General features: G+C 39.5%; 1 protein-coding gene across 2 annotated transcripts; it reads left to right on the forward strand.

Annotated features, from left to right (window-relative positions):
* The first annotated feature begins 8,312 nt into the window (after positions 1 to 8,312).
* On the forward strand, positions 8,313 to 48,592 carry LOC137151799 (desmocollin-2-like). 2 transcript variants are annotated; one of them, XM_067546266.1, is made up of 17 exons: positions 8,313 to 8,568; positions 12,519 to 12,603; positions 14,793 to 14,995; positions 15,518 to 15,637; positions 17,098 to 17,253; positions 19,002 to 19,146; positions 27,837 to 28,003; positions 29,622 to 29,756; positions 30,998 to 31,183; positions 33,919 to 34,178; positions 34,305 to 34,447; positions 36,755 to 36,970; positions 40,480 to 40,710; positions 42,253 to 42,374; positions 44,448 to 44,675; positions 45,241 to 45,286; positions 45,367 to 45,501. In XM_067546266.1, the coding sequence occupies exons 1-16, from the start codon at positions 8,494 to 8,496 to the stop codon at positions 45,274 to 45,276; spliced, it is 2,508 nt and encodes an 835-aa protein (XP_067402367.1). In that variant the 5' UTR covers positions 8,313 to 8,493; the 3' UTR covers positions 45,277 to 45,286; positions 45,367 to 45,501. The 2 variants fall into 2 exon arrangements, with proteins under 2 accessions (XP_067402367.1, XP_067402357.1); XM_067546256.1 differs by lacking the exon at positions 45,241 to 45,286 and having other exon boundaries at positions 45,367 to 48,592.
* The last annotated feature ends 23,497 nt before the right edge of the window (positions 48,593 to 72,089 follow it).

The following is a 72,089-nucleotide window of genomic DNA, read 5'->3' on the forward strand; positions in this document are numbered from 1 at the left end:
GTCTAGTTTGGCAAATGTACATGGCAGAGGGGCATTGCTGGCACAGGATGGCATATATAACATTAGTGGATATGCAGGTGAATGAGCCCCTTATGGTTGATGTGATTGATTGTGATTAAGACCAGTGATGATGTCATTAGAGACGATGTGTGGGCAGAGCTGACAATGGGGTTTGTTGCAGGGATAGGTTCCTGCGTTGGATTTTTTGTAGGATGTATGGTTGCTGGTGAGTATTTGCTTCAGGTTGGGGGGCTGAGTTAGAAATGATCTGCAAACTTGACACATTCAAACTTGGTTTAAACAGTCTTGGAGTGGCTATCTCACTACCGAAGGTAAATTACTTTGCTCACCCATTCTCACCTCCTACTCAATGGTCGTCCTTAGGTCTTAAATACCGGACTCCACCTCCCCCATTGTTCTCAATGCACCTGGATATCTATAAGATGCCTCTGTGTTTCCTATTTTCTGTATTACTGCATCTGAAGAAGAGAGCTGAAATCTCTCGAAAGCTTATGTCTACAAATATTAAATTTGTTAGTCTTTAAAGTGCCACAGAACTCTCGTTGTTTTTACAATAATAAAGAAATAGATAAGAAGCATATCACAGCATTAAAGCCAGACTTATGTGTATAATTAATTCAGCACAGAAGAGTTTAACTCTGCAGAGTCATAAAACATACAATATAGTAATAACTGAAAATGTGTTTCTTGTTAATACTATTAATTATCACAGCCATCTTTTGTCCTTGCCTATCCAGTGGCTCCTAAATTATTCTCCTCTTAAGCCATTCTCAGGGGTGTACAAATGGCATTCAAAAAATGAAGCATGGGGAAGAGACTAGAACATCAGAGGCAGAAATTGCACAGTCTGATACCTTATGTCAAGAAGTACTTTTGAATCTATACGGTAGTTGTACTGAAAGCAAAGCATGCTTCGACTCATCTACTAGAATGTCCATGTAATCCTGACTAGAAAACTTGTTCCACTTGGTAGTCAGCTTGGTGAACCTGTGCTATTCCTGCTCAGAAGCAGAACTGAGTGTTTCTCACTCAGAGGAATAAGAATTCAATAAAATGATAGAGATGCTAAAAGACCCACATATTGGCCCTATTCCTCATGTCTAGGAAAATCAAGTATGGAACTATTAGATCTGTTGTTGGGTAAGACTGGTAATGCCAGGGTGCCAATTTTTCTGGGCTGAGTGTTAAATCTAGGCTCAAAAAGACATGTTTTTATGATGGTATTTAAACACGTATCACCACATCTTTAATCATCCTGTTCTTTGAATCAGGTTATTGACAAAATTATGATAAGGCAGCTTTAATATCATCTGGAGTCATAAAAATTCCCTTTCATTCTGGATTGTGATCTGAGCATGGCAGAGAGACTTGGCTAGTTCTATTGGTTGAGGATTTCCTTCTAACAATGGACTCATTTCTGGAAGAATAAGAAGATACAACTACATACTCATATGAGTCTGTACAATGCTATTGTCCTTGTAACAGTATGCCTTGGAAATGTGGCTGATGGTGGAGGTACACAACACAAAATGAATACATTTCATTCACTAGCTTTGTTTAAGAAGAATCTTGGGAATACATTGGTGAGATCATGTAACCAATAAGAAAGTGTTGTACCAATGAGTCAGCAGACTGCAGAGGCAATAATCAGACAGAGACGACTACAGTGGTTTAGTCATGTCATCAGGCTACCCTGTGGAAAAAGCACAAGATTGGATCCTCCTGGGGAAGGGAAGGGACATATCACTGGATGAATGAAAAGAATGCTGCCATCATGGAGATGAAGTATGATGGGGTTAGACATCTTGCTCTGTATAGACAGCAATGGAAAAAATGGGTTGCCTCATGTGTCACTAGGCCCAGGAGATTCTAAATCTAAGTCATATCAAGTTGCTGATTCTTTTAAATATGCAACCCAGGTCATATGCTTGCTACAAGATGGAGGTGATGCTAATGGCTAGAAGAAGTATTGAGGAGTTATGGTGAGAATGGAATCTGTTTTAATATTTACAGGGTCCACTCACCCTTTCTCAAAGAGACTCATAATTTAGGATTGTTTTCAGATCTCTGATTGTTCTTCGATTCTGAGGTGGCATTAGCAGCCAAAAGCACCTTTAAAAAAAATCATACCTGTTAGGGCAATGCCAACCATTTATTTCTGACAAAGACCGTTCTGTAATTAGACTACTTTTGACAACTTCTCAGACGCTACTGCTAGTATAGAATAAATTTCTCACTGGTTTGATGATTTAATTAATTAAATTAATGTCTAGATGGCACTTTCTGTTTACTTCCAGGTGACACACATCTGTACAGCACTAATAGTGAGGTGTTGACTACTGAAAAATTGTCTCCCTACTTTATCTGTCTCTAGTCAGCATGGGAACTTCTGATTTCTAGGCATAGGGACAGAGATTCTCATAAGAGGGTCCTTCATTCTGGATTCACTTCTCCCATTAATTTAGTACAGTCCAAGTCAGCTGGCCTTCAAAGCATGGTGCAAGGTCCAACCAACTTTTTTTTAAGGCCTTGCCTAAAAGGAGCATTTTTGAAGGTAGTATATTGTTCTTTAATGAATAAGGTTTTTCCAGTGTTGAAATTGTTGAACCATTTCCACACTGTATGCTATATTCTTCAAGCAATTCAAATATTGTACAGAGCCAAGCTTCATATATTATAAGAATGGGTTTCAAATACTGGCAATACAATCATTTTGATAGTATTATTTTAAAATAAATCTTCATTAGTTGTTTTAAGTTCTGAAAGTATGTATTTTAAATTGGATTGGTAAAAAGACTTATAGACTTTAAGGCCAGAAGGGATGATCATCTAGTCAGGCTTCCTGCACAATGCAGGCCACAGAACCTTACCCATCCATCCATGTAACAGACCCCTAACCTCTGACTGAGTTACTGAAGTCCTCAAATCATGATTTAAAGACTTTGAGTTTCAGAGAAACCACCATTTACACTAGTTTAAACCTGCAAGTGACGTTATCTAGAATTTGAATGACGAGGTACAATGAAACATGTCTCTGTAATGATCTCATAATTCAGAGGTTTTGCTATGACAAAAGGTGTCTTCATACCTGACATAATACACCTTTTATCTTGGCAAATGGCAATTTTCATATGAAAATGTTGAGGTAAATCACAAGGTAAAAATAAGAAAAGCTAGTTAAAGTATGCTTGGGTGTATTGTTTTATTCAGGGATGAGACTGATAAAACTTCTAAAACAAAATGTATTAAACGAAACAAACTTTTTAATGAGAATAATTTTAAAATGAGACATTTTATTTAGACTTTCTGGATGTGCTTATGTGGTTTCTTATGACAAAAAGAAAATATACTATAAAAGCATGGGGTCTTCTGCAGTCTTATTTGGCCCAAATGACAATTGGAAATAAGTAAGGTCCTAAGGATTTTAACCATTTTTTATAATTATTCTCACGATTAAAAGCAAGCTGTATGTCATCACCTCTGATGGACTAATAAAGGTAGAGTTACAAGAGTTATTAGTTTCTTAGTTAGGGTAAGTTTTATTTTTTTATCATATACCCTTCATAACTGAATTCATGAATTACATTAAGAACTGTCACCACATTAGACTCCTCTCAATAAACAGAACAGCTCTAATGCTTGACAAAGTATGTGCCTTGACCCCTATTCTCAAGATAACTAAATATAGGCTCCAGTGGACCACCAAGGGAGTGAGTTTCAAAGCAAGTAATGCTGCACTGAAAACATTGTGATGTAGATTCTTGACTATTGCAATCAAGGAGCACACAGTGCCACTCAGGAGGGCAGATGCAAAGGTGGTCTTTGGGTCCCCCCAACTCTAATCCTTGGTTGGTGGTGTGTTGCTCTGATATTCCTGAGTAACTTTAAGCAGCCAGAACACTTGGAATTAGATTATATTCCCAGGGGCTCATAGACTAACCAGTGATCAGTGAAGCACATGCAACATCACTTTTCCAAGACTATACCTCTATGCATCAGTAGGGAGGAGGAGACATAGGAGTTGCAACATTGGTTTTATACCACTGGAGGATCCACCTTGCACTAAAGTGATCCTCTTGGGGCCATTTGAAGGGGCTTCAGCACTCAGAAGCTGATGGAAACCTCTTGTAGTGAATGGGACATGGTTTTACTGTAATCACATTAACTAGATGAATGATATTCAACAGTAGCCACATTGTGGTACTTCTTCCTGTAGCTGAAAAAGGCATGAATAATCGTAGCAAGTTCTGCATGAACACGGAAAGGGAGATGTTCTGAATTTTCCTGTTGTTTTGCATATAGAATTGTCAATGACATCAATGAAAGTCTTGCAAAAACTCCATAGTGATTCAAAGTGAACTAACGCAATTACTCTGTTTTCTATTGCAGTAATTCTTAGTAACTTGCTTTCATTTACAGTTTGCAAGACAAGAAATATTTTAAAATGGTATTAAAACTGTAGCTAACAAAATTTTATTCTAAACTATTGCTCAAACTTAGTGTTTTTTGTTTATTTTAATACAAGTTCAATATTTGAATTTTTGTTTTGTTGAGAAAGTAAACACATATCAGAACATTTTCACTTTTGGACTACTTACTACAGTGACTAGTAAAAGTAATTTGAGGAAGTTGTTTGTTATTTCTTTTAATTTTCTTTAAGAAGATAATGAAAACATACATTAGTCTACATGTACACTCAAACAAACTGTTATTGAATTTATACCAAAGGGTACACTGTTTTGTGTTCAGGATACTATTGTGGTAGGGTACACATGGTTTAATATTTTTCTCACTTTCTTTCTATTCAAACATCAAGGAATATGTTTTTCAGTGAAGGGATGAACCTTCTTAAAGGTTTTTTAGCACCTGGAATGGGCATATTTGGGGGGGGGGGGGATTGGTTAAAGGAGAAGGAGAAAACTGAATAAAATGTATTGAGAGGAGGATAAATATGTTCAGAGTACAATTCTACAAGGACTGAAATATTTATGTAAATGTGATATGAGGGTTCAGGATTTTTAGCCGCTCCTTCAGAATAAGGAGTTTGAATCATCCAGCTCTCATTAACTATAATGCTATGGATTTCTCCAGCCAAATATGCTGACACGTAACTAAGGATTCAAAAGTGCAAATACTTTTGTTGAGCATAGTGCTTGCTAATGTGAGTAGTCTGATTCACATGGAGCATTACATTTGGAAATGTGTCAGAATTGGATCTAAAATCGTAGCCATATCCTGGAATTTTGCCATGTGTGCAATTCTCATGTGTAATTTCAATGGTAGGATATGACCCATTAATATTTTGAAGGTTAGCATGGTACTGTAACTCATTCTAACATAATTACTATGGGACAATTGTGATTTTGCCACAAGCCCTGTGTATGGGGCAACACACAGCTATGCTGCCCGGGAGCTTTTACAATCTGTGTCCCATTTCTCTCTGCTCCAGCAGGTATGTAATCTGTGCCAGTTCTATACCTGATGCAGTGTATATTCCCTGAATCATAGAATATTAAGGTTGGAAGGGACCTCAGGAGGTCATCTAGTTCAACCCCCGGCTCAAAGCAGGACCAACCCCAACTAAATCATTCTGGTGCAACTGTATTGGCTGATGGAGTATTCCCTGTTTCTTGACATCCACTCTCAACCCAAACTCATATGTGGTGAGGGATGCAATGGTCCTGAGGAAGCTTCTCTCCTCTCCATAGTATGGCTAGAGGGCAGTGAGGAGTAAAGAGAGTTTGATGCCTCCAGTCGTGCAGAATAGTTCACGCTCTGGTCCTGGTATTTGCCTTAATGATAGAGGGAATTGGCAGGATGTATTTATTAGGAAAAAACAAAAAAAGGGGAAAGCTCCCAGTTCCTAAATGTTAGCTCCCAAATTCTAGTTTCCCAGCTCAACTATTTGACAGAAAATATTTCGTTAGCAATCTCATTAAATACAGAAAAATCTGTAATGTAAATGGATGGTACAGATGACATGCCCTGTCGGTAGCTCAGTTCTTCTTTCCTGCTTATTTCACTTAGAGACGGATTCTACATGTCTGTGCAGAGCTTGTATACATCAGACCTAGAGTGTACTAAGTGAAGGATAATAAGGGCTTTAACTGGAGGGGACAAACTGGAAGCAAAGTAGAGCGAAAGATAGTTAGACTTGGTCTACATGAGGAACATATGTCGATATAACTATGACGCTCAGGGGTGTGGAAAATCCACACCCTTGAGCAATGTAGTTATTACTAACCTAATCCCTGGTGTAGATGTGGCTATGCTGACAGGAGAAGCTCTCCTATCATCGTAGGTAGCGTCTTCACTACACACTACAGCAGATAAACTCTTAGGTTTAGCAGGCCACTATCACGTTAAAAAAGTTTTAGTGTACTTTTTTCAATTAATTTATACCTGGCAGCTCTTTAGAGCATAACCTGAATGTATTTAAAAATAATAATTTATTTGTCACTATTTAAGTAGTTTGTTTACTTTTTGTATCTCACTCACTTTGGACAAGGCAATACACAACTCATCTTCACTTTTGTTCCTGTTCAGGTGCATTTTCTGTTTAACACTGCAATACTACGAGGTCCAGATCCACGCCCTGATCGTTGGGGCCCTGGGCACCTGGGACGCCCGCAATGAGCCTGTGCTCTGGGCCTGCGGTGTGGGTTGGCGCTATGCCAAGCTCATGCGTCGCCTCATGGTCTCGGACTCCATCCGGTGGTCTCGGGACATCTACATCGGGCACATCACCAGCCACCGGCAGTACCACGAGGAGAGGGACGGAGTGTCTCCACAGGACCTTTCTTCCGGACCTACAGACTCAACCCACCATCACCATGACAGACGCGGCGGGGGACACACCAACGAACGCGGCGGGGGACACACCAACGGACGCCGCGAGCGATAAACCATCCAACCTAATGAGGGACACACCACTTCATATGGATATATTTGCTCTCTTTGTTAAACACCCCCAACGTAACCCACATACTTAGTAACGTTCCCCCATTCCCATATATCCCCTTCTATCTCTTAGCGCCCACACCATCACCCGCCATCCAGGATCCCGCAGCTTATCCCTTGTTGTTCTCCCCTGACTTCCAATCACACCCCGTGCCCCCCAATAACCTGCATATCGTCCCTGGATGTTTTATAACTTTGCCCCTTTAACTTTATGGGTTACCTGTTTGTTATTTTTTGAAACATTCACTCAATAAAAAACTTTAATTCAGTTTGCAAACACTGCAGGGGGCACATGTATTTTTTTTTATAAAAGACTGTCCGTTTGAATTTTTAAAACGATCATAGACACATTTCTATTGAGCTTCTCGTTTGTAAACACTTAAAAAAAAATCGAATATGGGAATGGCAGTGTCCCCTTCCTGTTTCATGCGCGACTTCAAGCAGCGTTGTCAACTGCTGCTTCTTCTTCACATCCCAGGCTCTGGAATAATGTGATGAAACGAAAATCTCAGTTTTCACTTAAAAAGAAAAATTAAAGAAATCGAGACGGGTTGCTTGAAAACGGGAACTCTAAATAAAAACCAGAAGCCCGATGTCAAAGAACCACGAACGTGTGTTTAACAACCACCTCATCATTTGACAGTGAAGCTCGCCTCGTGAATGGCAGTCTCACGCACTGCCCCGCTGTGGAAGGGCCGGGGCGGACAAGAAGAGTGGCGCAAGAAGCGCCGGTCCCTGTGTTACGCTGGCTTGTGTGTGCAGTGTCGTTGGTGGGTTTTTTTTGTCAACTTCACACCCCCGGCTCACTTGCAAAGCCACTTCTAACATCCCCGCGGACGACTAACCCCCTGACCTGAGCCTGGCTGTCCTCTCGGCTCCTAGCCCGCTGGGGAGTGGGGATTGCTCCTTCGCCTGCTCCACAGGCTCCGGCACCGGGTGCTGGGAGGCGGATCCAACCCGCTCTCCGGGGAAATGGATCCAAGCTCCTAGGCTGGTCCCCACCCAACCGCTCCCTCTGGAAGAGGCGGGGAACCCCCCAGCTGGGCAGGGAAAGGCGGAAGGGCGCAGCCAGCGGAGAGCCCCGCCCGGGACGGGGAACGGCGCCGCCGCCGTCCCACTCCAGTGACTGCCCCCAGCCAGGGTGCGGCGGCCGGCCGAGCGCCAGCCAAGCCCAGGCCAGGTGTGCCTGGCACCGCCTCGGTCTCCGTGCGCCTCACGCCCCGCCAGCGCTGGGGGGCAGGGCTCTTATTACGCGGTGGGCGGAGGAGGGGGGGGAGCAGCAGCGCCTGGCCCGACCTGGCCGGCGGAGGAAGGGGGCTGGGCGCGGAGAGAGTTTCCTGGCCCCGGCGAGGCGCGGAGCAAACGACTCAAGTCCTTGCGAGGAGCCGCACGGCGCGTCCGCCGCTCCCCGCCCCACCCCTCCGCCAACAAAAAGAGAGAGAGAGAGAGAGAGAAGAAAGTGGGCACCTCCTGCCGCCGCCAGCAGCCTCCACCGCCCCCATCCACCGGGAGATGGCCCCCGCCGCAGCCGGCCCGGGGGGCTGGCTCTGCAGAGCCGCCTGCCAGCAGCTCCTCTTCGGCCTCTTGGTGAGTGAGGCCGGCGCTCCCCACCCCCCCGGGGGGCGCCGTGCAGCTGGGAGAGCGCGCGCGGCTGCGCCTCTGCTCCCGGGCCCCCGGCATTCTGCGGGCTGGTCCCCGGCCGTCCCAGCCGCCCCGCTGCCATCAGCGCTCAGGCTCTGGGGCCAGCCGCGCAGGAGACCGGAGTCGTGACCCGCCAAGGGTTTGGCGAGACTGTAAAAAACCAACGGCCCGGGGAAACCTCTTCTTTGTCCCAGGACTGGGCCGGGGGGGTGGGGGGTCGTGAGTTGAGCAGTGTGTCCCCCCCCCGATCCATTGAATTACATGGATTTGGTTTGTCTGTGTCAGTCCCAGCAACCTCGTTTGACTTTTTAGAAGAAACCCAATGTGGCGGGGATAGTGAAATGTTAGTAAGAGGGTTTTCCTTAGCATGCCTGCTAAACTATGGAATGAGCCAGTGAAACTTGGGTCTAGATGCAAAGTCCAGATTCAGAGAGGATCATTATTTCTCCTGACCCTCTTTTTTTCTTTTTCTTTCTTTCTTACTTTCTTTCTTTCTTTCTTTCTTTCTTTCTTTCTTTCTTTCTTTCTTTCTTTCTTTCCTTCCTTTTTTTTTTTTTTTTTTTTGGAAAGTCTTTGGATTCATTTGAACCTTTCTGGGTCCTAGTTATCAGTGAAAGCTTGTTGAAGTTCATTCCTGGCTGGCTTTTTTTTTTGTTAGGGTTAATAACTCCTTTTAAACTCAAGTATCCAAAGGTATCATTCCATGCCTGGGAGGAATATTATGTTGTATGGTGAAAAGTATATGTGCCTTTCCTGTATGAAATCCTTAAATATGTGAACTTCACAAACGGAAGACTGTAGATGAGTCAGAAAAATTAAATTGCTTTGGTGCTTTATCACTTAGATTTATGTATCTTTCTAGTTCAACTGCCCAAAATAGTGCTTTTTTTTGTTTGTTTGTTTGTTTTAGTTAGGGCTGTAAGACTAGACATACCGATTATTTCAGCAGTAAAGGATCATCATTAATGTGGATATTTATTAGTCAACTAATCAGATATGAAAAGGAAAGTCTTAATAGATGTGTATGCTGTATTTATAAAAGTCAAATTCACTTATTCATTTGAGGCCAAATCCTGATCACCATGCTCACCCAAGTGCTCCTATTTACTTTAAAGGATCTAGATGGTGGGTTTTGGCCCATTTAAATGCAATGTAACAAATGTATTTATTTATAGCCATATATATATATATATATATAATTATCAGCCCTGACCAATTGTATTTGCCCTCATGAAAACAACTTTTTTTTTTAGTGGATGAGTAAAGTAACACTAGTTTGTTCCCTCCACCCCCATCATCATAACCATAGTAAAGAATAGGTGAGTAGAGAGTGCCTCGGTTAGTAAATGTTCAATATTATAGCCAGGCTAAATTTATCATTTTTATATGTAATGCACTCAGTCTTGGAAAATTCTCATGAAAATTTACCTGCCAAGACACAATCCATATATTTACCATTTATTGTAATCTTGATGAATGGAGGGAAAAAAACCCATGCTAATCATACTTTACTCACCCAGCCAATTAAAGAAAGCAAAGTTCCTCTATCTTCCCCACATCTCCCAATCCTCCTCCCCCAAAAACAAACAAACAAACAAACAAACCTTCAACAGAACAGTCCTTGTATAATGCAAGTGTAGGTTCTGTGTCATATGTACATTCAGAGAACACTGTACACTTGTATATTTACCAGCAGGTCTGTTTTTATCTTGTATGTGTCTCTACCGTTGTCTCTGTATAGATCCCTTCCGTAACTCTGCCTAACTCCATAACTCTGACTAAATTTGTTTGTTAATGTTTTGAAATTAGATTTCATTGGCCTGGAAAAACTCCTAAGATATGCTTGATTATATTGTGTGATTTTTAATTTTAAAAAAGTGACTTTTTTTTTTCCAGGAGAGAAGGGAAATTTTCATAAGGATTAATTTATTATTACGAATAGTCCATATGATAACTGGGAAATGAATAGTGATTTTAGTTATATAGTTGAGACTCATGAAAGGATGTTAACAACAACAACAACATAAATAATGTAAATAGGAAAAACTGCTTTTACTGAGGTGTATACAATATTTAATTATCTTAAATACTGTGGTTATCCAGTGTTTTAAATTAATAAGTTTGAAATTCTAGCCAGTCATGACTTAAGAGATTGCTTGCTTTTTAAAGAATTCAAAATGTCTGTTAATTTTGACAGCAAAAGCAACTCACTTTTCGATTTGCTATTCACTTTTTTAATATCTTCAATTTAAGACTAAAAGTTTACACAAAATAAGGTGTCTCCTCTGACTTTTGTGGTTTTCTGTTGTGGTTTTTTTCTATAAATTGTTTGTGGCGAAGTTCCCACACTCCATGCGTGTGCACACAAACCCCTTCTTGATTTTCTATATTTCACAGTTTGAGTGGCTCTGTAACTTTAGATTAGAATATAAATTTGTTGAATAAAACCTTGGATAGATGTGTGATCTGAGCTCAGGCTGGGAACTAGGCATCATTCTATGCCTCCACTTCCTCATTTTATAAAATTTGCCAAGTACAGATGGGTGTTTTGGAGTTTGAGGCCCCAATTCTGTAATGGAATATATGTGAGTGGATAGACTTCTGCCTATATCTGGAGCCTTATTTAAACCAGATACAGTTGAAGGATTTGAGGCTTAAGTAGTTTGTTAGTAAAGTACTTTTGAAAATACAAATTGATATGTATGTGCCAAATATTATTACGTTAAACATTAAAAAGATATTCGTTCCTTAAACATTACAAATCAATGCAACTCTATGGAAATAATCTTCACGAATAGCTGAGTCTTAATAATTCTTAGTACAGTTCATCCATAGAGCTCACAGTGCACTGTGAAGTGTGGGAAAGTGAGAGGCAGAGTGAAATCCTGACCCTGCTGAAGCCAATAGGAGTTCTGCCATTGGCATCAATGGGCCCAGGATTTAAGAATATAAGAACAGCCATACTGTGTCAGACCAATGGTCTATCTAGTCCAGTATCCTGTCTTCTGACAGTGGCCAATACCAGATGCTTCAGAGGGAATGAACAGAATAGGTAAATCATCAAGTGATCCATCCTATCGCCCATTCCCAGCTTCTGGCAAACAGCAATCCCTGCCCATATGGCTAATAGGTATTGATGGACCTATTCTCCATGGGCTTCTCTAGTTCTTTATTGGACCCCATTATAATCTTGACCTTCAGAACATACTCTGGCAAGGCGTTCCACAGGTTGACTGTGTGTTGTGTGGAAAAAGTACTTCATTTTGTTTGTTTTAAACTTGCTGCCTATTAATTTCATTCATTGACCCCTCGTTCTTGTGTTATGAGGAGTAAATATCACTTCCTTTTTTACTTTCTCCACACCAATCATTATTTTATAGACCTCTATCGTATCCACCCCTTAGTCATCTCTTTTCCAAGCTGAAAAGTCCCAGTATTATTAGTTTCTCTTCATATGGAAACTTTTCCATACTCCTAATAATTTTTGTTGCCTTTTCCTGTACCTTTTCCAATCACAGAGAGGTTAAATATCTTTGCCAAATTCACACAAATCATGATGAGAGTCAAGACTAGAACTTGCATCTTCTGAGTTCTAACCCTGTGCCTGTACACCATGCCACAGTGCTTACCTGTCAAATGTAATAAATGATGATTTCTAGACTGTTTCACTGGACTGGTTTAAAAACAAACAAAAAACCTACCTAACATCTCAGTACTCATGTAATGTGAAATCAGTCACCAAAATATGTAATACATATTTCAACTCTCTACATGTTTGGTGTTCTTTAACATGACTAAAAATCTAAACACTATATACTTTTTATGTTATGATTTCAAACAGTGTTAAAAAGTACTTTGACAGCAAGGGTGATTATTCTTTTTTGTTTTCTTTTCAGGTATTGAGTTTATTTTGTGAAGCTTGCAAGAAAGTCACTTTTAACGTTCCTTCTAAACTAGAGGCTGGGACATTAGTTGGCAGAGGTGAGACACTTCAAGATGTCCTTTAAAACTATACATCATTATTTCACCATTCTGTAGCTGCTTTCACAATGAAGGAGAGATATTGATTTTTTTTTTTTTGGTAGTACAATTTACTGCAGATGGGACCACACCCAGTTAGTTAAATTCAACTGCATATCAGATTAGGCTTTTAATGAAGGATATACTTTGTTTTGTTACACATTGCAATGCTGTTCGTCAGCAGTGCGTGCATATTTGATTCTTGTTATAAACAATTACTGGCAGATTTGGATTTATTTATTTTTTTTAAATTCAAAGCAGAAATTTAGACCAACATATTCAAACTTGGATGCCTAAAAAAGCATCTAAATATGTGGTCTAATTCTTAGAAGCGCTGAATATTCACAATTTACATAAAAGGAATACATTTTCTATGGTAGTTAACTTGGGTTGTGAAAAAAACCAAAACACAGAGATTTTTCCTGTGTCACTGACATGTATCAGCAGTGACATCACACATGGCCAAATCCTCAGCTATGGCTATGAAGAATTCAGTGTAGTATTCAGAATAAAAGTTCCCCCGATCCTGTGGCTACTCTGTATTAGGTTGAGCAGCCAAAGTTTGAGCAATTTGTGGGGGATTAGGGAAGTCTGGACAACACCCTTTTTTTCCAGATTAGTCTCCTATGGCAGCTTCTGGAAAGGGTGTGATGTAGGAGCTGCTACAGAGGCTCTGAGGCACCACAGGATCCTCCTACACATTGGAGATCATCTGAGAGCTGAATCTGAGGCTGTCTTATACCCACATTGGCACAGTTTTGGAGCATGGTCCAGGAGAGAGGCCATACTGTAGGAGCAGATACAGTAGATTTTTATCCCATCGCAGCCTGTTTCTATTAATCAAGACTACCTTTAAAATGAGTGAATAAAAAGGATGTGAAATGGAGAAGTTAACTTAAATTTTCATAATAAAATTTGACATTAATGTAGCTGATCATTGTGTATTTTGTATGGGGAAAGTGGGAATGTATCTTATCCTAACTTGAATGAATGTTAAAGTAATTCAGTTTAATTTCACTTTATTCAAGACAAACATTTCAAAAAGTTTTAACGATACTACCAAATGGAAGAATTTTATACAATGCATCTCTGTTTATTTAATGTCTGTCAACATTTGTCCATGCCACTGCAGTCTGAATGCTGTTCCTTAATGTTTTATTGAGAGGGATGCCATTTCCTGTTGTAATACAACTGGTGGCCCATAGCACGACAGTAAAATAAGCAAGGATATTCCCCACACTTGCAAGGTTCTATGTGATTTTTAATATCCTACAGAATATAAGAATACACAGAGCTGTGCAGTACTGGGACTATTGCTGATTTACCTTGCCTCAGAGGCAGAATTCCTATTCAAGTGCTCACTTATGGGAAAGCAGTGTCATTAGGAGAGAGACCAATCATTGAAGGGAAATTCCATGATGTCTTGGATGCTGATCTAAATTGCTTTTGTGCACACCTAAAAGGAGAGATATTTACTGAAACACTCTATAATAATGTTTGTTTGACCATTCAACAGTAAAGCAGGCTGTTTTTAAGAATAGCAAGAAACACTGTCATATATTACAAAAATTTCCCCCTCAGTGGTTATATTTAGGAAACAGAGAGAGGAAATCCATTTTATGAATAAATTTGTCTTCCAACATCTGCACATACGGGCAAAATCTGGTCCCGTTTAAGTGTGTGGGAATCTTGCCAGTGACTTCTGTGGAAAGAAGATTTCACCCACTATCTTGAAGCAGAATTATTTATGCTCATGGGTGATGGCACTATTTTAGAAAAGATAAGCACTTTGGGGGGCAAAATATACACAAGAAGAATTATATGAATTTAGGAAACATACTAGTCACCAAAATTAAACCTATTTTTTTCTTCTGAGAATTCTGTTTAAATTACTCACTATGGCCAAGTATCCTTTGGCAAATGGCCTAATGTGCTCGACAAATGGATGGATGTGCAACATGAATGTAAACTTGTTCAAAAGTTGCACTTTAGAATTTGTATTTCGACTCTTAAAGTAGTCTGATCTTCAGAGGTGCTAAGCACGTTGACTTAGGCCACTTTTATGCATAAATGTAAGCCCAACTTTAGGCATGTAATTTTGAAAACATTTGTCTTGTGACTTGAGAGTCTCTGAAAATTCTTTCTTACAGTAAATCTGAAAGAGTGCCTTAAGTCCGCAGAACTTATTAGTTCAAGTGATCCTGACTTCAGAATTCTAGAAGATGGTTCAGTGTATACAACAAATATCATTTCTTTGTCTTCTGAGAAAAAGACTTTTGTCATATTACTCCAGGATATTCAAAAACATGAAGAAAAGAAGATACATGTCAATTTGCTAGCTCATCAAAAAAAGGTAGGATCATAATTGCTACAGATATTTTACTTTTTAGAAATTGTCTTTTTACAGTCTGGCTTCTCATTGTGTAAAAATTGTTATAACCCTTAAAATGATGAGGTATAGCTATTGTATGCTTTTTATTTAGCAATACCTAAGAAGTGCATACATTTTTAAATTTTTAGGACACCTTCCTGAGGTGACAAAGACTGGAAATGATGATCTTCATCAAGGTGGTTAAGATTTTAGAAAAGCAAATTTTAAGTAATTAAAAACCTAATGAGCACTGTATATTGGTAGGAAGTATTAAAATCATGAGTGTTACACAAGGCTGAAGAATTCTCAAGACACCAGGATTAACTGGAATGGAGAAATAGAGGATTTAAAAGAACAAAAAGTGGTCAGTAAAGATTTGGAGGGACTTCTGAAAAATCTGCGAGGAAAAATGAGGGGAAACAAACAAATAAAAGTATAAACCGTAAGAATTTATGGGCTGATATTTATTTAATTATCTCTTTTTTTCTGGTTTTCTAAATCCAGACACATAAGACAAGACATACAAGAGATACAGTTCTCAGGCGAGCCAAAAGAAGATGGGCTCCTATCCCATCCTCGATGATGGAGAACTCACTTGGACCTTTTCCAATGCAAATTCAGCAGGTACATTTTATACACCATCTATTTTTGCAATGTAAGTTACTCTCCTATCTTACCTATTGTCAGTTACTGTCTTTGGATTCCAATTCAGAAGTGAATCAGAAGCAAAAAAGTGAAGAAAACCAACTAAATTATTGTTTTAGAAAAACAACTGTGAATCCTTAGTAACTACTTTTCAGGAGAAAATTCATAAGATTAATTCAGCACCTTTGTGTGCATGCATTGATATAGTCTTGTGAAATACCACATAGGAAGTCTGAGGCAGAGATAAGACTTGAACACAGCTCCTGAATCACTGTACTGTTTCTCATAACTTTTTGTCTCATTCATTGTCTATTCTGGGGTCCCATAGAACAAATAATGTGATCATGTCACTGAAGACTGTACCATGCACATACATAAAGGGTTCAAATCAAAGGTGTACAGGCAGTTACCCAATCTGTAAGAGGGGGAGAATGCTATTTGCATGCCTAGTAAAGTAGAGATGTGAGGTTTCACTCAATAATAAGTGTTGTGAAGTGCACAAAGTTATTAACATTAGCCCTGCCCAGCACATCTTCACTTAGGCCAAAGAGGGGGGATATTGCTTCTGTGTTTATGTTCTGTCTGGAGCGCTAGCTCTCTGCCTACTTTGTAGGACAGGAGTGGGGCCTGGAAGTATGCTCATTGCAGTTGCCGTGGGGCTGGAGCATGCTTACTGCATTTATGGAGATTTTAGCAGCATTCCTCTAAAAGCTCTACTTAGCATGTGTAAATACCACCATTCGGAGGCTTAAAATGGGGTGAAATCTGGGTGGATTTTTATGAGGACAAAAAAAAAAAAAGGCATCTTCCTGACCACAGAGCTATCCCCTTGCTAAATATCAAGTCCCTGCTCAAAAGAAAGGCAGCGCTAAATTTCTTGAAAGAGATTGTTGGAAGAACAACAGTGGTTTAAAAAAAATCTATTTTCAGTCAGAAATGGCTGAATCGGTTTTGCTTAAAAACGAATAAGTGAAGCTGAGACGGAGAATTTTAACCGGAAGGGTTATGAATGATTAAAAATAGTTTCTAATGAAACGTATTAGGCAACCTTAGCTACATCTGTTAGCTCTGTCTATAATGATGCTGAGACCAAATAATTATTTAATTAAATATATTTTACTCACATCTTCCCCTTCCCCATGCACTCTACTCCAAGCTGGATTTTCTTCCACTGGTATTTGTGAAGAATTAGCAGCCTTTCCCACAAGTGCATTTAACATACAGGTAGTTAAGATTGGCACAGAGCAGACCATTTCCCTGTTCTGTGTAAAAGCTTGAGCTGCTGTTGTACCTGAAACTAAAAATTGGGTTTTATATTTTCTTTCTGAAGTGTCTCTCTGTTTTCTGAATTAACGTAAATGTGAAATAGAAAACACACTAATAGAAAGATGTTTAATAATGAATTGTTTTGTCTGTGTTTAACAAATTATTCTTTATAGGTCCAGTCTGACACAGCCCAAAACTACAACATTCATTACTCTGCAAGCGGTCCTGGAATTGATAGAGATCCAAAGGGTTTGTTTTATATAGAAAGAGAAACTGGGAATATTTTTGCTACTGGCCCAGTAGACCGTGAACAGTATCCAAGCTTTAAGGTAGGGGCCTAAATTGTATTCACAATTAAATGTATTAGTATTTTCATTTCTATTGATAGTGTACTTCACTGGTGTGTTCTAACAGGAATGGGAGCAAAATGGATTTGTGCCCAGACAACTACCCCCAAATAATATCTCTGATATTTACAGGGCAGAAATTGATGGTGGGAGTGAGGGAAGATCTAGTTTTACAAGACTTTTTGATCTTGCGAGAGCAGTTTTACCTATCAATAGTCAGATTCTGACTCTACCATGAAACAGATGTGCACTATCCACTTCACATGAGACTGACTGAGTGTATGAGAGAATATTATTCTCTTGCTGAGTTTCTGGTGGAAGAATTGAAAAAGTCCATGTAAAATTCAAATCAGACAAAAAGATAATCATCAAGACAGCTGTATTAGTTCCGCAGCATTTACTTGTTCTGTTCAGTTTTAATGTTTGTCAGATGGGTAAACTGCTCTCTCTGCTGGCTGGAAGGTGTAAGTAGGTGGCAGAAGTGGACAGCTTCCAATGGACGGTTGGAAAAATTAATATTCCATTGATTTCCTACACAGTTGGAAGTTACTTCATAATAGAGAAATAGTGCAAATAGGCTGTATCTTAAGTCTTAATAATTCCACTGCACATTAGATTTTTTTCATTCATTCTGTTTCCCTCCTGCTTGTTTCTCAGTGAATTTGCTCCCTACATTGTCTTCTCGGGCAGTTGGTTAGCTTTAATTGAAAAGAAAGCAAATAAGAAACCCAGGTATCAATTATGTCTGAAGCAGCAGTGGCTGTACTTTCTGCACCTCAAGCACACGTAAGCAGAAGAGTAGCAGAGACTCTCTTGCTATGTTTGGACATCATTCATCTATATAGTACTGAAAACATGTTGTCTTTGCTGGCCTGATTTGCTTCAGTCACCTTGAAAGAAACAGGCAAAACTATACAGAGAATTGGCTCTGCTGTTTTGACAACTTGTGCTGCTATGGCACATGTTAGCAAATTACCACTCCGGCATCATAGTAGAATCAGAGAAGAGTAGAGTTGGAAGGGACCTCAGGAGGTCACCTAGTCCAACTCCCTGCTCAAAGCAGGACTAACCTCAGTTAAATCATCCCAGTCAGGGCTTTGTCAAGCTGCAGCTTAAAAACCTCCTAAGGATGGAGATTCCCCCACCTCCCTAGGTAACCCATTCCAGGGCTTCATCACCCTCCTAGTGAAAAACTTTTTCCTAATATCCAACCTAGACCTTCCCCACTGTAACTTGAGACCATTGCTCCTTGTTCTGTCATCTACTACCACTGAGAACAGCCTAGCTCCATCCTTCCCGGAACCCCGTTTCAGGTAGTTAAAGGCTGCTATCAATGGCATGCTAATGTCAGTTTCTTTGTAGGTGAGTAGGGAGATATACCAGAAGATAAACTTGTGGAATTACATAATGAGTCTCTGCCACAGGGATTTGTAGAGCTGCCACATATGTCTGACTTTGACAGTGAGGAGGAAAGTGTCAGACAAGGCAGCTTCAGATTGTCTGCCAAGGAGAACGTAAAAATAACATTAAGAAGAATGGAAAGCCTACAAAAAGTGTTGCCTCTATTCCCAGAGACAGAGGGAATCTTGTCTGCTTATGAAAAGGGTACATTTGGCATGCTGTACTTTGCAGAAATTATTCTGTAGATCCTATTATCCACTGAGCTGAAAAGGAAAAGACTGCTCTAGAACAGGTGACAAATAAGTTTTTTTTCCCCTTCTCTTTTCTAGATAATTTGCTTTGCAACCACTCCAGATGGATATTCACCAGAGATACCCCTGGTGCATACAATCAGAATAGAGGATGATAATGATAATGCCCCATGCTTTACACACGAACGTTTTCAGTTTCATGTTCCTGAACATTGCAAAGCCGGTAAGCATCATTTTGATTTTTGATCAGTAAAGATCTAAAATGTAATCAGCTTCTAGCAGTGACATACCACAATGATGAGTATGTATAATTTTGATGTTTGCTCAATTTTTCGGTAGGAATAACTAATCAATATTTTTACATTGAAGGCTACATTTTCAAAAGGATTCCAATTAATTTATTTAAAATTTGCAAATGATCCAATTTGCATGCAATATGCACACCTGTATATGCATGCAAAATAGTTAGCCATGTACATGTGGACAAATTTGCACACACTCAGATCAGAAGGCCTTTGGAAAATTTGGCCTCACTGAGTGTGCTATCGTACAGTAGTCCCTCAAAAGCTCCTATACATTTTCAAGGCTACTGCAAGTTAAAATAGAGTGTTGTCTTAAAAAAGATTCTGTGCACTAAAAGTATAGCTAACGTAATACTGGTGATACTGGGTCAGACGAGTGGTCCATCAAGCTCTATATCCAGTCATCAGACAGTGGCAGTGCTTTATACCTAATAATTTTTGTTGCCCTTCTCTTGCCCTCTGTTGCTCTTCCTTCATTTTCCAGTTCTAACATATCTTTTTTGAGATGCAGTGACCAGAACTGCACACAGAATACAAGGTGTGAGCATACCATGGATTTATACAGTGGCATTATGATACTTTCTGTTTTATGATTAATCCCTTCCATAATGGTTCCTAATATTTTGTTAACTCTTTTGACTGGTGCTGCACATTGAGCAGATGTTTTCAGAGATATATCCATGCCGACTCCATGATGATTGTTTCTTGAGGGGTAACAGTTAACTTGGACCCCATCGTTTTGTACGTATTAGCTGGAATAATGTTTTCTAATGTGCGTTAATTTGCACATTGCAACATTTAATTTCATTTGCCGTTTTTGTTAGAAATAACCAAACAGGTTGTCCCGGGGGCAGATTGGGGAGATGGAACCCTTTATTGCCTGCTCTTTCCACCTCGATGCTGCGAGTGAGCGAGGAACGGGTTACTTTACAATCCTTTTATCCATAACAGTATGTAAATGTATACATTTCCAGCAACTCCCCATAGACCCTTATTTGATTACATTGACACCTATAAAATGAATATTAACAACTACATAATGAATATAATTATACCTGCCCCTGTTTTGTTGTTTACAGGATTATTGCACAGAGCGCAGGCACATATCTTGAAACTTATTAACATTCTTTAAAATATACAATATGCAAGGGAGGGAAAGAAGATAATGCTCTTTTCCCACAAGAGGCCTTGAGCAGGAGGGAGAATAGTTATTTGTTAGTCTCATTCCTTGTACAAATGGCTAGGAAGGGAGGGAAAGAAGAGAGATAACAGACTCTAGCTAGAATTCACACCAATTAACAGACACAAAGTCTGCCTGTGCCATAACCCCTTCCCTGTAGCTTAGGCCTGACCACCTGTCCAGCTTTTAACTCTTTACTCTCCTACAATTTTGTTGCCCAGTCTTGTCAGATCACTTTGTAACTCTTCACAGTCAGCTTTGGACTTAAATATCTTGAGTAATTTTGTATCATCTGCAAACTTTGCCACCTTTTTCCAGATAATTTATGAATTTTGTAAATAGCACTAGTCCCAGTACAGATCCTTTGGAGAACCAGCTTTATATCTCCCTTCACTGTGAAAACTAGCCATCTATTCCTACCCTTTCTTTCCTGTCTTTTCACCAGTTACTAATCTAGGAGAGGACCTTCCCTTTAATCCCATGACTGCTTAGTTTGCTTAAGAGCCTTTGGTGAGGGTTTTTGTCAAAGGCTTTCTGAAAGTCCAAGTACGCTATATACCCTGGATCACGCTGATCCATTTTTGTTGACCCCCTCAAAGAACTTTAATAGACCGGTGAGGCATGATTTCCCTTTACAAAAGCTGCATTGACTTTTCCCCAACACATTGTGTTCTTTACTATAGTTTCAAACAATTTGTCTGTTACTGAAGTTAGGCTTCTTGGCTTATAATTACCAGGATCATCTGTGGAGCTTTTCTAAAAATCAGTGTTACATTAGCTATTCTCCAGCCATCTGGTACAGAGACTGATTTAAGTGATAAGTTATATATCAGAGTTATTAGTTTTTTGCGATTTCATATTTGAGTTCCTTCAGAACTTTTGGATGAATACCATCTGTTCCTAGTGACTTATTTACTGTTTTTAATTTATCAGTTATTTCCAAAATTGCCTCAATGTGAGATAGTTTCTCAGATTTGTTACCTAAAAAGAATGGCTCAGATGTAGGAATCTCCCTCAGATCCTCTACAGTGAAGACCAATGAAAGAATTCTCCACAATGGCCTTGACTTCCTTAAGTGGACCTTTAGCACCTGGGTTGTCCAGTGGTACCATTGATTGTTCGGCAGACTTCCTGCTTCTGATGTCCTTAAATGTTTTTGCTATTTGTTCTTTTTTTGTCCTACTTAATTTCTCTTACACTTGACTTGACAGAGTTTGCTATTTTTCTCAGTAGGATGTGACTTCCAATTTTTAAAGGATGTCTTTTTTTTCTCTAACTGCCTCTTTTACTCTGTTTGGCCCTGGTGACATATTTTTGGTCTTCTTAATATTTTGTTTTGTTATTTGGAGTATACATTTAGTTTTGAGCCTCTATTGTGATGTTTTTTAAAAGTTTGCATTCAGGTTGTAAGCATTTCACTTTCGATCCATGCAGCCCGATGCAGTATAGACATACCCTTAGGACTAAATCAAGAGTTGCCTCTCCCCTTGTGGGTCCCAGGACTAGCTGCTCCAAGAAGCAGAAGGTGTCTAGAAATGTCATCTCTGCATTGTGTCCTGCATCAAATACTTTGTCAATATGAGGATAGTTGGAATCCCCTATTATTATTATTAGAGTGTTCTGTGTTTTGTAGCCTAATTTCACAATCACAGTCAGGTGGTTGATAGTATATTCCTACTGCTAGAGTCTTCTTATTCAAGCATGGACTTTGTATCCATAGAGATACTATGGTACACTTTGATTCATTTAAGATTGTTCCTATACTTGATTCTATGCTTTCTTTCACATATAGTGCCACTCTCCCACCAGCACAACGTATTCTGTCTTTTGTACCTGCTATTATCGTGTTCCGTTGATTATCATCATTCTGCTAAGTGTCAGTAATACCTATTATTATATTAATATCTTCACTTAATATCAGACACTCAAGTTCACCCATCTTCGTATTTAGACTTCTAGCATTTGTGTACAAGCACTTATAAAATTTGTCAGTTTTGAGTTGTCTGCCTTCATGTAATGTAATTGAATGGGACTCTTTTTTGTTTGACTGTTTCTCTTCAGTTCCTACCTGTATTTTATCAACTTCTGTCCTCAGGATACAGAAAATCCCCTTTAATAAATCCTCCCCAAGGAACATCTCGATCTGAATTGTGTGCTCCTCAGCACCTGTTGGCTTACTCCCAGCCCTTAGCTTAAAGAATGTGCATATATGTATTTTATGTAAATGAGAGCAGTTTAGCCATAATTTGCAAAACTCAAATACAGATTTGTGAAACACAGCCTTTGTTCCTATCACAGGATCAACATTTGGAATTGTCAATGTAGGTTTACTTTGACAGTCACAAGTATAAACTTTTGGCCTTGTGTTAAAAAATCATTTGTAGTATCTCAAACTCTTAGAGAGACCATGCCATATATGGGGAAGAAATGACCATTTTAAGCAGAAATGCAGAACTGACATCCCTATACTTGATCCACAGATTTGAGCCCTAGATTCTTGGCACATGGGTAACTTTTAAGCATGGGAATAGTCACACTGACTTCACTGGTATGTTTAGCCAACATATAGAAACAAAGATACTCAGATTCTTCACCCATTTTGAGTGTGCAAAGTTAGAGTTGTAAGCTTTTTATCATTTTTTTTCATATTGCAGCTATTATTGGTCCACATTATATCTGGTGTGGAAGTGGGTTTTAAGGTCTTTTTCGGACTGAATACTTAGAATGAAGTGTATGGTATAGAATGAACACAAAGGAATACAATAGGTATACATTGAACACTGACCATATTTGTGAGAACAACAGATATAGGACCCCTTTTTGCCTAGAGCTGTCTTTTCACATCCTAAAAAACAAAGCAAAGTATGTTTTACATTATGCTGCCCTTTATAGCATAAACTCTATTGATATTTCTTACCTGTTCTCCTTTGAAGGGACAAAATTTTACCCTTAGCTGCTGTTAGGTGTTCGTTCTCTCTCTCTCTTTCTCAGAAGTAACAAAAGGGCCATGAATCCACAGGGCATGTTTCTACTCCCTCCAAAGTCCATAGTAACACTTCTGTTGTGTTCAGAGGGAGGAGGATTGGAGCTAAAGACAAAGGGCAATACTCACTGTTGGTGTAACTTCAGTGGAATTCATACAGTTACTGTGGGGGTGAATTTAGTCCAGGCACTACTGTGTAAATTACTGTTTTCTTGAACAGCCATATTCTGCCACGTGTATTCACTATTTAATATCTCACTGTGTTAGATTGTCCTGCTCTGCAGAGGCGTAAGGCCCAGTCATAGGGACAGCAGGGGTTAATTACCTGCTTTGGTTTTACTTCAAGCAAACGGACAGGAAGGGACGAGGAATGGAAAGAACCCTGACTGGTCAGGAGTATGGAGTAGGTGTGTAAATTGCTTCACAAAAAGGGGATGAAATAACTTCTTATATGTCCAGAATAATAGTGGGGAAAGGGAGGAGTTGTGACTGAGTCACATTTCATTCTTTATTCTGCTCCTGAGGAAGTGCAATTTCATGCACAGACAATCTAGGAAGTTTTTGGAAAGTGTTGGGGAGAACTTCCTGGTGCAAGTGCTTGGGGAACCAACTAGAGGCTGTGCTCCTCTTCCCCTGCTGCTCACAAACAGGGAAGAATTGGTAAGGAAAGTAGAAGTGGGTGGCAACCTGGACGGCAGTGACCATGAGATGGTTGACTTCAGGAACCTGACAAAAAGAAGAAAGGAGAACAACAGAACATGGACACTGGACTTCAGAAAAGCAGACTTTGACTCCCTCAGGGAGTTGATGGGCAGGATCCCCCAGGAGGGGGATAAGGGGGAAAGGAGTCGAAGAGAGATGGCTGTATTTTAAAGAAACCTTATTGAGAATGCAGGAACAAACTATCCTGATGTGCAGAAAGAATAGCAAATAATAGCAGGCAACCAGCTCAGCTTAGCAAAGAAATCTTCGGTGAGCTTAAACACAGAAAAGAAGCTTACAAGAAGTGGAAGCTTGGTCAGATGATTAGGGAGGAATATAAAAATAGTGAGCATGCAGAAGCGAAATCAGAAAGGCCAAAGCACAATTGGAGTTGCAGCTAGCAGGAGACATAAAGGGTAACAAGAAGGGTTTCTATAGGAATATTAGCAAAAAGAAGGTGGTCAGGGAATGGTGGAGGCAACCTAGTGATAGATGATGTGGAAAAAGCTGAAATGCTCAATGCTTTTTTTGCCTCTGTCTTCACAAAGTCAGCTCCCAGACTACTGCACTGGGCAGCACAGTTTGGGAAGGAGGTGAGCACCCTCAGTGGTGAAAGAACAGGTTCAGGACTATTTAGAAAAACTGAACATAAACAAGTCCATGGGGCCGGATGCAATGCATCTGAGGGTGCTGAGGAAGTTGGCTGTTGTGATTGCAGAGCCATTGGCCATTATCTTTGAAAACTCATGGGGGGAGGTCCCATATGATTGGAAAAAGGCAAATATAGTGCCCATCTTTAAAAAAGGGGAGAAGGAATATCCGGGGAACTACAAACCAGTCAGCCTCACTTCAGTCCTGGAAAAATCATGGAGCAGGTTCTCAAGGAATCCATTTTGAGGCACATGGAAGAGAGGAAGGTGATCAAGAGCAGTCAGCATGGATTCACCAAGGACAAGTCATGTCTGACCAACCTGATTGCCTTCTATGATGAGATGACTGGCTCTGAATATGACAAAAGTTGTAGACATGATATACATTGACTTTAACAAAGTTTTTGATACAGTCTCCCACATTCTTGCCGGCAAATTAAAGTAGTATGGTTTGGATGAATGTACTGTAAGGTGGATAGAAAGCTGGCTAGTTCACCAGGCTTAATGGGTAGTGATCAACAGCTCAATGTCTAGTTGTAGCGGTTTCAAGTGAAGTGCCCCAGCGGTCGGTCCTGGGGCCATTTTTGTTAAACATCTTCATTAATGATCCGGAGAATAGAGTGGATTGCACCCTCAGCAAGTTTGCAGATGACACTAAGCTGGGGGGAGTGGTAGATATGCTGGAAGGTAGGGATAGGATACAGAGTGACCTAGACAAATTGGAGGATTGGGCCAAAAGAAATCCGATGAGGCTCAACAAGGACAAGTACAGAGTCCCACACTTAGGACGAAAGAATCCCATGCACTGCTACAGACTGGGTACTGACTAGCTAGGTAGCAGTTCTGCAGGAAAGGACCTGGGTGTTACAGTGGACAAGATCCTGGATATGAGTCAACAGTGTGCCCTTTTTGGCAAGAATGCTAATGGCATATTGGGCGGCATTAGTAAGAGCATTACCAGCAGATTGAGGGAAGTGATTATTCCCCTCTTTTCGGCATTGGTGAGGCCACATTTGGAGTACTGTGTCCAGGTTTGTACCCCCGACTACAGCAAGAATGTGGACAAATTTGAGAGAGTGCAGCAGAGGGCCATGAAAATGATTAGGGGGCTGGAGCACAAGACTTATGAGGAGAGACTGAGTGAACTAGGTTTGTTTGGTCTGCGGAAGAGAAGAATGAGGGAGGATTTGATAGCGGCCTTCAACTCCTGAAGGGGGGTTCCAGGCAGGATGGAGCTAGGCTGTTCTCAGTGATGGCAGATGACAGAACAGGGAGCAATGGTCTCAAGTTGCAGTGGGAGAGGTCTAGGATGGATATTAGGAAAAAAGTTTTTCACTAGGAGGGTGGCAAAGCACTAGAATGTGTCAGCTAGGGAGGTTGTAGAATCTCTATCCTTGGAGGTTTTTAAGGCCTGGCTTGACAAAGGGTCTGGCTGGGATGATTTAGTTGGGGTTGGTCCTACTTTGAGCAGGAGATTGGAGTAGATGACCTCCTGAGATCCCTTCCAACCCTCATCTTTTATGATTCTATTCTGCTTTTATACCAGGCAGAATATGAGGTTACAGTCTAGGTCTCTGAATATCAATGGGACTACATATGGACTACAGTTCTACTCCTTGTATGAGAATTTGATCCTGAAGTAAATGGATACATCAAATTACTCCATGGCAGAAATAATTTAGATGTGAGTTTTAAAGCTTTTCAGGAATGTAGCTATGTTTGGGCTGTTCAGATACAAATCATTGTCAAATCATTAACTGAAATCTGATCTTTTGTATTTCGGTTAAAAACCCTATTTACCTATTTTGTATATTTTATTAATCCATCTGACATCTGCCATAAATGGATATTAAAAAAAAAAATCAGGCAAATGCTCAGAAATAGAAAATACTAAAGTTACACTTTTTACTAGGTTTTCATTAATATTCAGGTCTTGTTTTTATAATAAACTTGTCACAACTCTGGTCAAGCTCCCCTTACAGGATGCCTGCCAGACTGCTGGGAGGGGATCCATGTGCTTCTAGTGTGCTGGGGCTGGGGAGAGTTTAAGCATCATCCTGGACTTTGGACCTCTAGGCATGCTCTCCAGGTGTAGCCCTTGGATCTGACACCTCCTTGGCAGTGAGGACTTTGCAATCCAATTTCCTAGACCTGAAATTAGTGTTGTCTCTTTCAACCATCACTAGCAGCTCTGGCACATTTCCCAGAATTCCACTTAAGGTGTGAACCTTCTCGTTTACAGTTTACTACTTCAGGGGTCTGTGATAATCAAAGCAGACTGACAGCTTTTGCATGAGATTCTAAACACTATTTCTATTTGCTTAGCATGGGAGATACACAGATCTAGACAAAATACAGTAGAACCCCGTTTATCCAAGCCTCAATTACCCAGCTCTGCTTTTTAATCAAACCACCAGCTGCCCAGGGCTTGGACTCCTTCTCCACTTTATCCAGATTTTTGGTTATCTCATCTGGCCTTGGTCCCAATTAGATTGTATAATCATGGTTCCACCCTAATAAACACTTTTCTTATCAACTGGTGAATGCTTTGAGTTTGGAAGAATCTTCTGTGGTGTCCAGGATCCTTCCTCTGCACTTTCCTGCACATGGCTTCTCATCAAGAACAGGGGGTCTCTGGTCTCTTCTCCTTTGTCCTGCCCCCTCCCCTCAGCCCTCTCTCCCTTTGATAGGTGACTCCCTGATCAGCCTCAGATGACCACAGACTTGATAAGCCAATTGTCCTGCGTAGGAACCAGCCTATTGTCTAGAGGTCTTTCTTTTTATTAATGGATCATCCAGACTTGATGAGTTTTTACTGTTAGCCCTGTACTACTACCCCTTGGTTTTCCAGCCCAACATGGAGGTAAAAGGACAAAAGAGAAGGTAAACAAACAGTACATTTAAAATGAAGTCTGTAGCTGCATAAAAATACACACACACACAGAGAATTCAGAAATAGTACATGGATTTCCCCAAATTGTCAACATTTGTGTGTTTCTATGTTATGTACAGATAGTGTACGTATCAAATAATTAGTTTGAAAGTGTTGCTTGGAGGGATGCTGGAATTTAAAATTGATACATTGTGTATGTACAGGCACTGTAGTTGGAACAGTCACTGCAGAAGACCTAGATGAAGAACATACTCTTCATACTGCCCTGAGATATCGAATTGTGTCAGAACAACCGCCATTACCCAGAATGTTTTCTGTTCACCACGAATCAGGTGTAATTACCACACTATCATCACAACTGGATAGAGAGGTAATTTTTATTCTACAGCATAACATTTAGTTTCACTTCACATTTCGATGAGCAGATATATGCAAAGAAGATTTTAATGAGACTAGAGAGGCACAATATGTGGTTTCAAATTACCTGTAATGATTTAGAAACAAGAATCTCCCTTAACTGGGGGGAAAAACAGGTGAACTGGAGTCTGTGTCACGGAAGCAGAAAAAGTTCAATGTGAGAGCAGAGCAGCAAAGCAATATTGACAAATCTCTGAAGTACCTTGTCAGCATCGCTTGACTGTTCCACTCGCACAGGAGACTGGGAGTTCCTAGGCAAACAACAAAGAGTGAAGAAACAGAGCAATAGGGCTTAGCAGTGGACTAAATTAAAAAAGGCTGCAGTGTTTGTACAGAGGGATGTTGTGAAATAGTTATGCCCATCAATTTTCTGTGTAGACAAGACCTTAGAAAAGAACGATGCTGAGGTGCTGGGTATTGTGAATGAGAAATGCAGTATTAGGGTGATGGCCATGGAAAGTGAATCTTGAGAGTAGAGTACCATCACTTAATTCCTACAGATTAATTTTAAGAGTTTATGAAGCAAAGTTATCCCCTCTTTCTCAATAAACCAGATTTAGCCCTGGAAGTCTAAGGAATCCTGATCTACAAAAGCCATTCTTTCTCTCTCAAGTTGTTCAAGTGTTAGTAGGCATCTTACTGCTGTGACTCAAATTATTGCCTAGTTAAGTGCTTCCCCCACCCCCCTCAATGATCCTATCTGGATATGTAAGAGTGCTGCTCCTGCATTCTTTGGCCTTTCTGACAAACATGCCTTATCCATCATAGACTGCACAAAGACTGATCACAGGAGCATTTCCACTCTTTTACATATGTAACAGGTAGAGAGGGCAGCACAAGATTATGGAACTAAAAGATACACTGAAGGATGCAAATGCCTTTGTTCTCCATTCAACGTGGGGAGGGGGAGAGAGTGGAAATTGCATTAGCCAGGAGGGTGAGAGAAAAGAGCAGCAACCAGTGAGTGAAGCTCTTCAGCATCAGAAGACCCAGGAAGAGAAAGCATAGTATGCAGGGAAACTGTCCCACTAGCACCAGACAGGCGGGTATCAGCTTATGTAGAACTCATTCCTTTTCACAGCAGACAGGTGTGTGTGTGTGTGTGTGTGTGTGTGTGTGTGTGTGTGTGTGTGTGTGTGTGTGTGTGTGTGTGTGTGTGTGTGTGGGTGTGTGTGTGTGTGTGTGTGTGTGTGTGTGTGTGTGTGTGAGTGATGGGAGACAACTGGCTGGCACCTCGATATGTGTTTTTTTTAGGGAAGAGGAGACCATTGTGGGCTTGAGACATTAGAGAGCCTTCTCTGGCATTCAACATGACTGACAGTCTCTAGTAAAACTTTCTGAGCTCTGTGTATTGCTTAGCCACTGAAAAATATTTTACTTGTGTTTTTACTGTTTTTTCGATGCATGAAGCTAGTTTTCTAGGACAAAAGAAATAAGACAATAATTATATGTTTAACATTACATCTTTGGAAAGGAGGGGAGGGAAGTAAAGCATTTGATTCTACAGTAAAAGTGACAGGCTGTGAATGTGATAGTTTTATCTATAACCATTTTTTAATGTTCATTTTCAGACAGTAGGCAAACATATATTGTTAATTGAAGTACGAGATATGGCAGGTCAGCCTTTTGGTTTGTGCAATACAGGAACAGCTATCATTACTGTTGGAGATATAAATGACAATGCCCCATATTTTGGCCGTCTAACTGTAAGTTTATGTTTGTTATGCCTCTGTCATAGTTGTGGGGTTGATTGCACCTCTGTCCCCTTTCTGAACTCTGAGTGCACCCCTTGAGGTGTTAGACCTTGTGTCGTGGAGTTGAATCTTGCAATTTTCCCACTCTTAGAATAGAATATTGTACAATACCCTGCCTGTGCCAACTGAGAAGGCCCAATGGGGTTCAAGCACCTACCTGATCCTCTCTGGGCAACCTGTGATCAGTGATGTATGTTGACCAACAACAAGCATTTATTAGCAAAGGGAACAAAGGGAATAGATTATACTATTTCAAAAAAATATAGTCCACATGCATATTTCGTCTCATCTAATCTTCTGCTTAGTTACAAGCTAAATTAGATGGGTTTTTCTGTAGAGTTACAGGAAAAGGACAGAGCCAATTCACATTTTTCCAGGGAAACCCAGGTGTTCTTGGGACCCAGCTGCGACCCATTTTGTTTCTTCGAGAGCGACTCTCCCAGACTCTTTATCTTTGTGTCTTTGGTCTCCGAATACCATGTTTCTTAATTATCTTTATTAAAGGATCTAGATGTGAAGTCTTTTTTTATCTTGGACTGGATTCTTCCAGTCATCCAGCCAGAACAGTTAAGGGCTTGCCTACATGGAAAGTTATACGGATATAAGAAAAAGTGTGAATTTAAGCCGCAATAGTTATACTGGTATAACTCCCCACAAGGACACTTCTTATGCTAGTACAAGAATGCTTTTTTCTGGTTTAGCTTTTATCTCTTTGGTAGCAGTTTAAAATATAAATCTGCTGTAGTGAGGTTTTGTGTTTTTTGTTTGTTTGTTTTTCTCTAATCAATGCATTAAGTATTCTTTATTGGGAAGGTGAAATTCTTTGGATGAAATTCTGGGTCCAGTGAAATCAATGGTGTTTTTTGCCATTGTCTTCACTGGAGCTATGATCATTTATACCAGTTGAGAACCTGCCCCAGAAGGGGGAATCCTGGCCCCATTAAAGTCTGTGGAACTAAGATTGCACCAAGAGAATCTTGCCTATAATCACAGAAAGGGGTGTTTAATCTTCACTGATAGAAAAACAAACAAAGAACCCCAGGAGCCAAAACCTCACTACAAAAGCTTTAGACTTGCCCTTGGATTTAAGGCAATGCATTTAAATACAATATAACTATCTTTCCTGAACTATGTAATTGTGGTACTGTATTCCCTATTTATTTAAATTAAACAGATAATCTTGTTTATTTCAGTATGAAACACAAGTAAAGGAAAACCAAATGAATGTGGAAATACTGAGAATTCCTTGTTTGGACAAGGATGAGCTTAACTCAGAAAGCTGGTACTGTAGATTCAGCATTGTAAAGGGAAATGAAGATAATCATTTCACTATTACAACAGATAGAAACACAAATGAAGGGATATTATGCGTTGTTAAGGTAAGCAAAGATGAAAATATCTTGGGGTTTTTTTGTTTAACACCAATAATCTAGTTTTTGGCTCTAATCCATCCTCAAATTGAATGAACAAATTCACTTGATATTTATCTCCGGGTAGAATTTTTCTCGAAAATGTGTAGCAAATTGGACAACAGGTTAGTCAGACTTGACAAAATGTTTAGATGTATTTCACTCTTTGGACTTCTAATGTTTTTGAGGGAGGGAGTAGAAGAGGAGAAAAGGGGATGCTTTCATTTTAATTCTGTTATAGCATAAAATTCCACATTTGGTTTAATCTGGTTTTGATAAGGAATAGTGCCTTTCACTAGTTTGAAACAGGACTATATATTAACATGAACTAGATTTCTTTTAGTTCATACCAGCAGGGTCTACATGGACCAGTTAGAGCAGCGGTTCTCAACGCCGAAGAAGGCTGGGTGGTATGCGAGCCGTACCGCGCCGCCAAATCCACCACCGCCGGAAGGACCCTCCCACCCACCCTTGCGAAACTCTGCGGGGGAAACTGCGGAAGGGTTTCGGCGGAGGGCATTGTTCCTGCCATAGCCCGCCGCGAAACCCCGCCGCCGCCGAAACTCCCCCACCCCCTTTTTTTTTCCCGAGTGGTACTCGGGTCAGGTACCTGACCTGTACCTGACTGTACTCGGGGTAAAAAAAGGTTGAGAACCGCTGAGTTAGAGCACAGTGTTTCAGAACGCTCTGCAATTCACATAACGCCCTCCCCCTACAGTCCGGAGTGCGATGTCATGTACACAAGCTTATAAAGTCTACATTGAGACGAAGTACCTAAAGAATGCATGATACTAATGTATAGGTTTGCAGGTTCACATCCAGTTTTAAATGCTGATCTTTCTTTCATTTAAGTCAGTCAGAGCTGGCTAAGGTTCTTAAAAGAGGTCCTTCTCTAAAAGATCATATAGTTTTAATAGTTTAAGTGAGGGCTTATAAGAATTCAGGACTTCCTGGTTTTACTATCTCTGCCAATGACTACCCTTAATAACACTTTGGTTTTATCCAGTATAGCTGTTTACAAATGTTTAGCTTCAGTTCATAAAATTACTGTTAAATAAGCGAATATCATCCTCCCATATTTTACTAATGGGGAACAGAAATTTGCAGAGTTTAAGGAACTCATCCCAAGCAGGTCACTTAACCTTCGTTTCTTAACCGTCCACGTAATTTGTTGTGTGTAGGTAAGTGATTATTGCCTTTCTACCTACCTATGGCAATATATGCCTTAGTTCCTGTATAGTCTTCCTCTATACTAGGTATTAACAGACCTATCTTACAGACTGGCAATACGAGATAAAGGGAGGATCACAATTCCTCCCAGACAAGACCTTTAACCTTTTTGTGTCTCCATTTGCTTTTTTGGTTTTTTAAACAATCATAAGTACCTCCCAAAGTGCACAGAAGCTTCATCTGTACTTGGAAAATGTAAATCACTGTTAGGTAGAGATGGTAAGTATGGGTATGGCTAGCTTTCTGTTTAAAACATGATGGTTTTTTTAATCACACAGCACCTTGCTATAATCAAAGTATACCAAATCACTTGAAATTTCTTGTAGTACTAATAGTACAACAGAATAGTTAAAAAGAGTGACTGATACCTTCTAGTCACTGGCCAACACAGGATAACCTTTCTAACAATTCTGCTACAGCTAGTGAGGGTTCGGTTTTAACACTGTGCTTTTCCCACAATGTCCATACTGGCTGAATGGAAGCAGTACATGGCTTCATCATATTTGTCCTCTCAAAGAGGAGAAGTTTATTGGAAAGGGTGAGGTAATTAAACAAAGCATCTCAAGGATATGATTTAAAAAGAAATCCGTATTTATCCGTATTTCTAAAGGTGCAAAAACAACCTGATATGTCAATTAATGTTATAAATGGGAGGCTTACCCCATCTGAAATCCTCCATTGAGGTCAGCATGGATGCCATGTACAAAAAAACTTTTTCCCAGATACTTCTTGACATGCCCACTGCACCACAAGTTCAGAGGCTCTTACTGTTGAATTCTCACTAAGTACTCATATGTATTTCTAATAGGAAAGAATTCTTGACTAGTGGCAGCAGAAAGAAAAAGCAGCAGGTATTCTAGGAAGAAAGTCAGGACATGTCTGTGCTATAGTGGCACAGCTGTGATGCAGCAGCTGTGCCACCAGGGCATAGACGCTTCGTACATCGAGAGATGGAGAGAGTTTTTCTATCCATATAGGTAATCCACCTCTTCAAGAGGCTGTAGTTAGGTCAATGGAAGAATTCTTGGGAGTTAGGTCAACCTACATACAGCACCCAGGGTGCAAAATTGGTCAAAGTCCGGATTGATGTAGCTAGGGCAATCTAATTTTTAAGTGTGGACCAGGCCTCAGGCACAGAAATAAACATATTTTATTTATAACACCAGCCTTGGGGTGAGGAGCAGTCCAAACACAGGGTTACAAATATAATCTTGTTTTGTGGTGCTCCTTAAGCCAGGCTAGGGATATCACTACTTTTTCTTAAATAAGCTGGTACTTAGCACTTTCTGAAAATCAAGCCCTTTTAAGGTTTCTCTGATTGGACACCCAAGAATTGAGGCACCCAAAATAACTAGTCCTTCTGTTAAAATCATGGCCATTTATGCCTTTTGGTTCTTTTTACTATTTTATACATTTTCACATCACAGTTTTTAGCAGGCTTTGGTGAATTTAATGGACATAAATTTATTTTACAGGCATTGGACTACGAAACTACCAGCGTGAAGATACTTGAAGTTACTGTAGCTAATGAGATACCTTATGTAGTAGTACCATACTCTAGTGCACTTGCCCAGAGCACCTGCACTGTTAGAGTTACCATACTAGATGATGATGAGGGGCCAGTATTCAAGCCTTGTTTGTTACCAATAAACATTGACGAATGCGAGAAAATCGGAACGCTAGTTGACAAATACGTAGCAGTGGACCCGGAAACTGGAAATAGTGAAGGCATATGGTATAAAGTATTTTATTATACTGGTTTATTAAATATACAACATTTGGGGTATATGTAGGGAGATAACCATTTGAACAAATTAAAAGCATTATACAATTATTTTTTAAACATTTTTATTTTTACTAGCTATCGGATAGCACCTGGCCAATGTGACTGGATCACCATTGATGAGAAGTCAGGCGAGCTCAGAACTGCTAGACTTTTGGACAGAGACAGGCCAAAAATGATACCCAGGGAGTGCAATGTTACAGTCCTTGCCATAGACCAAAGTGAGTACCAAATGTTATATATAACCTACTTGGTATATAAACGAATCACCCATGCACATGTTCACACACAAATATTCATGGAACTGTGTCACATTAAACTATTTTCCTGTTAACCTGCAGTTGATTGTAATAGAAACAGGCTTTTTACCATTGCATTTTCTGGGAGTAGTATTGTTTTTGGGAATACTGGAGCACTTTCCTTCCCCTGATAGGAGGAAAAAAATAACAATAGTTCACAGGGAATTGGGGTAGCAGGTCTAGTTTCAGCAACTACATACAGCGGGGATGATTTTCAAAAGTATTCATCACCCAGTATTGGGGCCAGGCTTCCAAAAGAGCTCAGTTCCTGTTTAAAATGCTTTGATATTTATTTTGAAATATTTAAAATCTGACAGTTTCATTGGTGATCACTTTTCTTTTGGTTTGTTTCCCTCCCTAGTTCCAAAACGAACCTCCCCCCCCCCTTGATTACAAAAATGTATGGTACCACAGACAGCGATGAGGTTAGTTAGCGGGGGCAGGTGGAATCAGGATTTTATTCTGTAAATACAAAATCCTTGTAAACCCTGTAAATCTTATTTTTAGTTTTCTGTTTTATCCCTTGGAGTCTTATAACTGGGAAGTATATAAGTTAAGAGCACTTTTAAGAGTAACTTTGCTTTACTATCTCTATGTCATATTTGTGCTACCTTTTCCAGTATCCTATTTAGGGCTAGATTCTTCAACATTTGTCACAATAAATAGTATTTACTCAGATTAGTAGTCCCTGTTTACCTGGGATTACTCAACCAAGTAAATACAACTCATTCATAAGGGTTGCGAAATCAGGTACTCAACTCTTTTTTAAAAAAAACAAAAACAAAAAAACTTTCAAAACCAAAATCTAATATTAAATTAAAAGATTACCGATTCTCTATTTCTGATTATACAACCTATGTGTATTCATCTATATTCTTCATTATCATAGGAAAAGACATAATTGAGATAAGCTAATGAAGTACCCTTTTTGTTTCCCAAATGCTAAGCATAGTTAATAGATTCTCAAGGTAAATTTAGTGATTGCAGCCCAGAGATTTAAAGCAAAAATGCCATGGGCCCAGTGGCAGGATTTAGCACTTAACTATTAAAAAATGAATGGAAATAAATTAAAGTTCTTCAAATTGCTTTGTAAGCAGAACCTGTACTTAAAAAGTTTAATTTTCAATGTAATAAGATCACTCAAATTTTACATTTTAAAATGCTAAATGTAAATAGTTTGATTATGCCAATTTGTATAATATTGTATATAATGTAAATACAATATATAACAGTGAGCAGATATCTGTAAAAGTAAGTGGTAAGAAATAATTGAATTCAGCATTCTGCATGTGTAAGTCTTAGTCATTTCTGTGGAGGTCACTAGATAACTTCAGGTATAGACAGTGGGTCAGGAGTTAAGCTAGACGGAGGAGGAAGAGTTTATTGGCTTTAGTGTTGTCATAGGTCTGTTATGTGGTGAGGTGGCATTGCTGCACCCCATCACCAGAAGAAGATGCAAGGGAAAGAATAGGGACAATAGAAGAACTGTATCTGAAAGGAATTCACATCCCCAAGCAGGACCATAGTCAGCCAAAAAAAGTGGGTGTGTATGTGTGGACATCAGTCTGTGGAACTGTTGACTCCTGCCTCCTGGTGCATCATACTCCCATTTTCGTAAACAACAATATTTAGTTTTGATCAGGATGGAGAATCTGTAATGATGTAAAAACAGATATTGGAGATTGGGGACAAAAGCAGGATTCTTTACCACAAGACTTAGAAATGCCCATTGGAATAGCCTGCATTTTAAAAGATCTTATGACAATTCAAGACAAGGATCTAGCATACAATCTATTATGAATGATTCATCTGTCTTTCTTCCTTGAAGGGGAGATAAAGGTCCCAGTTGCAGGTCTCCCTGCAGCTTTGTTCTTGGAAAGGCAGGGGAGTCAGCATGGGGCAGATTTTTCTTTAGAGGAGCTGAAACACCTTTTCCCTCCTACCCAATGCTCCCAGAAATGCTGGGTTCTCCCCAGGGAGGCATCAGCTCCTGACTTCATTTCACCTGCTTATTGAGTCCTCACATCAGCAGTCCAGGGGAAAATAAAGCTTTGTGAAATCAGTGCTCTTACAAGCTAGGGGAGAGCTGGGGAAACTCCCCCTCTGATTTTATTTTTAAATCCTGGGTACTAGCTTGGGTTAGATGAAACCAGGGAGTTTTAAAACTTGCAGAGCATTAAAAGTTAAACAGTAAAAAACAGTAATGAAATTATGATTTCTGTCTCCTAGATGGTAAAACAGGTACTGGAACAGTGTGGGTTACCGTAGTCCCTGTGAACAGATATTCCCTGAAGCTGAATCCAACAGATTTTCTAATATGCAGAGACAGAAAACCAGTTCTTATTACTGCAATTGATCCTGATGTGTCTTCCCGTTCTGTACCTTTCACATTTGATATTGCTGATAGGAGCATGGGTTCAGGATGGCAAACAGCACCTCATGATGGTATGCAATATTGTGAATTATTCTTATTTTTAAAAAGAACATTAATCGTTTTAACTGCCAGATTTATTGCATCTTTTCAATATGCAGATTTGTGCCACTTTTTTTATATGTTTGACATACTTAAATTAAGTATTTGGTGATTAATCCTACCATAACAGAGTCACAGAAAGCATGCAAATCCTCAGCCAGGAAGTAGCAAAGCAAGAAAGAAACCAATATGATCAAACAGAAAGATACAAATGTGGGGGTTTTTTTAACCTAAAAGGTATTATTAAAAAAAAATGGAAGTCCAACCCTAGTGAAGCAGTAAAAAGGAACACGGCAAGCAAAAAGTATGTAAATTAGGAGGACTAATGGCAGAAATGCTAAATTTCATGAGATCAGTCTTCACCAAATGAGGAAGTTAGGGAATCACCTATTCCAAACTAGGGCCAGATTCAAGTTCCTTTTGTAGCCCTCTTGAGAACCTTCACTACAGCCCCAGCCTGCCTCTAAAATGAGTAGCCCAATGCTGCCTGCCTGCACAGCCCCCAGCAGATAGCACCTGGAGAAACAAGAGAAGGAGAGGAGCTTCAGAGAGCTTTGTGCTCCAACTATTCTGGCTTTGGAATGGCCAAAATTTGGAGAAGGGGGGAACTTCTGTAAGTTACAGCAGATACAGGAGCTGCTCTAAGTACTCTGAGGGCCATGCTGGCACCTTGATCAACCCAAAAATAGGAAGGCACAGAGGTGGACCGTGTCTTCTGAAAGGCACAGCACAGAATCTGAATCCTACTCTTTTCAGGTAATAGAGATGAGATTAAAGTGTCAGAGGAGGGTGATGGAATAAACTGAAAAACAAAGTAACAGTCACCAGAAACAGATGGGTTTTTAAGAATAAAATGGCTGAGCCGCCAACACTAGTATACAATATCTCTTTAAAATGAGATATTACACTAAATGATTACAAGATACATGTTTATATTGGAACTAGTCAAAAACAGATTAAAAAAAATTGCAGACCTGTGTTTTTCCCCGATTTTGTGTTCTGTACCTCAACCTCTGTAAGATCCAGCCTTTCCTCTCTCTCCAGACATCTATAATTCTTGTTCAGGCCCTCATCACATTTGTTCTTAACTATTGCAACCTTCTCCTCTCCAGCCTTGACAACTGCCACATTGTCTTTCTTATATGAATTCAAAATGCTGCCCCAGTGATCATTTTCCTCATCTGTCATTTCAACTCTTTGCATCTCTCTCCTTCTCCAGTTTGTGAGCCACAAAAATTCCTTCTCTTCACTTTTAAGGCCCTTCTGTTACCCACAAATTAGGGCATGCCATCTTTGCTAGTCCATAGAGCTCCAGGTGTTAACTGGTTAATTTAGGCACCCCCACCTTTTCCTAGTCTGTAGGGCTCTGGATGTATTCTACCATGGATTTGCAGGACCTTTCACCAGTGAGAGAGCTTTACACAGTAATATCCTTAACCTATATTTATCAACAATTACCAAACTTAATATACATGCTAAGCATACAATGCAATGCTCACCAATCCTGATCATGTAGGCAGACTTTCCCTCTTGGCCAGGCAAGGTCAATCTCATCTGGGTTCTGTTTGCTGCACGTCATGGTCATGCAGAGGATTCTAGCAGCTCTGATCTTGGGCTGTGTCTTGGAAGTGAATTCTTCTTCTTTCAGTCTTTTCTTCTTATTATTCCTATTCCTCAGTTTCTCCCCCCTCTTGGAACCCAGTTTTATAGTGAAACTTGAGTCTTGCTTAATTATACCTTAACCAATCATTTTACTAAAATATTACAAAATAATTTTTTGACCAATCCTAATGTATTGCAAAATAATTCTTTAATCAATCGTACCCGATCACATTGATTTAAATATTACACACTTAGCTATGCAGCAGACAGAAACAATCAAAGAATCAGACAGAAATAATTCAGATTAACAATAGAGAAGTGAATACCATAAAGACAAAACAATAAGAAGTGTAGATTTTACATCACAACTGTTAAGTAATTCCTTGCCAGAATGAATGCTATCAAACAAAGTTTTCTTTAAAAATCTTAAGATCTGTTTCTTTACCTGGTGGTGGTAGGTACTATTAGGACAGTAGCACCTTCTTAACAGCCCAATATTACATTGTCTAGATATAATTTCAGGAAGGTAAAGAGGGGACTATATGCTTCTTGGCTTATGGCTGCTCTCTGTCCTAATATGGCTGCTACTGCTTAGCCAAGCCCGCCCCCCTTAGATCTTACACTTTTTGATCTGTCTCACCCTACCTATAAATATTATTCACTATTGAGATGTCTACTCCTGCCTCCATTCTCCTTATAAGGGCTGCCGATTTTCTTAGATTTTCCAACAAGCACCTTTGTTTTTTCTCACTTGCCTGCAAGGAGCTCCCCATAAACATCCACAAAGCCATTTCACACCACCTCCTTCAAACTCTCCTGTACCATGATAACTACAAAAATTTGACTGTGGTTAGGCACTGCTTATCATGCTGTTTCTAATCGTCACATTGTTACCTTGAAAGGAATCAAATTTAAAAGGAAATAGATACACAAGAGAAAGTTAAACTGTGGAACTCCCTACCACAAGACATTAATGAGGCCAAGAGCTTGGAGGGATTAAAAAGTGATTAGAACTTTATAAAAAAAATGACAGTTTCATTAGATAAACTGAAATATTTTAGAAGGGATATACAGTTTCATGCCTCAGGGAAAACATAACTGGTAACTGTTGGGAGTTAGGAAGAAATTTCTCTAGTGGGCATTCTACTTAATGTTGCCCAATATTGGTGTCTTGCATCTAGCTGTAAGGAATCTATTCACTGGCCACTCACTACCAGAAACAAGATACTAAACTAGAACTGCTCATCGGATTGATTATGTCAAGTCTCATGTTAGGGAATGGAGGAAGGGTTAATTAGCTTTTGTTTGTTTAATAGAGAAAAAGACAACAGAATGTGCCTTCATTAGGAGCAGAGTCTGGGATCTTTCACTGTGAAAAAACAAATATAATTTAAATTGATAAAACTGAAAACAAACAAAAACAAAACCCACCCAAGTTTCATACCAGGGACCTTCAGAAAAGGACTATGCAGCTTTCACTTCTCATTTCCTGGTCTTAATCATTAACAAACTACACAGAGAAAAAGGGTGTAAATCTTAGAAATAACTTAGGGTATCCATTGCACTGATGAAACTTAACTGTATGGTACAGCACAAAATAACTGCTTTCCTGTTCAGTAACTGAAAGTTGAAGAATTACGCTCCAATCCTGCAAAGAAGTCTGTGTGGGCAGACCCTTACACTTGTCCCATGCCTCACTGATTTTTATTTAATACACTAGTGGCTTCAGTGGGATGTTTTGTATTCAGGTGACGTAGTCCAGCCTCATGGACTCCTTTGCAGGGCCAGAGCCCTTAGAAATTTCCTTTCCATCAGTTACAAAGAAAAAGTAACAATTGGTTTAACATTAACATTGGATTTATTTGGTCTTTCTTTGCAGCTCAATCTATATATCTTTCACCAAGGAGTGATATTCCATTTGGAACATATAAAATTCCTATCAGTGTAAGAGATAGTGGAGGAAAACAAGGAACAAGTATGATTACAGTTCGCTATTGTGATTGTACTACTCCAAGTGATTGTGACAGGTCAGGTCGACAGTCTTCACCATTTATTACCCTTGGTGTATGGGCCATCCTCGCAATGATCCTGGGATCACTATTACTGCTATGTAAGTACGTTGGTATTTTTATATGAAATGAAAACCTATTCTTTAAAAATTAGATACAAGAGTCTATTGCAAAATTGACACTGCCTCTTCCATTCAGATTCTTTTATAGCATGTCACCATAATATCTGAGCAACTTCCAGAAGTGCATTAAATGATGTGACTAACATCTGTCACTTGTAGTTCTTTTTTTTCTCTCTTCCTCTCCCAGGGGAAAGTTGACGTCTGGAACTGTTGTTGTATGGTTATTTTATTTCACATATATGTAAGCTAAGCTATGTGTTCTTCAAACTAGCAAGGGAAAGTTTTTAAGAAGTGTACTGTGCACTTGGAACAAAAGGGGTTTAGGTTAGTGGGTGGTGATTAGATCTTTGTGAGAGTTTACTTCAAAGTCTTGGGGAAGCTTCTGGAAAACTCTTATCAGTGCAGATGAGTTTTAGTCTTGTGGTGGACAGTTTTGATTTTGCCGGAGAAGTGAGGTCCTTCTGCAATTTTGGGCAATACTTTACATATTGTGATCTTAAACCATCGAGGTGCCTTGAAAATAGAAGACTGAGACCTTGAATTGACATGGTATTTTATGAGAAGCCAGTGCAGTGAACGGAGACAGTCTTGATGTGCTTATGTTTGAGGAGACAAGTTGCCACATTCTGTACTAATTGGAGTTTCCTCAGGTCTGATAGCTTTATACCCAGTAGATAATATTGCTGTAGTCCAACTGAGAAGTGACAACTTGTTTTCCTCTTCCCATCCTCTCATATCTAGTTTTTATTCTTAATTGGATCTACTACTTCTAAAATCTTGAAGGACAGTAACCAGAAACAGTTCAAGTCACTAACTACAGATAATACTTTTTTATCAAACATGTTTTTCACTTAAAATTAACTAAACTTACTTATTAAAAACTTACTTATATATCCAGAATATTTAAGGAAGTCTTATTTAACTAATATTTGTGCATTTCTAATTGAAGTCCTGTTTCCATCTAAATAGAGCTTGACACAAATCTATAAGTAAAAAATTCATCTAACAAATACAAAATTCATCATTTTCTAATAATGAGAAAATGTAAAATTCAAGAATCGGAATAAATGGATGTTAAGTGATATAGCTACTTAAATGTATAGGCATACTATATCCTCTTTGTTAGCAAAAAGTAGTACCAAATTTAGGGTAAAGGCTGTATTTAGTTGCATATAAATATGTTTTAATGATTACTAACCAAGGAGAGACAGCCTTTGTATGGGGAAAATAACGAAGAACCCAAATGGAAAACAAGATAAAAATCAAATATTTAAATCAGGGTGTCCTGCTTACTGATTTAATCCATACACCTCATTTTCAGATAAAATGATTTTTGCACACTAGAGTATTATTTATAGGCCTGAAATTTGCTGGTCACTAATCACACTTAGTATTTTATCTCTAAACACAAACCAAAATACTTGATCAATAGTGGACTATCTACATATTCTTGTCCGACACACACAAAAATCCAGTACATTTATACTCAGATGCTTTTTCATTTTATTTTCTCTTATGTAGTAATCCTTATTACACTTTGTGGCTGTTATGGCATGGGGCCAGTGAGAAAACCTGTGACTGATGATTTAGCTAATCATCACTTAATTATATCAAACACAGAAGCACCAGGAGAAGAAGTGATGGTGAGTTATGCTTTTATTTATTTAAATATAGGAACATGTAACAAAGATATTATAGCACCTCAGTATGACATGGAGACCCCCTGCAAATTTGTGAATCAGTGCTTAAGTGAAACAATAAAAAGCAAGGATAATGCATTAGTAAATGTATTGTTCATTTGAAAAGCATGGTTTAATTTTTAAGTAGGGGGTGGGTTAGATAGGAAAAGGGGAAGGGAGCTCAATCTTGATGGAGGGGAGGGGTATTTAGTAGAGGGAATCCCGGACAGACTGTGGAGACATGGACAGAAGAGTCTCATTAAGTAGGGCACACTCTCCTCCATAACCTAGAATTGAATCCTGGAATCCTGAGTTTTTACATTCCTCTACAGTCAGCAAGTATATGATAAACCCACTGGCAAATTATGTTTCTCCCAATTCTAGTGGCTGGTCTATACAAAGGGTAACAGTGTGTAACTGCTACCAGTTACTCTGTTAGCTCAAGTGGTAGAAGTTTGTGCTGGGGATCTAAAGTTCCTGCCCTTGCTGATGACCCTTGTTGGAGCTCCATGTGGAGCCACATGACAATTTTTAAAAAGTAAGAAACTGTGTCCAAAACCCCCCACCTTCTATCCAAAGAAAATTACCTTTGCAAAGTCAAGCACTCAGTTTTGGAAACGCAGAATTGCAAAGGGAACATTCATTCTGCAAAATGGTAAAGTTACTAAACATATGTATATGCTAGGAGCTATCAGAGCAGCTGGGGCATTGCAGATAGGAGAGAGAGCCAGGTCCTGTCCCTCACCTGGTACAGTTCCAGTGGCTCCTGCTGCCCCTTCTCAGGGGCAACACTCCCACATGCCCCCACCTTTCAGGGTCGGAGGAGAGGAGAAGATAAACCCGATCAGGCTTCCCCCTCCAAAAAAGCCCCCCAAACATGCCATGGCCCAGCCCAATTTCCTTTCTTGGGACACTATGCAGAGAAGGGGCTTCCCAAACAGAGTGAATGGAGAAATGAGGTGAGAACTGAACCAGAGCTCTCCACACCCTGCCATGTGCATGACTCAGGGCATGTCTACACTGCAGGCTACATTGGCACTGCAGCAATTGATGCAGTGGCAATTGACTGAGCAGGTCTATTGAAGACCTGCTCAGTTGATTTGCTAAGCACTCTCCCATTGACTCTAGTATTGCATTGGAATGAGAAGAGTAAGCTATGTCGATGGGAGAGGTGTCTTAGTGAAGACAGTGTGGCTATTTGATGCAAGGTATGTTGACATCAGCTACGTAACATAATTTGCATACCTTTGTGTTGACATTGCTACCCAGTGTTGACAAGCCCTCAGTCTATCTCCTCTGGAGTAACAACCTTCTGGTGCCACCTAATGTTGCTCAGATAATACCAGTCCATACTGAAGGTTCTGGATTCAAATCATAATCATGCATTTGGGGGGGAGGGCGGAGGAAGCTGTTATGGTTGCACACAATAGCAGTTTTTTCCTGTTTTAAAACATTTAATCATATTATAAATGTTTAATGTTATTTAGGTTTCAAAAAGTTAGGAAATGCCAGATTTATGATTGCCTGTGTAACCTTAAATTGGCCTCCCCTTGTGCATAGGCATTGTGATAGTCTTTAATTACATACTTTTTAGTGTTTGACTTTGCAACCTAAATAACATTTTATTTTTTTATGTAATATTTTATAGCATATAAGCAAATGATCTGTAATATGGAAAGTATTACGAGATTTAGTGATTACAAGATACAAGTATCTGAGTGCTTTTTGCTTCCCAAAGTGATCATTGTAGGAGGCTCTCTAAACATTTAAGGAATGGCTGTCAACTGTGCTTGATTTATGCACAAACTACTTTTGACATCCATGAGTGTTTGGCATGGAGTCAATGCAATACTGTATGCAACGCAGAACCGATACATTTCAGTTTAAGCATTGACAGTTTGTCTTTTAACTTTTTGAAGTTTATATGTTCAAAAACAGAAGTGATAAAAGAAAAGGAACTATTTCTTCATTAGAAAAAATGTACATCTGAAGTATTTTGGTAAGATTTTTCCCCCCCACTATTATCTTTGCTTTTAGGATCCAAATATAATTCCTCTACAAGCTGCAACAGTAAATACTAGTGATCATGGGGTTGGCATGGGCACAATAGGACATGAAGTAAAAACTGGGGGACAGAATTTTGAAATGTCCAAAGGAGGACATCAGACCCTGGAATCAGTCAGGGGATATGGACAGACTGCGATGGATTCAGGCAGATACTCATACTCAGAATGGCAGAATTTCACACATTCTCGTCTAGGTGAAGTAAGTATTCGAATATTTGTCTCAAGTGTCACACTTAGAATGATAACCAATGATTAAATTAGACAGTTCCCTCTCTTGCCCCCTTTTGGCTGTTTTTAGACCACTCTTTGTTTTGGTGTGTTTCTTTTTGGGGATAATTGGAGATAGCAAAATGAAGAAAATCATCTGTTTTTAAGCAGAACTACTATTTTTCATTTAGAATGCCACTCCTGTATCTAATAGAGAGAGAAGAGTGAGTGTGTGTGCATGCAGACATACTTGCTTTTGTGTCCATTGTACTCATTTTATCTAAATGCTTCCAAGGATTAAAATTTAAGGCGTGAGTGTTAGAGGTGGTGCATGTATTGCTGTGCAATATAAGAAAATGAATGTACACCATGCACTGAAGATCAGTTTTATATGTAAATCATGCTTTTAATATTAATTTCAAATGGATTTTAATTAACAGGTTAACGAGTTTCTTCACATTTTATTGTTACATGTGTGATCAGTAGAAAATTTTTGTTAAATACTTATTTTATAGTATGAAAGATAGAGACCAATCATGTGCATTTTTTGTATATAGGAATCCATTAGAGGACACACTCTGATTAAAAATTAAACAATAAAAGGTAAATCAAAAATTATTTTTATGGCATATGTTTAGGATAACAGTTTAAGAAAACTAATAATATGCTTTCTTTTTATGCAGAAGGTGTACATGTGCAGACAGGATGAAGAGAATAAGCATTCTGAAGACTATGTCCTTCCATATAACTATGAAGGAAGAGGATCATTGGCTGGTTCTGTAGGCTGCTGCAGTGATCAGCAAGAAGAGGAGGGGCTTGACTTTTTAGATCAGCTGGAACCCAAGTTTAGGACATTAGCAGAAACCTGTATAAAGAGATAAGTGTGCCCGTCCCAGTACTGAAATCTGTAAATAAATGGTATTGTTGTACTTCTCACAGGATAGATACTTTTAAAGATGAATTCAGCAGATTGTATTTTTTTTCTTGCTGAGGGAAGTGGTTTATCAAAATGTATTTAGGATAATTATAAGTGTGTAAATTCTGCATTGATTTTTGTAGTGCATAATAGATTTTGAACATGTACTCATTACATTTAAGATATAAATGTCAAAGCATATGTTTCTTTTAAAATCATGTGAATACAGTAATATTGCATTCTACTTAGCATATTTTCTTGTGTGTGTTTATTTTTAATACAAGACTTAGCGTATTCCTTCTTTTAGGTTTTCACCTTCAAATGTTTATTTGGCTTGGGATGTGGAAAGCTTTTTCATTCATTTCTTTTTCTTTATAGGAAAAAGTGTGTATCAAAAGAACTTGTTTTAATGTCTTACCTGTATAAATTGAGATACAAGACTTAGTCTAAAATTTACTTGTAAAATTAAGATACTAGATAATTACATTAGAAGAAACTTTATGTTGAATGGAAAACAAAAAGAAAAAAGAAAACCAGTATGCATTGTATATATATGTAACAACGTTCAAAAGTATATTTCCTCCTATTGGACTATCCTATACTATAAACGTATTATCCCAAGGGATGTAGATAAGTATTGTACATAAGCATTTTTAGTAATAAGATTGGAGATCGAGTTCAATATATAAGAATGTCTTGTAATGCAAATGCAGTACACTAGATCCTTATATTCTGAACTCGTGATTTCCAAGGATATTCCTTATCATGTTTATTCTGTAATTATATAATTTGTACCTCAGCTGTTTGTGAGCTTGAATATAACACCACCAGAGATGGCAAATGGTGCCTAAAGTTTTATACAATATGGCTGCTCATGCCTACTGTAAAATTCAGGGTAGGTAGTTGTTGCTGGAGAGAAAAAGGATGCCAAGGCTAAGAAGGCAATAACAACTTTATTTTTAATTGTATTATGGAATCATTGTCACTTCTTTCTGTGAGCAGAAGTGACACAAAATATGGCATAAAACTGGGCCCAGAGAGCATTGATAACATTTTCTTTTAAAAAATATTTAAAAGTGATGCCCACTGTTATAGACAGTAAATATCCCACTATTTATTAATATGAGGAATTGTAATTTACTCACAGGTACAAATATAGACAGATCCTAAGGAAAATTTAGAAATGTATTGCTCAAGCATAATTAAAACACTATTAAAATACGTTTACACTATACTGTATATAAGACTGTGACCTCATGATTTTGCTACCAAGATATAAACCACCATTTCCTGAATTCAGTAAGTCTTCAGCTGGTTAACATTTGCTATCCTAGGTAAGGTATAGTCATCTTTCCTGTGCTCCCAGGATTCTTTTGTGCATTAAATAAATGTACCTTGTATTATGAAAAAAACTTGTAGAACTACTTTTAGTTTTTTGTAACACTGCTTTTAGAAGTTGCTCTGTAAACATATGCCTTAGGATGGAAATTGATTTTAAACTGTATTTTATAATTGTTTTTTAAAACAAGTTATCCATGACAAAGGGTCACGTTGCTCTGAATCTGTGTGGAGAACTGCCATTGATCTATTGATGACAATGAGAATTCCACACATGGATACAAGTCAAGGCAAAACCCTAATTGTCTAAAGAACTGCAAAAGGTAGATACCAAACTTTACACTTTTCTAAGTAACATTTGATCTATCTCATACAGTAAGTAGACTTCAGAATATTTTAATAAGAACTAATAGTGATAAATAGTCTTCACAAGGACAAAAACTGTTAAGGTATTTTAGGTTATCAGTAGTCTGTCTGGCAGTGGAGCTGAATTTACCTTGAGCAATGTCCACTGCCAACAATAAAGGGAAGACTATCACTGAGATCAAAGATTTAAATAAGATTCAAGATATTCTGAACTAGTCGTTACAATAAAAGTGAATGCTGGTAGCATTGCTACTCACCCATATCAGTGAGTTTCTGTGTATTTTAAGGGTCAGGACCTCAGCCAGTGTAAATTGGCATAGCTTCTTTGATGCAAATGAAGCTATGCTGATTTCACACCAACTGAAGATGAGGCCCTGAGGTTCTTATTAGTTTCTCTCTGTTTCATATATAGTATCTCCAATGTTAGGTGTAGATATTTAAAGATGACTTGATTTACTCCTCCCTTTAGAATCTTTTTTTAGCTATAAGAAAACCTGTGATTCGTGAGGGTCCATGCTAAATGTAACAAAATAAACTCAGCAGTCTTTATAAACACTGGAGATAAGAAGTAAAACTCCAGATCTATGGTTTCAGTACTCAAGAAGACACTGGAGTAGTACTCTGCTTAGAAATCATGGGTGCCAAAAAATATATATATATATCCATGGTGTGACTTAACTGAATGTATTAAAGCCAAAAGCATGTTACAAATCTCATTTACATTCACCATTCATGCTGTTTTTTATTATTTTGTACATTTCACTCACTGTAGACAATTCGATTAAATTAGGCAGTTCCATTTTCTGGCTCTCATACACTTGTACGTTGCTGCATGCATTTCTTGAATGGCAGGTGAATATTTTAATCCAATAAACCATTTTCTATTGACATTACCATTAATTTTTTAAACATGTTTGTTACTACCAAGCTTAAATATGGGGCCTTATCTACTTGGTAGTATTCCTGTTAAATTTGGTAACCTTACACTGAAAAAAGTAATACCCTATACTAGAAAAATAATTTCATAATGGGTTGTCTAATCCTGTTAATTTGAGAACTTTCTATAAAACCTTAAGATTTATAAATATTAAAAAAAAACTATAAAATAATTGCAGTGTTTCAACATGTATACTTCACTGATTGTTATTATCTTGGATCATCTTGAAAAAAGACTTGTTCTCTCCAACTAGGTAATTTCAAAACCTGTCTAGTTGTGTAAACATCTTGTTTAATGTCATCATTTTGTAATAAAATATTTTGTACAACAGTGAGTAATAAAATGGATTTTTGGAAAATAAAAGGATTGCAAAAGAGTTCATTCTTTTATACTAAAATAACTATATGTAGACCTGAATCTATGCAAATGCAATATCAATTAAAATATGGACTGTTACAAGCTAGCCATGAAGTTGACCTGATTTAATTATAGGAAATTTCTGAAGTTAAATACGTTTTATGTATTGCAAAACAACTAAATGGAAAACTGCTTATCTACTTCACATTGGCCCAGCAGCCCACTGATTTTTATGTAGAACTCCTCTGTGAAACCAATGGAGAGTTCTGGTTAAAACTGTTGGTCTAGTATGCAGTGACGCTTGTTCAGTGTTCATAAAGTGCTCTGCGACTCATAAAAGTTCCAATAGTGTTTAAGTCCAAAGTGTTGTTCAACCCATATCATACCACTTTGATGGACTGTGTTGCTTGGTATGATATTTCAAAGAATACGTATGATTTTTAAGGCATGGGCACAAATGGCTGAAACTTTCTAAAAAGGCAGGTGCACTCAGAATCCTGAAGCTGCAGAATTGAACACAATATTATTGGAGTTGTAAAAGCTGTAGCACATCAACAGTGTGCGGGTTCAGAAAGAGGGAAGGAAACACGCTCAGGAGGTGGGCATGTTCCACTCAGAGCCAAGATCAGTACCATGACCCTTTCCTGCATATGGGACACACCACAAACAGGTGCCACTTATCCCAGCTCTGAATTATAATAGGCATAGATCATGAATTTTGACAGCCTAGGAAGTGGAAGAAGAGGAGCATCTTCAGTGCCCCAGCATTGTGGAGGAAGAAGTTCTTTGTACTTCAGGTCTCTTAGGGAGAATGCTTGTGAGTGGTACTTGCTATACCCTAAGCGTAAATCAGCACAGCCGCAGGGCAGCAGTGAGGGAACTTGCCAGCATGATGTGACAGGGTAAAGATGTGATTAGGCACCACAATCTACTCAGATTTGCCTTCTGAGACAGAGCACTACTGACTGCATTGGATGTCTTTTCCCTTGTGCTCACCAGTGCTGTACAGTGAGATTAGTACTGTTTCCTGTTCAGGAGCTTTGGGAGAAGACTTCCCTATTAGTATGTAGCCATGAGCTGGAGTAACTGAGAGATACATAAATTCACACAGGTCAGCTCCACTGGCCAGCATCCCATTGAAGAATTCAGTCAGGGTTGTTCAAGACACAGCTTAGAGCCAGAAGAAGAAAGCTGGAGGCTTGCACTACCTCTGTAAGCTATCTGGTGGCTCTCAACAGGAGGTATAGGATAGTAGTCACCATTTGCCAACAATGATCAAACAGTAGTATTTGAGATCGTCAGTTTTTCCCCTCTTCCTAGAACAGGAGATAGCTGCAGAAATGTGTGGTAATGATTGGCAAATGTGCATGGACAGATTTCGATATGCCTAGTCAATCATTAGGGTCCACACTGATATTAGTGTACACAAAGTCAGTACTATTCAGCTCCTGAAAGAAGCTTGTCTTTAGCTGACACCCAGGTATGTGGGAGGTTGAATTTTACAACCCCCATGCAGTCAGACAACTTTCTAATGATTACAAATAGATTAAGTTACTTATTCCAGCTAAGTACGGCATTAATTTTGTATCCACAGCACTTTACCAAATAGCTGCCTGAGAAGTAAATGAGACAAGCTGGGTGGGGCAAATGGAACTAAATGAAAGGAAGATTCTACAGAGCCTTACACTCAAGTCATATTAGTTACATGCAAAGGATCACTCATAAGTTAGGGTTTGCCCTCAAGACAGCTAATTCCTTGTTTTTGTCACTAGCACTAGAAGTGAAGAGATGATTTTGAGTCAAAAGACTATTGTCCCTGAGGCAGAAATGCACATGATAGGGATAGCTATATTTCTAATGGAGACGGGTTTCAAGATAGTCAGTCTAAAACATAAGTCAAGCTGTGTTTTCCTTTGTGTCTTTGCCTTACCACATTAGCAGAAATGACCCGGAAAGTAGGGCAGGTATGCTGCCCCACGTTAACAGGTATTGCCGCCTCCACTCCAATGTTCACTCCATACCATCCCTGAAGTATTTAGATTTAATCAGAAAACTTTTTGGAATTTCAGTTGGAGCAAAGTAAAATCAGATCCTCTCCACACCTCACAGCATGGGCTACGGCTCAATAAGCCTTAAAGTAACACAAGACCTAGAAAAACTATTAAAATAATCTGAAGGTTACAAATCAAATACTTAGAAGTTTTTAAAGGCCAGAATTCAGGTTGCTCATGTAACCTCTCATCACTATAGTATCCAAATGCTTCACAACACTGACTGAGGCAGGTAATTACACGCACACCAAGGATCAAATTGAGGCTGCACAGGAAACCCTTAATTCTGGCATTTCCTAATTTTTGAGTGTTTGACTTTGCAACCTTAACCTTTTAATACAATTTTTGGAAGTTATTTCTTAGGTTTTTAGAAAAGCAAATTGAAAAAAAAAAGAAAAGTGATTCCATCATGCGGAATCACACTGGCACTGCACAGGCCTCTGCTTCTTGATGGAGTCACGGGCAGCAGTAGTAAATTGTGGCCCATCCACTAAAGGGGAATGAGGCACACACACTTTTAGACTGGGTGTCAGAAATGGTTGCTCATAGCAGAGGACTGGTGAGACTCAGGTGTCTTTGGGTTTCTTTCCAGGATCTGGAGGGGAATTTGCTATGCCCTGCCCGTCTTCCTCTCACCTCTCCTGCAAGCCTGATTCCTGCTCTGTTCCCTCCAGGCCAGTGGCGCTTAACCTTTCCAGACTACATTACCCCTTTCAGGAATCTGATTTTTCTTGTGTACCCCCGCAAGTTTCACCTCACATAAAAACTACTTAGTTACAAAATCAAAAACTGTCACAGCAGCCTATTACTGAAAAAAATGGCGTACTTTCTCATTTTTACTATATAATTACAAAATACACCAATTGGAATATAAAATATTGTACTTACATTTCAGTGTATAATATATAGAGCAGTAAAAACAAGTCATTGTCTGTATGAAATTTTAGTTTGTACTGACTTTGCTAGTGCTTTTTATGTAGCCTGTTGTAAAAGTAGGCAAATATCTAGATGAGTTGATGTACGCTCTGGAAGACCTCTGCCATACCACTTGTGTGTACCCCTGGTTGAGAACCACTGCTCCAGGCTTTTCCTGCCCCAGACCTGTTTTATCTGGTCCCCCACCACAGATTCATAGTCTCCTTCCTCCCCATTTCACCCAATTTCAATCTTCCTCACAAGCCCAAGTCCCAGGCTTCGTGCCCAGCAAGAGTGCATGCACACACACACATCTCAATCTCCCCACCCCTCCAGCTCCCAGTCTCCTTTGACCCCTGGGGTTACTTGTCCCAATCTACTCCTACCTGTCCCCCACTCTCAGTCTTGTTCTTGTCTTCTGCCTTTGAGTCATGCAGATTCCTCCCTCATTGCTCTCTGGGTGCTAGTCAAGGGGAGCATTGAGAGCACAGGAGAGAAGCTCCTTAATCTCAGTTATGGTGTCCAGCCAGAGTGATGCAAAGCAGCTGGGACCAGCAATCTAATCCTTTCAAGCATCTATAGCATAGAATCATAGAATCGTGGTACTGGAAGGGACCTTGAGTGGTCATCTACCCCAGTCCCCTGCACTTATGGCAGGACTAAGTATTATCAAACCATCTCTAACAGGTGTTTGTCTAACCTGCTCTTAAAAATCTCCAATGATGGAAATTCCACAACCTCCTTAGGCAATTTATTCCAATGTTTAACTACCCTGATGGTCAGGAAGTTTTACCTAATATCCAGCCTAAACCGCTCTTGCTGCAATTTAAGCCCATTGCCTCTTGCTCTATCCTCAGAGATTAAAGAGAACAATTTTTCTCCCTTCTCCTTGTAACAACCTTTTATGTACTTAAAAAAACTATTATGTCCCCTCTTATTTGTCTCCAGAATAAACAAACCCAATTTTTTCAATCTTCCTCATAGGTCATGCTTTCTACACCTTTAATCATTTTTCTTACTTTTCTCTGGAATTTCTCCAATTTGTCCACATCTTTCCTGAAATATGGTGCCCGGAATTGGACACAATACTCCAGCTGAGGCCTAATCAGTACAGAGTACAGCGGAAGAATTACTACTCGTGTCTTACTTACAACACTCCTGCTAATACATCCCAGAATCATGTTCACTTTTTTTTGCAACAGCATTCCACTGCTGACTCATATTTAGCTTGTGATCCATTATGAGCCCCCCGATTCCTTTCCGCAGTACTCCTTCCTAGGGAGTCATTTTCCATTTTGTGTGTGTGCAACTGATTGTTCCTTCCACGTGGAGTACTTTGCATTTGTCCTTATTGAACTTCATCCTATTTACTTCAGACCATTTCTCCAGTTTGTCCAGATCATTTTGAATTTTATTCCTATCCTCCAAAGCACTTGCAACCCTTCCCAGGTTGGTATCATCCAGAAACTTTATAAGTGTACTTTCCATGCCATTATCTAAATCATTGATGAAGATACTGAACAGAACCAGACCCAGAACCGATCCCTGCATGGCCTGACTTGATATTCCCTTCCAGCTTGATTGTGAACCACTGATAACTATGCTTCCCTCTCATCCACAAGGCTTGTTACCCTAGCAAAGAAAGCTACCAGCTTGGTTTGACACAATTTGTTCTTGACAAATCCATGCTGACTGTTACTTATCTCCTTATCTTTAGGTGTTTGCAAATTAATTGCTTAATTATTTGCTCTATTATCTTTCCTGGTACTGAAATTAAGCTGACTGGTCTGTAATTTTCTGGCTTGTCCTTATTCTCCTTTGTATAGATTGCACTAGCCTGTAACATGGTTATGTGGTGCAGAAGGTGTAGGGCGGGAACGAAACTCAGTTCACACTTGTAAGGGAAGTGGAGATAGATCCATGCTAGCAGCAACTGTATTTTAACATGGTGGGGTTTAGTACTACATTCTAAGGCTCTACATATTTATACAGCAGGTGACTTCATATGTGAACAGGATAAGTATAAGGTTGCTGAAAGTATAAGATGGTACATAGCACCCAATCATCCCTAACCATTTTCACTAAAATTATTTAATTTCATTTTTTCCCACGTGCCCATTGAGAATCTCTCTTTGCACGCCCATATTTTAATTAGAATATGTTATATAAAACAAAAATTAAAGATCAAAATGTGACTCGGAGCTCTGGCTTGAGAAGAGCACTTTTACTGCCCTAATGGCAGTGGAAGGACACTTTCCAGTTATGTCTATATGCGGCATAATAAGCCTACCCTGCTCCCAACACTCCCCTTCTAGTACTTATCTCTACAGAAGTGTGGCGAGATAAGGTCCTGGACCCACTACCACTCTACCCATGTTTGCCTTCTCGGGAGCAGCACTAGCTGGCCCATTCCTGGCACACCTGATTGGAGCATCACATTATGGCGTGGATATGCTGGATGGAGGGAACTCTCCCCAACTTTTCATGCACCTGCACAAAGCCAGATATAATTTGGCCTTAAATTTACAGTTTGAATCATATGCTATTCATGTTAGGGAACTGAGCACTAGCGATTCAATAGGACACCACAGCCTGGACTGGACAGAAAAAACTGTGCAAGGAGCTTGTCATTCATATTCTAGAATTTTAAAATAGCTAGATATATTTGTTGAAACATAACTTATTTTAAAAGGGAGGAGGAACATGTGCAGCCAGAAAGAACTGGTTTGATTTGATTTTAATAGGGAATTGCAAACTACCAGCCCCAGTCAGATACTTCAAAGGAAGTTGGTTTTGCTAGAAAGATAAGAGATTATTTAATTTGTCAACATAGCCAGAGTAGACTTTGTAGTAAAATAAATAACAATTTTTGATTACAAGTTGCTGTTGTTACAAAGCTCACTTTGATTTGATTTAGGAGGAGATATTCTCTGACCAATACTATGTTGTAGTTCTGCAGCTGCAGACAGCTGCTACTACCAGAAAAAGCCAGATTAATTTACACAGAGTAAGTATTTCAAACATTTTTATATAAACTATACAAACAGATTTGGTTGACTTAAAAAAATAATTTGAAAAATGTCTTGAATACATCCTGTTGATTTTTTCTATTTTTTTTTTAAAGCAGTGTCTTACAAATGCATACTGAAGCTAGGTTTCTTACTCCAAGTCCACTGTCAAGTCTGGAGCTGAGCTAGCAGTGGTAAATATCAAGTTTGAGCAGGCTGGGAACTTGTATACTCTTTGCTGATACAGTAGATTTAGAATCTAGGGCAGCTGATAGCATCACACTGGGAATAAAGACAGCATTAAGAGTTGTGTGGATCAAGGCAGGGTGGCCCGAATTTAGATAATGCAGTAATGAACTTGTGTTGTTCAAAGCTGTGCTAAGCCAACTTTAGACAAACCATATTGTGCACTGCATCAGCTATAGCTCTGAGCTTGAGAGTGTTATAAAGAGTCTTAATATATCAAAATGTATTTTAACAAGTGTTTTCAAATTGTATTATCTAAATCACAAAAGACAATGGCAACTTTGTTTTTTTAGAGGTGTCACCACAATATTATCCATCTCCCAATGAAGTATTTCTTCTTCCTTTGACTTAAATGGGAGTTGGATCTATCCTCTGCGTCAGACAAATAGAAATAGGGTAAAGGCTATGAGAACAGTACAGGGACTGAGCAGAGCGTACCACTATCATAATCCTCCTTTATTTGCTAATATCTCTAGCACCTGCCAAATGTAAAGGAAACACTCAGGGCTTGTCTTCAATACAGTGCTAAATCGGCACCGCAGCCATTGATGCAGCAGCATTGATCGATCGAGTTTGGTGAATACATGCTCAGTCAATGGCAAAGTGCTCTCCCATCGACTTCAATACTCCACCGGAACGAGAAGCATAAGCTATGTCGACAAGAGAGCATCTCCCATCGACATAACATAGTGAAGACAGTGCAGCTACTCGATGTAAGGTACGCCAACTTCAGTTATGTTACTTTTCCAATGTAACTTGCGTACATTACATCAACCTGGCTCCGTAGTGAAGACAAGCCCTCAGAAAGTGCAGCAATGAGTGAGGATGGGCAGTATTGGAAAATGGCTTTATGCCTGTAAGTTCACCAGTGAATGCACAGCAATCAGATTTATATTTACTTGTTTCTCAGTCTCCATTTCAGAGTCATGCAATCTGCTTTAAAAAGTGATTTGACATTCAAACATCAGTACATGATGTTTTCTGCTTAATGGGATTCAACACTGTTCCTGAACATTGTTTTGATGCTACAGGGCAGCCGCTTCTTCCTGTCCAAACATGTTTTGCCAACATGATTTAACTGGCTCTGTTCAGACCAATTATGCAACTAAAATTCCTAAGGAACAGCGATTGCAAAATGTCTTTCAACATGACTAATTCATGGACAAGATAGAACATAATTGTAATAGAACAAACTAGAGATACATTGTGCAACTGATGCTGGCTACTGCCATGTGAGATATACTTTATAAGGCTCATTTTATTTCCTTCCTAGCAGCTGTGAGACCCTCTTGCTGTCTTCTTCATGAAAACATAGAAATTGCAATACTGAATCAGACCACACATCCAGCACACTGGCCAGAACAACATAGCTCAAAAGGTACATCATAACAACAAAGCTCAAAGCACCTAGCAAACTGCACAAGGCTGTTCATAGTTCTTGTTGATCTATAAATATGATCAGCATATACCTTGAAGTCTTGAAAGCCAATGCACATGTCCTTATGTTAGTTTGCTTAGCTACAAATGTTAACATAAACTCCTCCTCTTGCTTCCTGAGGCTTTTCACTTTGCTGCTGCTTCTTTTTTCACTCTCCAGTTTGCTGCTACTATGTGCACATGCATAAATACCCACTCACTGAGCACTAAATCAGAGCGATCATGAGATTTCCTACTTATGCATGAATCTGGCCTTTCTGGTTCGACCATTGGACATACAAGCAAAAGTCTATTCTGTATCCAAGGGCTCATTGTGTCTTTGTAGCCATAATCTGGCCTATAATAGGCACACCAGTACACTATAGTTAAAGCCAGACTGAGAATCCTTACCTTACACTGATTAATACCATACTCCACGTTGTGTCACAATCTAGCTCTTATTTTGTATATGGCATTTCATACAAACTATATCCCCAAATGCTTTAGAGGATTAATTAATTAATTTAAAAGTAAATACAACCGTGGTTATCCAAGACAGAGAGAGGAATAAAGAGGTAGAGATGAGATATTTGCAGATGAAACATGCCAGTCAGGAAAGACACAGGAAAGCTTAAGTAGACTGAACACATCATGGTGAAGGCTTCCTCACACAAACTCTGGTTAAGAGGCAAATTGACAATGCTTCCTGAAATAAGTGTTGTGAGGATTGGAGGGACTGGATTATTCAATTCCACTCTCTTGGTCAATTCACTTAAAAGCTCTCTCTTTTTGATTAAATAAAATTGTTTTATCTTTTATTCTAAATCAACCCACTACTGTGTTTGACTTGAAGTGGTTATTTACTCCAGTTAAAGCACAAAGCTGTTGTGCTTTTGTCTCTTCACAGGAGCAATGGACTTTAATTCTCCTCTGAAGGTTCCAGGAGAGGGCTGGGCATTTCAGGGAAGACAGTTTTGGGGGAATTCAGGACTGGGGGTGTGTTAGGGTCACTTGGCTTGTGGTAACCAAGGCTGGTGGAGATGAGAGTGTGACTGTGGGTTCTGGCATCAGAGTTGCTGTATCACAGCTGCTTAACACAGACACAGAGTGCATGCTTGTATGCTGGCTGAGGGCGTCCAGACAGGGAGCTACAGCAGCACAGCTTTTTAAGGCACTCACTCAGGGATACAGGATAAGTGGTGACACAAGCTTGCACTGGTTTAAATTGCACCCCAACATGTGACCGTATCAGTCCAGTTCCTAATAGATTCCTAATACTTCCTAACAGAAAATGGCCACACAATAATAGAATATAGAAATAATAGAATAATAAGAATAGAAATAAAAATAATAGAAGATAGAATAATAGAAAATGGCCACACAATAAAACTCCACAGCTGGTAGCTTGGTTGACAGTTCCTGCCCAGAACCCAAGCACTAAATGTACAGAGAGACTGAATTACCCTCACACCCTAAAAGTAGTTCTTCCAGACTGAGCCTGAGCCATATTTATGGGACAAGATAGCATGGCTTATCTTGCCCTGACACAACCTCAGCTGTACCTGTTCTGTGGAGAAATATTGGAGCAATTTCATCTTCTGGACTGTCAGTCAACACCTTTACACAAGCTCATTCAAATGTGAAAGAATGATAACATGGCGCAATAGAGTGCCAGTATATAGCTCCCTTTTACACTATTACTGATTTGTTATTAATTAATCTGCTCTAAGTAAGTACAAGTAAGTACGTTTTTAGCTCCTGATTGATAAAATTCCCAAATTCAAAACAAGAGGTTACTTTTGATATTTAAAACAATGATGATGGATTATATTCAAAAGTATGACTATTGGATTACTTTTTTATTATTTCCCCCAAGCAAAGATCTAACATTTCTTGTAGGGCTTTGAAAAAAAGGAAGAAAGAAGAAAAGAAAAGAGAATAGGAAGAGAAAAGAGAAAAAAGAAGGAAAGAGAAAAGGAGAGAGAAAAGAGAGATGAAACAGGTCATTTAAAACTCTTCTTTGAGAGCTTGCTACCTGCTTTGAAATTGTTTCAAGTATTTCAAGACAGATTTATATAAAAGACAATCAAAACTGGGAATTTTTAAAAAAGCTATTTAAAAACATTCCATAAATCAAACCACACTACATATACCTTTTACTTGAAATTTTCTTGAAAACAGATTGTCCAGGCTCTTGGAAAGTGAGAATAGCAGAAAAATAGTACAGGTACTCAGGTACATGAGGGAGGGGAGGGAAGAGAAAGGGTAAACTTTACTGGGACCCGGAAGCCCTGCAGGGCCCAGCCCAGGTTGCAACCCCCATTACCCTGAGGAAAATTTTATGTATGGGATGAGGGATCGTGGTAGGTTTGTGGGAGGGGGCCCACGTTACAAGTTTGTACTGTGCCTGAAAAATTATGCTTGGACCCTGCAGGTACTTACACACAGAAGTCAAATCCCCCCCAAGAGTGAACACTTACAAAACCCAAAATCACTACTGAAGTTGAGGAGTTCAGCAAAGTTACTGTTTGTTCTACAACTCTGGGCAAGACTGAGACATTGGGCTTGTTCACAAGGAGACACAGTGTGTAGGAAGCCAGGAAGTGAATGTACAGCACACAAAACTGCTGCACACTGTTGTCATGCCGACCCTGCTACTGTGTGCTAAAAGCTCTGTAGCGCACTTTGCTATACTCCCATTTCAAACAGCAGGAGGTCAAAGTGCACTACAGTGCTTTTAGCACACAGTAACATAGCAGGGTCCATACTGCCAGTTAGAATGGAACAGGCTAGTGCAGAGTAGATTTACAATGTGGCTTGCCATGCACTAACTGTAAAAAAGCCCAGTATGTCTCACTCTGCCTAAGGGTCGCTCAGCTATAGATGGCTCCAAGTGCAGCCCAGAAGAGAAACTGCATGCTCTGTGGTGGCGTAGCATTGTCTTTTGGCCCACAGCATCAATAAGCCAGTGCAGCACATGCTCTTCCTCTCTTCCTCCCAGGCACAGACTAGCAACTGTACTTCCCTGCATGACAGCGCAGAAAAAGTCATAATCTTGCCCACAGCCTCTCCCCCCCATTTAGGGTAACATTCTTGAACAAGCCAAAATAATAAAATATAGGCAGTGCTGCTAACTCTGGTGATGTTTCATGTTTTTCTTAAAGCCCAAGCTCCTGGAGTCATGTGATCATATTTCATTTAATAAAAATTAGTGCGTGAACCCTGAAGCCTAAAACCAGAAGGCAAATAAAGAGAACCAAAAAATTATTAAAAAAAAAAGAAAGAACCTCATTTTTGGGAAGGGGAGGAATATGACTCATGATTTTTGAACAGTTGAGGTTGGCAATGTGGTATATGGTTTGATAACAGGCAAAAGGATTGTGACTACAGCAGTAAAGATATATGTTCCTTTTGGTGAAGTAGATTGTTTAGTAGTATACACCAATATTGTGTTAGATCCTATCTTATTTAATAATCTAGCCTGATCAATTATTTCAAGTGTGTGTAATAGAGTTATTATCATTAATTTAAACACAGGTTCTTTCCCCTGAGGTGGATACTCAGAAGATTCTTATAATTCTTGATTGAGACTGATTGATTGACTGATTGGGGTTGATGAGATAGATGACAGAAATAAGTACAAGCTTTATTTAACATTCAAATAAGCCCACTCGTTCATATGACTAAAACTAAAGCTATAAACAGAGAAATAGCTCTTAGTATTTTAGGCATACTTACATACTCTGAAGATTTATGGAAAACAAAGATAGAAGAAGTTGGTCAGTTGATCAGTTGGTCAGAGGGCAGGTCCCAAACCATTTGACATCATTTCAGAATCTCGACGACCCCAAATTTTAGGAAACTGGGTTAGAGCTTTTATACCCCTTGTTTATGTAACTACTTGGGTGCATAGCCATATTTGCCCATGTTCTGTGGCCAAAATAAGGCTTGTTCCTGCCCATTATCCATGTGTCCATGATTTTACTTCTGATCACTAACTGAACCACTTGCATCAATCAATTTCTTAATAAATCATATATGTCAATGTGCTGTAACTACGTAGTTACAATATTGCAAAAGCCCCCAAACTGCCCCCTATTTCAAGATAACTTTTGCAAGCTTGTGGTGCATCTGTCCTTTTGGTCACTTGTTTGTTTCACAGAATGAGAAGGCTTATTTCATGGCCTAAGGTTATGCCCTTGGGCCTTGTTTTGTTCACTTAAAATAAATCCTTAGCATGAACTTATCACACTAGGCCTCACACTAGTGAAACAAGCCTTTATATCAAAGCAAAGCCTAACAAGCCAATTATTTGGGTCATCCTACTTGCCCCCAACATATTTCAAGCTAATAGACATTCAAATCTATTAGTATTATACCCACACAGTGTTTTTATAAAGGTGTCATGGGGACTTAGGTCAATAACTCCCTAAGGACCAGGACGAGGTCAATAATTAGCACATTATTGAAATCTACGGATTATAGACCAGATCCAGTTCACACTGAAGACAAACAGGTGTCTCAGGAGTGGCTTTTACGAGTGTGAACAGTTAAAAGTTTTAGGGAACAGAGAGGGAGACACACACAGAGGTCCAGCTCCACATAGGTATTTAAGCTCCTAACTTCAGTGAAAGATAGGAACCTAAATAACTTTGTGGTTATGACACTTCAATGTCTTGCACAGTGCTGTGCTGTGAGAGGGAAGTGAGAATTACACTATGCCTGAAGACTGGTATTATTCATTTTAAGTGGTCTAATCTACATTTAGAGCCACCTCCTCAGCTAGTATAAATCTACAGAGTCCCAATGATTTCAATGGAGCTAACCCAGTTTATACCAGCTGAGGATCTAACTCTCATTTATGTACATTTTAGGCCTCTGCTATTCCTTAAAATAAACATTTTTGGAGACCAATGGGGGTGGGCTATAAGGGTACTTATCTTGATGAACTGGAGAGTTCTCTTTGAGGAAGTAGACAGTTACCATAAGACTATGAAATTTAATTCTTCAGAGCGATGAGAAGGCCGTGGGTTAGATAACCCAGTTGTAGAGGGAGTTTAGGCACCTAGCTCAGCTCTGTAGATCACAGTCTCGTTCCTGTGATTTTCTAGGCACCTAAAAGCTAGGCACTGTGATGCTCAATGTTGCAATGCCCAAGTTCCTTCATGGATCCCACCCTTTCTGCCTTTACCTTGTACACTCATAGTGGGACAATCTTACCCTTAATTTGTATTCAACTTACAAGGCAGAACACACATGCTGGTTTTTCTTAAATGATAATTACATACATATCCAGTTATTGCAAAAAAGGCTTAAATCAATATTGACAAATTTTCTTTCATCTTATTTTCCCCCTCCACATCAATTGGATTAATTTATACCTTTTTTCCCTTTTCTAACATTTATATATGATAACTGTGAGCCATCATAATATTAATTTTCATAATTGTGGCTTTCAAACAGCTCCATTAATGTTTTAATTAAATGTTCTCACAAGTCAATTACAAAGTTTTTTTTCCAAATTCACTTAATTAATTAACTGAGAAATATTTTATGTGCAGCAACTGCACCAACTCAATTTATTTTCAAGAAGAAAAACATCCATTATTAAGAGTAAAAATCTACAACCATAGAGACAATACAATAACCATAATATATAACCAGGGTAACATCAAAGGCTCATACCAATTAATGTTTGAGGAGCTAATAGCTCCAGAAGTAACACCCATTTGACTTACATGAGGAACTCCTGCCATAGGTTAGATGGATTCTAGTGTTCTTATCTCTAGTTCATTAGCATATGCATCCAAGGATACCATGGTATCCTTGTGGTTGGACATCTGTTGATGGTCCTAACTTTAGAATATCTCAGACTGGTATGAACTGGTATCTTGTGGTTATATGTCAGCAGCTTAGCCATTACAGCATTCTATCTTGTGATATTTTATGATATAGGGTTGCTCCTGGTTAGCTGCTTGTGTTAAGGCTTTGGGGGCCTGATGCCTTGGTTAGCTAAGCGGTTGTCTTACAGGTCTTCAGACTTGTAGGCTCATTACATTACTACCTTAACTTATACCTATGCCTTACCTATAGGCTAAAAAGGGAGTGGGGTATTGCTGAAGACCACTCAGGGGAGGTGGGAGAAGAGCAGCATTGTGTGCAGACTAGTGGGAGAAAGGACCTGCAAAGGATTCAAATGGTTTGGTTACATAGCTAAGCTTTTGAAGGTTTACGCTAAAATGAAGCGGAATCTTTCTTGTTTCGTTCTACCTGTCTCTTTATTGTGCTTCTATATTTTAATGTTTTCCTTTATCATATGGTTGTGATGCAATGCTAAATTTAATTACAGCCAGTCATTTGTAGGTCCAAAAACAGCTAACCCAAAAATGGAGAGATCTATGCAGATCTGAAGATAACTGGGGACCTATAAAGCCTGGGCAACATTTGGTAATTTTGGTTAGTATTATACTATCTAAAATTCATAAACTTGGTATTCAAGAAAAAGACCTTGTTTAATGATATCCTAGAGAATCAGGCACTTTTAGTCAGTGATTAGGTAATGTACAGACTAAACTTCAACCATAAAAATAGCGATGAGCATAGTTCAAAACTAAAATAGACATTTGAGAGCTCATTAAAAATGACATTTGATTTACCTGCTTAGAATGATAAATTAGCTTCATCCCATGCTGCAACTGTAATATATTAACAGGCTCGAGTGATGATCTATTTCACCATTGAATTACAGTATGGCACATTCCTTCAGCAAAGTCAGCACAACACATCTTGCCATCAGTCTGTAGTATCACTATGTACGCAGCAAGGATTGGCCACAGGATGGCAGCACATAATGTAAAACTGAAAGTTTCCAGTTTCTTGCCCAAATTAAAATCAGATCATAGAGGGCAGCCACAAACCTTGTAGGAAGATGAAACCTCTATGAAGCAATGTGATGATTAATGAGTTGAGAGTCTCAAATTCTTTTACAAATCACTTATGGGCTGAGTAAAACTGAAAAAAAAAAGACGTAAAATATTTAGACAGGCTGATCTGTCACTGCCTATTTAAACTATAACTTCGGATTTACAATGATATGGTTTTAGTTGTTTACAACATAAACCTGCTGTCTAACATATATTCCTGCAGCTCAGTCAGCCACAGATTGGAGGAAAGGGAGAGGAGCAGAGGTCCAGAAGAGAAAAGTGCACAGAGTTAGAAAAGATGCAGGGATTAAAAACAGGGGTGCAGAGAAAGATTGGTAAAGAGAGGGGTGCAAAGGGACAAGGATGAATACTAGGGCAGGACAAAGGAACACAGGTTTCTCTGGTCAGGTTTTCATCACTACCTTTTCTCCCAGATGATTCTCCATGCCTACCCCTGCTTTCTGGAGCAGCTGCTCTTCAAGCAAAGCTGGATGTTTTCTGATCATTTTCCCCCTGTGCCCACACTGACTTCCTCTTTCTGGCTTAAGATGTTCCCCCACTCTCTGCAACTGTGTCTGCCTCCCCTGATCTCTGACCAGGCCCCCCACTTCCTTTTCAACACATTCCCTGCTTCATTGATCCAGCTTCCATACAGTATTTTAAGCAATAATCTGCGCCCCCCCCCCCCCCAAAAGGGAGTAGAAAAATGTTCTTTTTATTTTTCAGAACTGCAGGAAAAGCTGGTGACAGCAAAACAGCTAAAGAACAAAACCATGGATCTACTGTTGCAACAAAGATGGTGTTTTATGTTGTTTGTCTTGTTACTAACGTTGTTGTGTATGGTATTGGGTTTAAAAAAAATCAGGGGAGGTACTGCATGAAGCAGAAAAGAATCAAGAATCACTGTAACTGTATTTACAAGAACATCCTCTATCAGGTAGCAAAGAGGAGAAATAAAGGGCAATCAAGATCAATGAATTTGGAAGGAAAAGGGGTCCTGAAAATCCATACAGTGTCATTCCCTCTTTTGCCACTTTCAGAGACAGCAGGCTCAGGAAGAGAGAGAAAGAGAGAGAGAGATCTGGCCCAGGAAGGAGAAGAGGTGTGGCTTGTGCTGAGAAACCTAAGGCTGCCTATTGCAATTAAAGTCTGGGGAAGGGAGCCTAGCAGCAGAGAGGCAAAATAAAGGGACGGGAAGCAAGCAACCAAAGAAGACTACCTGTGGTCAGAGTGAGAGCTGGGAATGGTGCTGCTATGAAAATAGCCCCATGACCTGGAGAGGGGAGGGTGGTGGTGGGCAGTGTCATCTCTCTTCTGGAAAAGTGCTTCCCTTCTCCCCATTATTGTGTTTTGGGGGAAGGCTGCCTCTGCATTTGGGGGAGGAGAGAGAACAATGATCCCCTACACTCTTTTCTGCTTTAACCACTGTTAAATATGTGATCAAAACCTTCCACCCCCAGATCTGTCTGCCAGGCAGAAAATTCAAAATGAGGTTATCTGGATTACAAAGTTTGTCCATATGGCCTGATGAATAGGAGCAGCTCTTTTTCATTGCATAGCCTATGCTGCCATCATGTGGCTATTTCATGAGTTCACTCATTTAGAGCCACAAGGTTTTTCAGAGGTTCCCCAGTTTTCCCCTCTTTCTTCCTTTTACTGTGGGTTAGAATAGTGCCTGTCCAGGAGGGAGGCCCCAAAGAGAAGATGACTGCATGATGTTTCAGTCATTCGGCTTGTCTACATGGCACATTACTCTGCACCAGCTGGGGTTTATAGTCTAGTGAACACGTGTTGTGCACTAACTGGTCTGTGTGGACCCTGCTGGAGCACACTAAAAGTTCCCTAGTGCATGTTGACATGGTACTGTTTCAAACAATGCACACTAGAGAGCTTTTAATGCACACCTGGGGGGATCCACACAGATCTCTTAGTGCAGGACACATTCCTGCACACTAGAATTTACACCCCCTCTGGTGCAGACAAGCCCACTGAGTTTTCTTCAAATTCTGTATAGGGGCAGACAAGGTTTGCACTTCTGCTGCTTCTGCAGGGTGAGATCCACCCCCCCCAAGCCTTGTTAATCCCTAGGATCCGTGAAGGCCTCTGGGAGTCCCTGAAGACACAGAGCCATCTGTAAAAGGCAGTTCTTTGCCTCCTTACCAGTTCTGGAGCCACCTGCAGCCCTCTGACACTCCCAGCTTCACTGCAAGGAGGCTTCTTACTCTGGTCACTAGAGGTTAAAGCAAGGAGGAGAGAGCAAAACTCCCCCCTCCTCTGCTAAAACCAGAGGTAGCGTTCTCCCTTATCTCCTTGGCTTCAGTAAACACAACCCTCCTTCCTCAGTTGAGGCAGCAAGAGCTTCCATTCCTGTTTCAATTTTTTAACCACAGGATTTAACCATCAGGATTCAGACCTGAAGGAGATTTCCATCGCAGAGAAAAGGGCCATGGATAAAGTACCCTTGTTTTGTATTACCTTTTTAGCAGAGCTCCCCCTGGGGAGTTATTCCCAAATGCCGAGCCCTGAATTCAGAGAGCATGCACACCTGTGGGGTCTGAAGCAGGGATGGGTGGTGCCTTGAAGCCAGGTGACCCACACCACCCGGTGGACATGTAATCAAGTAGAGTGTTTCATGCATCACATGCTGGGTTAACGTGAGAGGACTCTGCTTGTAAAACTAAACTAGCTCTTTCTTATGAGAACTATTTACGGAGATGCTCCAACTGCAGCTAGCATTCTAGCCATGTACACAGATTGACTTGCTGGTCCCCCTCCCATCAAATTTCTTTCCTCCCACAACTCCTGCTTCTTTTTTGAAGCTCCACACAGATTGCTACATACCGGCTCTGAGCAAACCGTAATGGAAACAATGGAAAGACTCCCATTCACTTAGTAGGCTTTTAGATAACAGCCACAGGGGTTCTCCTCTGCACACAAATATAAGAGATGAATTCCCCCTTTGACAGTCAGATAACAGTAATTGCTGTAATTATTTTCTTAAATAGAAAGTACCACTGGTGATGTAAAGCTTACTGAGTAAACCGTCATCAAATGCCTTGACTGTCCCGAAAGCTTTAAGTGTTCATGATTATTAACATGCAGAGAAATCACCAAGAAAAACCTGTCAGAAACTCAGAACTACCAGCAGCTACATGGCAGTGAAAGGTTAAAAACTTGGCAGAAAACTTGATGCATGATTTATCTAGTACAGATGGGATCAAGAGTGGAACTTATACCCCTAAATTGCATTTTTAAGCACCACTGCGATCCACAAAACCCCCACTCAGCTGCCACATAACCCTGTAAGCTTAAACTAACCCAGCACCTAATTTTTGCAATAGAAGTTCCCCCAACTACCTTGTTTCTGTCTCTTAGCATACACATTTCAGCCTCCCTATAGGCACTTATTACCCTACTATGCCCCAGAACGATTCACAAACTGGGGAAGAGAGAGGTGTTCAGCAGGCTACATTACAAGTGGGACACTAGCTACCAGGCATGAGCAGAAGCTGCTTAACTCCACAAAAACAGCCAGGGAGGGAAAAAGACCTGCCTTATAACCTTCAGCGTAGTGGTTAGGATCCTCAGCCAGGTGACGGGAGACCCTCAGTTCAAGTCTCTGACTCATAAGGAGAAGGGATTTGAACAGGCATCTGTTGCCTCTCAGATGAGTGGCCTAATCACTGGGCTATGGAGTTATTCTCTTCCTCTAGTGCTATCAATACCCGATTAGTTAATTAAAGTAATACAGCTTCAACAGGAGAGACTGAGAAAGAATATTCCACCGCCTAGTAAGGCTCACCTAAGAAGTGGCTGAATCAATTTCAAATCCCTTCTCTCACTCAGGAGAAGGGGGGCAGAGGGAATTGAATCAGGGGTCTTCCACATCCCAAGTGACTCTTCCAACCCACTAAGTTCAAGGTTATTAGGGAGCTGTTTTGTGGTGCGTTAGGTGGCCTCTAAGCCGGTCCTACGTGGGACTTAGGCAGCTCAAAATCTGTCTTCCCTAGTTTGTGAATCCCATGCAGTTACAGGCACCTACCTGAAGCCTGGTCTTTAGCACTAAATCTTGAGAGGGAAGGGGCTTAGCACACACTCCTCTCATCGACATCTCCCATTGACTAGCTTAGGTGGGTCCCTGCTCAGCATGTTGGCTTTGTAAATTGCATTCTACAGCACCTCTCTCCCCCCATGCATTTTATAGGAGCCTATGTGCCTAACTCAGTTGCTGTTCCTATGATTTAGTCACCTAGAAAAAGTTAGGCCTTGTGACGCTCTGTATCACAATGCCTGAGTCCTTTTTGTGGCTCCAGGCCTACTTGACTACCTTTTTTTTTCTCCTTTTAATGAGATAGGTTCCTGTTATGCAGCTAGAGTCTGCAGCTTTATTACTATAAACTGAATGAAATGTTCTGTGCTTATGGGAAGCCTGTTCAAGCAGGCAAGAGCAGACTTATAATCACTGATTAATTTCAGATGAGTTTTCTATTTTAACGTGGTATCATGTTGATCATCTCTTGCCCATCATTAGTATGTAAAGGTATTGTACCCTAAACACCATTTAACCACTTGGCACTAGGTGAATGTGTCCCTTGTGCTCATGTTAATACTGTCCACATCAAGCAGCAGTTATCATAATTCACTGTAAGGTTAAAATCGCTTCCCCACCACTTATTCCAATAAAGTGAATGTTCCCAGTTAAGTGGAGAAGGTGCAAGTCAGCTGAGGTAATTGGTAATGTCCCATTTCTGCCAGTGGTAAAATTTGTCAATGAACTTTCACCACACTCTTTCCAGCTTTAATAGCATTTCAGAGACTAGACAAGACTTCTTATCTTTGTAGTAGATATTGAATTTAGTAAACATCATGTTAACAGCCTGTGTATAAAAACAGTCACCCTATCAATTGTAAATACTTCGTTACAATCATTTCAAAGTGTTCTTAATTTCCTTCTGCAAGAAAAATAGACTATCTGCATAACCAAATCAATGTGAAATGAAAGGGGTAAACAACAGCTTGCAAAATAAATATGCACCAATTCCCTAGCAAAGCTTCAATAACTATTATATGAAGCAGGCTGCCCTTAATACAACAATTAATTAATTTTTCCAAATGAATTATGCAAGCTAATATTTTTTCTTCATTAATGTTTTGTTGGCATCATTAAGTTTCATTAATGAATTACAAAGAAGCAATTGGAATTTCAGTTTAGCTGATGTGTATTAATGTGCTTAACTTGAACTAAATGTGTTTCCAGTACATAATCAAATTTGAATCGATCAAATCAATTTACCACTCAATGTCCTTTTGGACTTGCAGCTGTTTTAAATGGATGTCTTTTCTTAGAGAAAATACAGACAATACCCAGAAGACTACATGGCTCTGAAACATACCATGGAAATTAGGAACCAATCTGATTTTCGTTAGGAGAGCATCATTTTCCCATTTCAAGCTATGTTATAAGTAGAAATGGTTAAATTATTCCCCATATATAAGTTAGCCAATGATTTAAGCCCTCTTCAGTTTCTGAAAGGTTCATGAACTGTAGCTGAATTTCTTTGAATGTATTTGTTTTTCATAAGCATATGCCAGGTAGTTTATGTAAACAAACTTTAATCTATTGGGTATTTGTGACCTGTTCACAAAGGGACTTGGATGTTGTGACATTCACAATGCCTAGAAAAATCATTGTAATCCACCAGGCCTGAGATGGGAGCTCTGGCTCCATACAATGACTGGGGAGAGAGGTGCCCAATAGCGGGAGCAACAAAAGCCATCACGCAAGGCAAAGAGTTGCCTAAACAATATACATTGGGATTTACTGATGCAAGGGGTGTATCCTAAGTCCCAGTCGTCTCTGGGATTTCAGACACATCCCCCTACTTGGGACTCACAGCCATGAACCCTTTCCTACAGTTAGGTGTGTAAGCCATTTCTTGCAAGAAATGTTAGAGGAGTACTGCCTCCCTTGTAACTTTTAGCCCAATGATTAGAACAGTTGTCCAAGTCTGGGGGGATCCAGGTTCAGTCTCACCCTCTGCCCAACGGGGAGAAAGGATTTGAACATGGATCTCTAACCACTGGGCTATGGGATATTCCTACAGGAATCTTGGTCTTTCCTGTTGAAGCTATTCCACTTTTGGATAACTACTTAAATAATCATTGGGCCAAAGAGAGAGAGCGAGAATGACTCTAGCCTGCTGGTTAGGGCAGTCACTTGGGAGGCAGGAGGAACAGTCTCATGGCTCCAATAGCTATTTATCCAAAGTGGAACAGCTTCAGCAGAGAAGAGATTGAGAGAGAGACTCCTATCAGAATATCCCATAGCCCAGTGGTTAGTAAACATTTCCTGAGAGGTAGGCAACTCCATGTCACATCCTGTCTCCCTATCAGGGAGAAGGAGCAATTTAACCTGGGTCTCCCACATCCTGGGTGAGTGCTGTGGACTAAAAGTTTTAAGGGAGCTAATGGCACCTTCTTTTCTGGTTGGATTATGAATAGGTTCTGATCCAGTAGGCATGCTCTGAGGACACTTACTGTTAGCCATCTTTTAAAGCATTTCATGTGAGCCATGCTAATTTGATATTCTAGCGTTTTTTTGTTTTTAAATCAACATGTCACGTGGTAACAAGTCAAACGTCTTACAGAAATCTAAGTAAATTACATCAACACTATTATCTTTATCAACCAAACTTGTTACCTAATAAAAAAAAAGATATCAAGTTAGTTTGACAGGATCTGTTTTCTATAAACCCATGTTGATTGGCATTAATTATATTACCTTTCTTTAATTCTTTATTAATTGAATCCCCTACCAGCCGCTCCATTATCTTGCCCAGGATCGATGTCAGACTGACGAACCTATAATTACCTGGGACATTCCATTTACCCCTTTAAAATATTTGCACAATATTAGCTTTCTTCCAATCTTCTGTAACTTCCACAGTGTTCCAAGACTTATTGAAAATCAACATGAATGGTCCAGAAAGCTGCTGAGGCTCACATTGTGTAATTGGAATAAGAAGAGTGATTAGTGAGCAAAGAAAGACTGAAAGCAATAATGGGTTAAACATTGATGTGCTTCCTAAATTCTTTACTAATCCACACTGATTGGCGTTCTGTATTTTTTTTTTTAAGCACAGAATAGCAGTATTTATTTTTAATTAGCGCAGAATTGTACACGTGAAGCTAAAATGGCAATTTAACTGTAAAAGTGTCAGTTTCCTTCAAGGCAAGGAAAGAAAAACTGAAAAATCTCATTCTTACTTAATTGGGGGGGGGGGGGGGGAATAGTTTAAGATACTTGGTAGATGGGCCTGTTTGGAAAAAAAGGAAAAAATCCAATCTTGGGAGAGGAATATTCTTTAAGGCCATACTGTACTAAATTAAAACCCGCATTCTTTCTGTCTAAAGTTGCCAAATATATGGAAAATTTTAGCAATATACAGTCTTTCAAAAAAAACAAAAACAAAAACAATGTAAAGATCTAGAAAATGTTTAAATCCACCTTTAAGTTACGCTAAGAGCCATTTTAAATTATATTAAGGTTGTACACTTTTAGCTTTGACAATTAGCTCACAATAATCACAGTAATTATACAGTTACTATTGTGTTTACAATAGTAGTAAATTGATTATAAATGCTAGACATTGTAATAAAATATTTATTTGTTGATAATGGCACATTTAGTACAAAGTAATTATACTAGAATTTCATAATTTGTTACAATGCTAACGATCGTTGCAAAGGAAAACTTGGTGTTACATCCTTTGGCATAGACTTGTTAGTGGTTAGGAAACAGTGATGATAATGTCTTGAATCATCATCCAAGAATTAAGGCCTAAAATTGACACTGTCTTGATGAAAAAGTGACATACAGTGGGCTTTGGTTTGAGGCCAGAGTGCCCATTTCTGAAGTTTGGCTGAGCTGCTATCAGTGCAAGACTTGAGGAAGAGCACCTCCCTAATGCTGGGTGAATCCTGGAGGTGGCCACAGGCTGGGACAGAAGGTTAGAACATTAGTAAAAGGTTTTGAGAACCCTAGGTGGAAGGTGATACACTGTTGCAGTGCAATGAATAACCACATCTCTGTTTTGACATGGCAACCATTATCTTCCACATCCTCCTCAATACAAGTAGATTTATTGCCAAATTCAAAGGAAAAAAAGACCCCAAAACTTATTTTTCCCCAGGCTCAGTTACTACCCACATCATTAACCCATTTTTTTCTTCCCAATTTAAACAGGTCACTTTGTCTGCTATCTGGTGGGAGATGGCCAAGCTGTCTGCAGTCCCTTTATGAGGAGAAGGAGCCCTCTGCATACAATCAGATGAATTGCAAGTCATCCTTTTTGGTAAAAGGTCACCTCAAGGAGCAGCTGAACAGCTTGCTCCCACACCCACTGTCAGGTACCTTTTGTGGAAAAGCCTGCTCTTTCACTCACCCCAACCTGATGTTAACAGCTAGGTGTCTGAGTCAAGTGCCTGTTCTGCTGTAGTTTTGCAATGTTAGTGGCAGAGTGCTCAGGATTTCTTAAGTGCACAGTGCGCTCTTTGTGGCTCAAAAAGAAGGGAGTTTCAAAATCCTATTAAATTAGAAAGGATCTGCATATGACTCCCAATAGCCCATTCCATTGCTGCTACCAGAGGGAGAGGAGTATTATTAAAAAGCCTGGGTAGTATGTGAGCTGTGTAGCTACCCCTAAAGTTTCTCTACCAGAGAGAAGGGTAGATGGTGGCACTCTGCAGCTGCTCTTATAACTGTCTTTTAAAGGTGTTCTCAACTATGGAGAAACCACACAAGAAAGTTAAGACAGATCTTGGGTGTATTAACTTTGCTGAAGAGTAGTTGGTTTGTCATGTGAATCTTCTCAAGTCACCATGGGCCTGCAGAGCTCCCTACATTGCAGCCACTTCTGTGGCAGTGAGTGACA

This window comes from Emydura macquarii, unplaced genomic scaffold, assembly GCF_026122565.2.
Source record: "Emydura macquarii macquarii isolate MOO-44397 ecotype Brisbane River unplaced genomic scaffold, CSIRO-AGI_Emac_v2 contig_212, whole genome shotgun sequence".
Classification (NCBI taxonomy): Eukaryota; Metazoa; Chordata; order Testudines; family Chelidae; genus Emydura; species Emydura macquarii.

Excerpts from the sequence above, each read along its gene's own strand:
- LOC137151799 (XM_067546256.1), top strand. The coding sequence starts at position 8,494 with ATGGCCCCCGCCGCAGCCGGCCCGGGGGGCTGGCTCTGCAGAGCCGCC. Across the intron at positions 14,996-15,517 it reads TGCTAGCTCATCAAAAAAAG|ACACATAAGACAAGACATAC; the intron begins GTAGGATCATAA and ends TTCTAAATCCAG. Across the intron at positions 15,638-17,097 it reads TTCCAATGCAAATTCAGCAG|GTCCAGTCTGACACAGCCCA; the intron begins GTACATTTTATA and ends TATTCTTTATAG.